This window comes from Sceloporus occidentalis, unplaced genomic scaffold (genome assembly GCF_023333645.1).
Source record: "Sceloporus occidentalis isolate IW3139 unplaced genomic scaffold, rSceOcc1.0.p SCAF_3, whole genome shotgun sequence".
Lineage (NCBI taxonomy): Eukaryota > Metazoa > Chordata > Lepidosauria > Squamata > Phrynosomatidae > Sceloporus > Sceloporus occidentalis.
The window spans coordinates 46,157,781-46,229,869 of NW_028316983.1; the positions used below are offsets into that span (position 1 = coordinate 46,157,781).

Genomic DNA, 72,089 nt, shown 5'->3' on the forward strand with positions numbered 1-72,089 from the left:
CACATCCACACACCCATGCACAACAAATAAGCTTATTGCATGGCACTTGGAGAAATGGGACCAGAATGGAACTGGACGGGGTGGGGTGGGGACCTGTGCTACGGCATGGGAGAATGCTGCTGATGCCGCTGGGAATCCCCAAGCCATTCCCCAGCCATTCCATGGCAGCCAATTTTGAGGAACTGTTCAAATTTGTCCTTTAAAACCGGCTGCCAGGAACAGCTGGGGAATGGCTTGAGGACTCACCATTCTCTTGTGCGGTAAGACACGTTTCCCCCCAATTCTGTTCTGTTCCTGATCGTCCAAGTGCCATGCAATAAGCTTAGAAGAACACAGTTAAGTGCAGTGAAAATTACAGGAGGTGGTAGTAGGGAGGAAGGGTGCTTGATAACATCCCCTCATGTTAAAAACTCACTTCTCTCTCATCCGCACCTACACCCACACTCACTCTGTCTGAAGTTTGGCAGGGCTCATCCCACTCCCCTGCAACCCAAGAACAACTGTGTCTGCAAATTCTATTCAGTTTTGTCTCCAAGGCTTTCTTCCCACTTACGGAGAATTTGGTGCCTGATTTGAATTGATGAATCGGTGCAAAAATAGTTCTTGGTTCTCACTATGTTTGCGCCAATACTACCAATTTAGCACCTTGGCCTCTCCTAGCCCCAACTGTCCTTGGCCCAGCCTCCTTACCGGTTTCTTCTGGCCTCCTTTGGCCTCTAACTGGCTTGCCCAGCTTCTCTGTGGCCTCCTTCCATTCCCCGTGGCCAGGGAAGCTTGCAGAGAAGCCTCCCCTGATTCTCTGTGACCTCCTTCCCACCTTCCCCCTAATCTTCTTCCGTTCTTCGCACCCGGGGAAGGTGGTTGCAGGAACGCTGAAGAGAAGCCTGTGGCCCAGGCACAGAGAGGCATGGAGGCCGGTGATGGAGAGATGGCCAGGGCCATTGCAGCTGCCTCCCCCCCCCCCATCACTGGCAGCAGAATAGAATCTGCCCCACCTAGTTCCCACTTGGGCCAGGGTGGAATCCACTTGTGGTTCCCACTGGGATGAATCGATTTATTTGAGAATAAATTGATTCATCCCAAAAAACACCCTTTTAACCCCCAGCGTCTTTTTGATGCACATTAAATGGGTAAAAACCATGCCCCCCCCTTCCTTTACATGAGAACCATGGTAGTTTAAAGCGGATCATTTCAAATCACAATCCGGTTTAAACCATAGGAACAACCCCAAGTAAATTAAAATGGTGAAAACTCCAGAGGCTAGATTCTGTCTCATAGCAAAGATGAATATTTTTTGGGAAGATAGACTCTGTCTCATAGCCAAGTTGGACATTTAATCTCCTACCAATATTCTGAGCTGAAGTGCTCCTCCAGCATAACCACTGCAGCTATCAAGGCTGAATCTGGGGTAAAGCTACCATCTGGTGCTGATGGAATGGGATTTTCTTCCACCTGATCAAAACTTTCCTTTTGCTAATGATTGAATGGGTTGGCAAAAGTAAGGTGCTTTTTGCATGGGCCAGGATATGCTGGGAGCTGGCCTTACCTTTACCTGGGGCCCTTTGCTGTGATGGTGGGGGGGGCTATTTGCACACGTGTCCCATTTTGCCACCCAGCTCTGCCACTGCTGCCATGCATCTGCTGCTCTGAGGTCAGAACAAGGCACCCAGCCTCAATCACTTGGCTGGGCACCTTGTTCTGAGCGAGGGATGTACAGCAGTGGTGGTGGTCCCAGAAGGCAGAGCAGAATGCATTTTAAACAGCCACCTGGCATCACAATGGAGGGCTCCACATCTTCTAGGAAAATCCAGAGCAAACAGGGACATTTAAAAAGGGTTATAAAAGGGGTATACCCCCGGTTTGCACTGAACAGGGTGGACATCATCTGGGTTGTTTCTGTATCAGACTTGGGATTGGACTCTGTGTTGTCCATACCCTCCACTGAGAAGATGGGAGAGGGGAGGTTGGTCCATTAGGCCTGTGAAGACAGGGTCTCGGGGAGTTTAGGCATCCTATTTGCTGATGGCATGTAAAGACTAGTCTAGTATGGGAACTACTGACTCCTGCTGGACTGACTCAGATCAGAAAAAAATTGTTGTGTGCCTTCAAGTCATTTTTGAACCTATCGTGGGGCTTTCTTGATAAGATATATTTAGAGGAGTTTTGCCATTGCCTTCCCCATAAGGCTGAGAGAGTGCAGCTTGCTCAAGGTCACCTAGTGGGTTTCATGGCCCAGCTGGGAATCAAACTCTGCAGCACTTCAACTGGTATGCCATGTTGGCTTTTCAGGAAAAATACTGTAACTGATTGTCAAACAAAAGAATTTTATGTCATTGCAACCACTAACTCAGAACTGCACAGTGTGGAAAAGTTACTTTTCAGACTAGAATCTCCAGAATCCCCAGTGCAGTGATAATAGTAATGTTTGTTTATAATGCCCTTTCCACCAAAGGGTGGAACTGCAATTCCCAGAATCTCTTGTAGCGATAGCCAAAGCAGTTACTTTGTCAAGTTGTGGAAAAAAGGAGTATTGGCCCATGGGCTAAATTTGGCCTGTCTGGCTAGCTCAGTCTGTGGGGTTTTGAAACCAGTCTATTTGAAGCTTCTCCCCCCAAAAGGGGGAATGGACAAGAGACTGACCATTCCACAGCCTCAACTGGCTTTTCTAGGGTGGCACTCAGGTGGTACCCAGAAGTATCACTTGTGTCTGCTTCACTTTTATGTAGGGAAGATGAATGAGCCGTGAAGTTACCTTGACCCAGTTTCAGTGAATATTTTGGCAGGAGACCCATCCTAGTAATATGAGAGGTTGTAGCCTCTACTTTCTAAAGTAATTTGAACTGCCTATTGGTAGGGTCCAGGATAGCACTCCAGTTCTATTCAATATTTTTCATTCCTAAACTTGCAAGCCTTTGTGCCAGAAAAGGTCTTGCTTTAGATATTGATGTGATAGGACCTTTCCTTTGCACATGCCAGCTATCTGTAAGTTAATACTTGCTTCGTTGTTCCTAAAAGAATATACAGGTGGGTCCATAAACCACATATTTCTATATTAAAATCATATTTGAATTCTACCATTGTTTTAACCAAGTTGTTTTCTTTTCTCCTTTCAGGGAACAGGAAGGTAAGGAGACAAAAATGATCCAATTCAAGTAATTTATCTAAATAATCATTATACATCTGACAGTCTTCTTTCTTTTTTCTTTTCTTTTCCGGTTTGTGACAGAAGACTGTATTGAAGAAGGTAAGCTTCTGTGTTTATGAGAAAAGCCATAATATCTGGGGTTATTAAACCAGAACAGCATACCCTTTAAAAATTACCTCCCAAGTTGGTTTCTATACACTGCATTCAGTGTAACTACAGGTGAGTTCAACTTCTAATGGGGCCGTCTGAGCTATGGATGTTTGTAAAGAAAGAGAAGATCTTCTTTTTATTGGCATCCAGCATGTGGAACTCCTGATCACATGAATTTAGGCTTCTTTTACTTATGTGCCTCTGACTCTCCTGCAACGTCAAATGCTTAATTACTGCTTTTATTTGACTTTTGGACAGTTATTTCAGTAGTAGTTTTATGATAGATGTTAACAGTTATGAGGTGAGTGTTTGGAAGGGAAATGTGTGTGATTTATTTTAGTATAAATAAATAAACAAAACAAAAAATAAATGTGTAAAATATAAATTTATTCATCCAAATAGCTTTAAAAGCAGTTAAAATGTATTTCTTTAGGTTGAAATGTTAATATTTCAAAAGTCTAAGAAAACTGAAGTTCAAATAACTGGATATTTGCTTGTTATTTTCTATGAATACTTAAACCATTATTTTAGTGGACTCCTTCAGTGTAAACTGAATTAAAAACAGCACATGGGAAAATAAGTTGATAAAACAACAATAACAACAATTTCTTACCCACCTCTCCCCATGGATTGAGGAGGGACTGTAACGGAGAGCACGCCCAGCTGACCAATCAGTTGTTGTTAGTCTTATCTTTGGGTGTTCTAATAAATCCTTCCCGGAAGTTCTGAGAGTGTGGGGCCGATTATGTAGGAAGAGGCATTCCCTCAAGTAACTCGGGCCCAAGCCATGTAGGGCTTTGAAGGTAAGAACCAACACTTTGTATTGCGCCCGGAAGCTAATCGGCAACCAATGAAGGGATTTTAGAACCGGTGTTATGTGGTCTGACCTACAAGTTCCAGTGACCAGTCTGGCTGCCGCATTTTGAACTAGCTGAAGCTTCCGAACTTGGTACAAAGGTAGCCCCATGTAGAGCGCATTACAGAAATCAAGATGAGAGATTACCAGTGCGTGTACCACTGTTTCAAGGTCCTTTCAGTAGGTCTCTGCCCCAGGAAGGGACGCAGTTGGTGTATCAGCCGGAGCTGATACCAAGCACTCCTGGCGATCGCATCCACTTGAGATGGTAACTGTAGGGATGAGTCCAGGAGTACTCCCACACTGCGAACTTTGTCTTTTAGGGGAAGTGTGACCCCTCCAGGACAGGTTGACAAATCTCCGTCCCTGGACTTGGGGTACCTATCACAAGTACCTCCGTTTTCTCTGGATTCAGCTTGAGTCTGTTTTCCCTCATCCAGCCCATTACTGACCCTAGGCAGGCATCCAGAGGAGATATGCCATCCTTAGTTGCTGTAACAGTCGGAGACATGGAGGGATAAATCTGGGTGTCATCAGCGTACTGATAACACCACGCCCCGTGTCTCCGGATGATCTCTCCCAAAGGGCATCATGTAAATTTTAAATAGCATGGGGGATAGAATGGCACCCTGAGGGATGCCAGATGTCAGCTCTCTCTTAGAGGACAGCTATCTCCCAGACTCACCATCTGGAATCTACCCGAGAGGTAGGACTGGAACCACTGGAGCGCAGTGTCCCCAATACCTAGCTCCCTCAAGTGTTCCAGAAGGATACCATGGTCTATGGTATCGAAGGCTGCTGAGATCTCCAAGAGCACCAATAGGGTCACACTTCCCCTGTCGATGCCCAGACGAAGATCATCAACTAAGGTGACCATGGCAGTCTCAACTCCGTGTCCCGCTCTGAAGCCAGTTTGAAATGGGTCCAGATAATCGGTTTCATCCAAGACAGCTTGGAGTTGGAAGGCAACTGCCTTCTCGATCACTTTGCCCAAGAATGGTAAAAGGGAGACCGGTCTGTAGTTGTTTCTAATCAGGGGGTCCAGGGAGGGTTTCTTTAAAAGCGGTTTCACTATCGCTTGTTTCAAATTAGATGGAATAATCCCTCCCGAAAGGATGCATTTATTATAAGTTGTAGCAATGTTTTTATTGCATCTCCTCCCTGAAAGGTCAGCCATGATGGGCAAGGATCGAGGGGGCACGTCGTCTTCCTTACAGTTCCAAGGAGCTTGTCCACTTCATCAGTATTTACAAACTCAAAATGATCCTGTTTAATGGGGTCCATGGAGTCACTGGATATCTCTCTTATTGTTTCTGTTATAATGCCGGATAGGACTGCTGGAAGTCTTTAGGGCTGTTTTAAATTCAGACAGTGTATTCAGCTGTCAAACCTCTTCTGGCAGGTTGTTCCACAGCATGTGGGCTGTTGAAGAAAAAATCCTCTGGGTGACAGTTGCCAACCTAGCCTTGGTTGATTAGAATAAGTCAGGACCCAAGCGGTCCTGAGAATCATGAACTGAGTGTTTGAAATGGAAAAGTAAATGATGCTGTTTGCATAGATTTGCTAGAAGCCAGTCAGTATATCTTTCATTTTTAAATGCACATTTCTCTTATGTGATTGAATGAAGACATAATTAGTGACTTCTGATGTGATTGTTCTTGAATGCTCCAGGCCTTAATATCTTATTGCCTTTGCTAATACCTGGCTTCACAAATGCTTAGCACTAGAAAGCTAGCCATGTGCACAAATGTGAAGCAAAGATCAGCACTGACTGAGGAAGCCATGCTATCTGTAGCTATTGTAGCTTGACACCACAGCTTTATGTGATCCCTTGCTAACCTTCTTTACTTATTCCCTTTCACTACCCCTGGCTTGGCCTGGTTAAGAAGAAGAAGAATGGATAGAGGTGGAAGACGGTAGTAGAACATTTCTTTTCATTTTGCTTTACCACTGCTTGTCAATGATACACAGATGGAATATTCATCATTCTTTCATGCATGAAAAGCAGATACATGTTTGTACTGTATGTCAGCCTACACCAGTTGAAAGATATCCCCTCCTCTAAGGAAATCCTGGGAAGATGAACTAGGGATCTCTAATAGGTTATTCTCAATGTGCCACCAAAATGGTCTTCAAGCTTCTTTGAACAAGGGACAACATCATCATACCCTCCAGCTGTCCCAGTTTGTCAGGAATAGTTCCAATTAATCCTATGTCATACCACATTTTCAGCGACTTTTAAAATGTCCCAGCATTTCTCTCCTCCTATCCCTCCCCCTTTCACCCTCAGCTAACTTCTATTGTACTAGACTGAAATTAAAGTGCAAAAATATATTGAATTCAATTCACTCAACAGAAGAGAGAGCAGAAGAGGGGGCAGAAATTTGTTCCTTCCAGTAGGCTCTGGCAAAAACAAATTGCTGCAGTTTCCCCTAGCTTGTCTGTTCTTCCTCTTTAATACCTTTTGCCATTTTGACCACATTCTGATGTTGCTTGACATGTACTGTATATCCCAGTATTCATCTGTGAAAATTTGAAGGCTAAGCATCATATATCTTGCTTAATGGTAACTGTGGGCTGGCCCTATCATTAAGCAAATTGAGGCAAGCATCTCAGGTGGTAGATGTTGTGGGACAGCAGTGGCAGCCACCCAGTGAACTCTCCTGAGCTTCCTGGTCATTTCTGTCTGTTGGAAGTCAGAGATGTGTGTGCTACAGGGCCAGTCCATAAACTAGCCTGCTGTCCTCAGGTTATTTGGCAGACATTGTCTTCATGAAACAGGAGGCTTAAACCGTAACTAGACAAAAATAGGAGAAAAAAACCCACAACTGGTAGGTGTACTATAAATCACTAAGTACCACTGTAAATAAATCCAGCAATGCTATAACATTTCTAAATCAATATATATGTCTAATTAATTAATTTTAAATCAACATAAATTGATAATACTCTCCTTGCTAAGATTTTGCTGGATTGGTATTTCAAAACTGTAGATAATCAGGGTGGTAGCATATAACAAGTAATCTCTGGTAGCAAGATGGTTACCTCCGGAGTTTATGTGGCTATTCTGACTCGAATGTCTTCTTCAGTAATGATATAACATTTATATTCCGGATTATAGTTCAAGAAGATATTATTCCAGTAAGCTATTCTTGGCTTCGATATTTTAGGCCGTATTCAGTGTACAAGTAAAAAAAAAATATCCATGACTGATATTTACCAGATATTTTCTTCGTAACATTGTTGAAGCTGCCACTCCCATTCAATATCTTTCACTCTTGAACTTAAAAGGATTTTTGGCAGAAAAGGCCCTTTCCTTTGGCAAAAGCTGGATGTTCTTTGTGCTTTTGTATATGGAATGGAAGGGGAAACCACATTCATGCATTTTTTAAAATGTGCTACATGAGACCAATGGCCTCTTTAGTCCAGCATCCCACCACCAGAAGCCCCTTTCCAGTGACTGGTGTGCAGTACCATGGTGACTCTGGAGACCATTTTTAGTCATCTTGGGTAATGGATCTTGATGAAGTTTTTCACTATGATTTTTTTTAACTCCCTCTTAAAGTTGCCTCATTTAGTAGGCCTCATATCTGATAAGTCAACTGAATATTATAGGAAAACATGCTTTTTCAGCTTCTGAGGGTAACCTTGAGTTCTAGTATTAAAAACAGGTAGAAAAAAATTGTTCCATTTCCCCGTTAGGGTTATAAGTCTTCATTTAGTTTTCTGCTAGATGAGATACATAGAGATTTTGTTTGTTCTTTTTTTAAAAAATTCAAATATTGAGACTTCTTTGGCAAAGACAGTTTTTCTTCATACATAACCTCCTGTTTGCAAAACAACAAACTCCTTTTCTTTTATTGCTTCTACTGACAAAAGCGCACTACCCTTTCCAGTTTTGTACCAGGGCAAAAAATCTTGCAGGTCTTTGACATTTTTTATGGAGATCAAGTATGAGTGGAAAAATGCAAGTATTCTTTCTGTCCTTAAATAAGTAAGCAGGCAAATAAATAAATAAGTGCAGTACCTTACAATTTCACAATGAGGATGCCCTGCAATATTCAGATCATTCTGTCTCTCCTCTTTTTTATTTTTTACCCTTAACAACTGTATTTAAATGCTATTGAAATGGACTTGAAAAGTGGCACCTGGAGTTAGAGTATCTGCCTCCATATTTGTTATTTGTCATATTGAAAAGAGATAGAACCTATTTCAAAGTCCGACCGCCCACTGAGCCCAACATACCTGGAAATATCATTAACTATAATTAAACTGACCATAGTGTGTTCAGTTTAAAATGGCTGTCCTGAGCAATCAGTATTGTCATTATTTAGCTATGTTCTATCCCTCCCATCTTCTTCTCTTCTTTTGGTAGCATCTCAATGGCTCAGTTTCATAATCTCAGATAAAAAAAATGTTTTGGTCCCACAAGTGAAATCTTCTGATCTTAATGTCGTGTTACTTTATCTCACAGAACAAGAAGAACAAGAAGAACAAGCAGAGGAAGTCAAAGAAGATGGAGAAGAAGCCACAACTGAAGGCATGTATTGATGTTCTAGATAGCCAGATATAGCTTATAAAAGTATAGGCCAAGATCAGACATGGGAGACATAGTGATTATGGTGCAGCTATGATTGATCTCCCCATTTAAACCCATCCCCAAACCCACCTGAAAAGCCAAGCGACCACACCAGTGAAGGAGTTCTGAGATGCTGGTCAGTATTTTGCTGAAGGCTGATGCAATCAGCCCTGCATCATCAGCACACTGTGATATGATAAGCAGTTACTACAAAACCCATGCTCATCACACTGGAGTTTGCTTGTGGGAATGGGCTGGATGCATTTTCCTACAGCACCCTACTTGCCAATGCTTCAGAGCTCCTTATTTGGTGTGGCTGCTTTGCTTCTAAGGTGGGCTTGGGTGTGGCATTTGCAGTCATGACAATGGCACCATGGTTATAAGTGTGAATTACAAAATTTAAGTGTTTGTAAGTCTAGATTGAGGACATGGGGGCTGAGTGGTTAAGAGATCAATTTTGAAGATCATGAGGTTGAAAGGTCAGCAATTTGAGGACCAAGTGTCATGTGATGGGGTGAGCTCCCGTCACTATTCCCAGCTTTTACCAACCTAGCAGTTCAAAAGCATGCAAATGCAAGTAGATAAATAGGTACCGTTTCAGTGGGAAGGTAACATAATTCAGTGCAGTCATTCTGGCCACTTGACCACAGAGTTGTCAGACAACACTGTCTCTTCGGCTTAGTAACAGAGATGAACACAGTCCCTTACAGTTAGTCATGTCTAGACATTCATGTCAAGGGAAACCTTTACCTTTACCTTTAAGTCTAGCTTATGATATTGTTAATAATGAACAGGATGCCAAACATATTATGATGGTGTGGCTTTTCTAGTTGAACTCTGAACCTAATAAATGAAGTAAATTGTAACATTCAACTGTATTTTTGTCAAGCAGTAATAGGAACAGAGTTGTAGGTTTTGTTTTTGTTATTTTGGTGTGAGGGAGTGAGTATAAGAAAGTACAAATGAAAAAAAAAGTATATATTTTTTGTCGTCTGTACAGTGTCTATGTTTCCTGAGTAACTTCTTATTTAATCATGTCTCACATTTCCATTTGCATGTGTCTGTCTGCTCCTCTCTGCATTCCCTTTCATTCCATTTTACCAGACTGTGTAGTAGCACAGCCGTAGGGAGGATAAGAGGTATGCAATGATAATATGTATTTGGTGAAAGAGTAGCTGTTCATTTGACAGAAACTCTTTCCTCTCCCTAGATGGCATCCTTCTTCTCCAAGATCTTCTTACAAGAAGATCCTTGCTTTTAGGAATATCTCCCCCGCCCAGCCACAAAAACCTTTTTTCCCCTGTGGAAAAAAGGAATCAAAACAGCTAGCATTCTTTTTATGCTTTTCTTGTCCAGTCAAAGGGGGGAAACCAGCACTGTTTACAGAGGCAATAACAAGTATTAGGTGATGTTTCAAAAATCATCTATCCACGCTTGCTGATTTTACTGAATAAATTTATTCCTTTGGTGCAGCCAAGTGCTCTCGTGCTCATAACCCTGTGATCACACCATCCTCTGTCCTGTAGACACTGGTGTTGTAAAAAATTAGGAGGGGGGGATGACACTGCTTTCGCTAGTTGCCAGATACCAGAATGACAGCAATGTAAACCTTCCCAGCAATGAGTGAGCGAACTATGAAGCATGCTAGGAATGATATCAGACACAGCTTAGAGGAAATAAAGTGTATTAGGAGGGAGCGGGTATTCTAGATACAACTTCGCCTATGTGGCAAAACTCTAATCAAATTTCTTTGCACTTCTTTTAAAATAGAACAAGAAGAGCAAGCTAAAGAACCAGAAGAAGGTAAAAGAAGAGGGGATGCTATGTCTATCAGGGTCAATATATGAAAACTCATTTTGGATTGATTCTATTCTTGTCCATCAGGATTACCAATAACATAGGCGTGGTACAGACCTCCCCAAAAGGGAGGCCTGCCGGCACCTGTTTTTCCTCCGCAGGGAAGATGCAGCTGTCAAACTGCATGGCTTCCCTGCGGAGGAAAAAGAACCTGTGAAAAGCAGGTTCTTTTTACCCCGCAGCCGGGGTAAACAATGGGGTAAACATGTATACAGGGCACAGCCATTGTTTTGCCCTCGTCATGTGTGAGGGTTGCGGGGCATGTGGGCACTCCACCCCCAGGCAACCCTAGCACGTGACAAGGGCATCACAAAAGGCCCATCTGTACTGGGCATTAGAAAAGTTATTTTGTAGACTACAGTTCCAAGAATTCTGTAACTGCAATGGCTAGTGACTATGCTGATTAAGGGATTCTGCAATCTGTAGTCCAAAAAAGCAATTACTCTAATTTCTGGTTGGAAAGCATGACAAGTCAGCCCATTATAGAAGAAGTAAGAAGCAAACCCATTGCAGATGGAAAAAGTGATGTCTGGAGTGAGAAAAAGGATTGTTTGTTATTTGCCACAAGAAACCTCAATGAGTGAGTAAAAAGAACAGTGGAAAGTAGGGAAGGAGAAACCTGTCATCTTAATTTTCTTTTACGTAGGAGTTTTAAAAACTTCTCCCCCCCCCCCCCCCCAATCTTGAGAATGGAGAAATTTGTGAATTTTGCTAAAATGAAATGAAACCAGATTCTTGCCCTACTGGAAGGGCAGAAAATGTGTGAATATATACATAGAACAGAGTATTTATTATTATTATTATTAAGCTTTATTTATATAGCGCTGTAAATTTACACAGCACTGTACATAAAATCATTTAATTAGATGGTTCCCTGCCTTCATGTTTACACTCTAAGAAGACACGACACAAAAGGAGAATGGAATGGGGGGGAGGATCAGGTCCAGCATTCTTCTCTCCCTCTGAGGCCTGGACCAAGGCAGATGAACAGATGGAGGGCTCTGTATCTTAAGGATAGGCCTGATGGCATTGGCCCACCCTCTCTCCCCCTCAGAGGCCAAGATGGAGTCAGATGCCTTGTGGGAAGGGTTCAGTTCCTTTCTCTCTCCCTCAGAGGCAAGGATGGAGTCAGATGCCTTGTGGGAAGGGTTCAGTTCCTTTCTCTCCCCTTCAGAGGCAAGGATGGAGTCAGATGCCTTGTGGGAAGGGTATTGTACTGTATTAACTTTGCTGTTACCCACCTCGATCCTCAAAGCGGAAGAGGCAGGATATAAATAAATATTTATTATTATTATTACTATTATTATTATTAACAGAGCATCATAGAGTGGGTGCATACAGAGGCATGGGTTTATATCAAAGTGGAGATAGCTAAACAGCAACTACCAACATTCCCCTCCATGGGCTTTGCTGGCCATGGCTGATGGGCATTGCAATTCAGAATCATCTGGAGGGCTGCACTTTGCTCGGAAAGATTTATATACTTAGAATCATCTCATCTCAGAATTAAAAATCCAGTGATGTCAAACTCCTAAAACATTTTTCTGAATTGGGGATTTTTTTCTCTGTGAAGTGGAGGTAATAATAGGCATGGCATGCCTACCTTGTGTAATCAGTGTAAAACAGAGAAAGAAAATCTGTGGCTTCCTAGATATTTCTGGAATACAACCCTAGTCAGTGCATTCATCACTGAGTTAGTTGCAGATCATCATCACCACCACCACCATCATCACCATCCCTGCCTATTCAACTGCTCCAGAACTGATCCTGTTCCAGACATAACACAGTTAATTATATGCATGAAAATTCAAGGAAAGCCCTGTTGGGAGGTAAAAGGCCTTCTCTCTACCATCTAATCAATTCCAGCAACAAGATTTAAAAAAACATAATATAAGGAAAGGTTCTTTGGTGCTAAGTCACTGCTACTGACAAAGAGAATAGAGATGTTTACTGTATATACTAGACTATAAGTCAACCTCATGTATAAGTCCAGGGCAGGTTTTGGGACCAGCATTATGGATTTTGCCATGACCTGTGGATAAATTGAGGCTAAAACTTGGAGGCTCCTTCAGTGTGTGTAATGTGTGCGTAAGTGTGTGTAATGTGTGCATACAGCAAGAGGGACTCTAATTGAGACTTTTTGCTTCAGTGTTTCAAGTTTGGTTTTACCCTTGACTCCCCAGACAGAAGTGGGAGAGGGACTCTGTTTGCTTAACAGCAATCAATCACCCAGGACTCTTTTTGCTTGGTTCAAGAGAAAACGAAACTCTCTCCCGACTGCATGGGGAAATCTGAAAGAGCTGCTATTACATTATACACTGATGCTTAAATAAGTTGACCTGGGATTTTGAGGTCATAGAATCATAGAATAATAGAGTTGGAAGAGACCACAAGGGCTATCCAGTGTAACCCCATGCCGTGCAGGAAATCTCAATCAAAGCATACCTCACAGATGGCCATCCAGCCTCTGTTTAAAGACCTCCAAGGAGGGAGATTCCACTACACTCCGAGTTTGCTCCACTGTCGAACAGCCCTTACTGTCAGGAAGGTCTTCCTAGTGTTGAGGTGGAATCTCTGTTCCTGGAGATTGCATCCATTGTTCCAGGTCCTAGTTGCTGGAGCAGCAGAAAGCAAGATTGCTCCCTCCTGAATATGACATCCCTTCAAATATTTAAATAGGGCTATCATATCACCTCTTAACCTTCTCTTCTCCAGGCTAAACATCCCCAGTTCCCTAAGTCGTTCTTCATAGGGCATGGTTTCCAGACCCTTCACCATTTTAGTCGCCCTCCTTTGGACCCGCTCCAGTTTCTCCACATCCTTTTAAAATTGTGGTGCCCAGAACTGGACACAATATTCCAGGCGGGGCCTGACCAAAGCAGAATATAGTGGCACTATTACTTCCCTTGATCTAGACACTATACTTCTATTGATGCAGCCTAAAATCACATTGGCCTTGTTAGCTGCCACATCACACTGTTGACTCATGTTTAACTTGTGGTCTACTTGGACTCCTAGATCCCTTTCACATGTAGTCTTGTTCAGCCAGTTGTCACCCATCCTATATCTGTGCATTTCATTTTTTCCGCCCTAAGTGCAGTACCTTACATTTCTCCGTGTTGAAATTCTTTTTGTTAGCGTTGGCCCACATTCAGGGTACCACTCCACCAGGTATACACACCCAGAGCAGTCTGCACTAACCGCACCTCCCTAGTGATGCCACTGGTGATCCCCACCCCATCTCACAGCCACCTGTCATTGCTTTAAGAAACTGGGAGACACAGTTCAGCCCAGAATAACACCAAAGAATATTCCATTCTATTCCAGTTCAGTGAAGTATCTTGTATGAAGGAAAAGATGAATAATAAACATAAGAAAGAAGCACACACTATACAATTGACTCTAAAAGTTATGAACAATAATTTAAAAGCTGCAGTAGAAATTGGAAACCAAAACCATTTCCCCTCATAAAATAAGGATAGTCTTTAATGGAGTCAATGGGAAAGTAATAATAATAATAAATTTTATTTATATGTCACTTCTCTACCAGGATCAAAGTGGCTTACAAAGCAAACAGATAAAATACCTACAATACAAAATAATCCTAAAAACTAATCCATCCCTCCCTTTAACATATAAAATCCCCACATTATAATAATAAATTACAATAATCATTAAAACAGTCAATGAAGGGAAGAGATGGGGAGAATATCCAATGTGATGGTCCATTTCAGTGGGTGACCAAGTTTGCTATTCAGGAAAGGACTGTCAGAAGAGGTCCATCTTGACAGATTTTTAAAAGATGTCAAGGCTGGTAATATGACAGATCTCTTCTGACAGGCTATTCCATAATGTGGGAGCAGCTGAGGAAAAGGTCCTCTGGGTAACAGCAGCAAGGCTGGTTTTCTTTGGCTGCAGTAAATTTTCCCCAGAGGATCTCAATTTGCGGGGTGGATTGTATGGAAGAAGGCGATCCTGCAAATAGGTTGGACTCAGGCCATGAAGGGCTTTAAAGGTCATAACCAACACTTTGTACTGTACCCGGAAACTAATGGGCAGCCAGTGGAGGGATTTTAAAAAAGGTGTTAAATGGTCACATTTAGTTTTACTGGTGACCAATCTGGCTGCCATATTTTGTACTAATTGCAGTTTCTGGACTAGGCACGAGGGTAGCCCCATGTAGAGTGCATTGCAGGAGTCGAGTTGTGAGGTTACCAGCACTTCTACAGTTTACAGGTTCACTGGTTCCAGGAAAGGACACAGCTGGCATATCAGCTGAAGCTAATAACAAGTGCTCCTGACCATCACATTTATCTGATTTGTCATCTGAAGTGACAAATCTATGAGCACTCCCAAGATATGAACACAGTCCTTTACAGGGAGTGTGACCCCGTTCAGGACCAGTTGATATAGCTCAGTACCTGTGTTAGGGGCCCCTATTGTAAGTCCCCATGTCTTTTCTGTATTCAGCTTTAGTCTGTTTTTCCTCATCCAGTCCATTACCACCTTAAGTAGGAGGTTCTGTCTCTACAATTTATCCACAGAGAAAACAAAGAGATATATTTGTTTTATCTTCTGAAATGTTCTTTTGATTTTTTCCAGGAGAGTCTAAACCCAAGCCCAAGTAAGTAAACATATATTCTATACCTTTGGATTTATGTTATAGTATAAGTGTAGTTGCTGAAGTACAAGCTGTTGTGAGGAAGAGAAAGAAGAGATGGTAAGTTCAAACATTGTTGTTGTGTGTCTACTAGTTACAGGGATCCTATGGTGAATCTATCAAATCACATTAAACCATAATTATCAGTTATCAAGCTGGAGACCAGGTCCTGGTCACTTGGCCACTGAAATCCACTGGGTGACATTGGGGAAGTCACACTCTCTTAGGAGATTATCGCACTGTGTTCTGAGAACGTTCCTATCATCACGTGATGAGAACGTTCCTGGAACAGATATTACTGCATTAGTAAACTAGAACGTGATCAGAACGTGATCAGAACTGCATTTTACCGCACAGCGATTCCTGAAACCGTTCCGAGAACATATTCCACCAAGGCCGCCTCCGTCTCCTGATTGGCTGAAAGAATGACAGGCAGGGAGGCAGTGAAGCAGGCAGGCGAGCGACTGCAGTGAGGGAAGGGGTGTGTGTGTGAGAGAGAGAGGGGGGAAAGGAGGAGGGAGGGAAGGGAGGGAAGAAGGAGGGATCGGGAGGAAGGCAGGGAGAAAGAGAAATGAGGAGAGATGAGCCTTGCAAGTTACATCCCAAACCTCCTTTGCAAGGCTGGGAAGAAGGAGGAGCTCCATGCAGGTCTCTTCAAGCCGAAGAAAAGCAAGTTGCCAGGAAGGGGACTGGGCCAAGGGCAGAGCCCCGGCAGCCATAGCAGCTCTTTAAACCGGTTAGAAAAGAAGAGTCCTCTGCTGTCATCCCAATTCTCCATTTTGGCTGCTTGTCAGCCTTTTGCCTCCTGTGTGTGTGCGCATGTAATGTGTGCCTTCATAGAATCATAGAATCATAGAGTTGGAAGAGACCACAAGGGCCATCCAGTCCAACCCCATTCTGCCATGCAGGAAATCACAATCAAAGCATCCCCAACAGATGGCCATCCAGCCTCTGCTTAAAGACCTCCAAGGAAGGAGACTCCACTACACTCTGAGGAAAGAGTGTGTTCCACTGTCGAACAGCCCTTACTCTCAGGAAGTTCCTCCTAATATTGAAGTGGGATCTCTTTTCCTGGAGCTTGCATCCATTGCTCCGGGTCCTAGTCTCTGGAGCAGCAGAAAACAAGCTTGCTCCCTCATCAATGTGACATCCCTTCAAATATTTAAACAGGGCTATCATATCACCTCTTAATCTTCTCTTCTCCAGGCTAAACATCTCCAGCTCCCTAAGTCGTTCCTTGTAGGGCATGGTTTCCAGACCTTTCACCATTTTAGTCGCCCTCCTTTGGACACGCTCCTTTTTGAATTGTGGTGCCCAGAACTGGACACAATATTCCAGGTGGGGCCTGTGAGCTTCCCTCCCCGCTTTAATTCTTGTCTGGCTCTTTGCTATGGAATTCTGGGAGTTGTTTGCTTGCTTTTGTGTGTTGCTCCAAACAGAGGAGCTTTTGTGGGTTCCTTCCTGGAGGGAAGGAGGAGAAGGTCCTGGGCATCCCTGCCATCCTTGCCTCCTGCAGGCTGCCAGCACAGGAGCCCCGCTGGACATAACACTAGAGGCCCCCGCAGAAGCAGCCAGACCCTCTCCCTCTTGCTCTCTGCTCTGGCCCCCCTGTTTCCCTCTCTCTTTCTCTCTCTTTCCCTTCTTTCCTCTTCTCTCACTTGTCCCAACTTTCCTCCCTTCCCTCCCTCCTTCTTTCCCCCCTCACACACACACACCTTCCCTCACTGCAGTCGCTCGCCTGCCTGCCTCCCTCCCTGCCTGTCATTCTTTTAGCCAATCAGGAGACGGAGGAATGAGAGAACGGATTTGAGAACAGATAAGAATATCGCACACACCTCTGTTGGAACGTTCTCATCACGTTTCAGCTCTCTGGGAACACATTCATATCTGTACCCTCCTGGAACACATTTGGAACACATTTAAACGTTCTGAGAACCCGATTGGAACACATACGTGCGGTATACTCAAATGCGTTCCGTTCTCATCACGTGATGAGAATGGTCTCAGAACGCAGTGCGATAATCTCCTTAGTCTCAGCCAAGAAAACTCTATGATAGCATTGCCTTATGGTTCCAATGAACTGGAAATGATTTGAAGGCACACACACAAAAATTGCATATCCAGGTTGCAGAAAGTAATTCTTCCTGATCATTTTCTGTTGCAAATATATCAGTCAGGTGAGACTGGTCCTGAGAAAGGCAGAAGTGGGTCCCAGATGTGGGGACCAGATTGCAGAGCTGCAAACACCAATTGTGTATACAGTCATCTCTGCATATTATCTTCAGTCTAAAGTGTCTTTGGTGACTATAACTAAAACTCTGATCTCTCATGGATTTTCAGATCTCAGGGGAAAAAATTATAAAAAGCTTACCGTTATGGTATACTATTGTTATATTTCTGTTCTATCTCCCCCCCCCCCCCCAGGACAAAGCAAAAAAAATTGTCACACAGATTTTCTGGGAAGAAACACACACACACACACAGAGTATCCTGCCTTTCTCCCAAAGTGGGATTAGCATGGGAAATTGTGATTTGCCCTAACACCATCCAGAAAGCTGAACAGACACTTCAGTCACCATCCTGACTTTGGTAACCATAATCTAAGGAGAAGGCAAAGTACAATATATTATAGGCTTCCTGAAATACAGTTTTCAGTTAAACGTTTTTCACAGTTTGCCTGAAACTACTGTGTGTTATTGTTTTTTTACCAGTATTTTTAAAAATCTCTAGCAATAACACAACAATGAAAAGAGAGCATCCCATACTAGCTGACTGAGAAGCCCCATTGAATTCTATAAGACTCCTGGGCAGATACACAGGCTGTAAGGCTGTAACTCTACATCCTGAGGGGGGATAGCTGTGGCCCACTAGATATTCATGGACTCTAGTTCCCCTCATCCCTGACCCTGCTTGTTGAAGCTGATGGAATATGGGGTACAGCAAGATCTGGAAAGCCATAGGTTTCCCACTTCTGCTGCATGCAATTACTTGGGAGTAGGTTACATGGAGCATTACAAAGCTCTTCATTCATATATATATATATATATATATATGAGCAAAGCTATCTATCTAGAGAGCTAGAATTGCACTGCTCATACAGTCTTCGAAAATATCTTAAAATATCTTAAAATCCTCGTACAAAGGATCTGTCTGGGTAGCAAAAATGTAGACTGTACATTTACGGGTTGCAACTAGAGAGACTCTGGGAAACATGACAGGCTGTAGGGACTAGAAAACAGATATGATACTATCTCAAGCATAACATTCCCCCTCCGGCATGCCCAGATATGAAGTTGTTACAGCTGCTCAGTGGCTCATATAAGCTGAGTAAAGAAAAATAAGACCACAGTGACAGGTGTGGCCATTGTTAAAAGCCCAGTGACCATGATGACATTCCATATGGCGCCCTCCAATGAGCTATAAATTGTTCCTTTGGCTTGGAGCTACATTCACATTGACAAGTGGTTTAAATAAAATGTGCCTCGTGAGTTTTGAGACTTGTTATGGTAAGTTTAGCACCCTCTTCTGTTTTTATTTTTTACTTTTGTGTATTTGTGTTTAGTTTGCTTTTCATTTTATATGTAATAGAGAGTCTTCTCTGTTTCCTAAAAAAGATTGCACCCACAAATGCTATTTTTTTTTTAAAAAAGGATGAGATAATGACCTCTTGATGCTGCTATCTAGGAATTAGACCATTGGGCATATGGATGTATATTCAGTGTCATTGCTGTTGTTGCTGCTGTTATTATGATTAAATTGTTCACTCTAGGCATTGAAGAATTCATGAGATTAGTATTATAATTTTGTTTTTGTATTTTCTTTTCTTTTCTTTTTTAAATGACCCCACCATTATTTAGAAAGAACAGGTGTTAATTGCAGGGCCAACTAGTGAATCCATGAGGGCAGTAAATCCACTCCCAGTTTTACAGTGGCTCCTCCTGCAGCTGCTTCCAGTTGTATAGGAGATGTCCCCAGTGCTGGAATATTGTAATATGGTCCAGCACCTGGATGGAATGGCCATAGAAGCAAGAGATTTGTTGGTTCCCTAGTAATGGATATACTGGCTTCCTCTGATTTGATCTATGCAGACATCTAATTATATGGTCAAACTATTCCTGTGATATCTCAGTCAAGGGACTGTATAACTGAATTCTCTCCAATTATTTTTAAAGCTATGCAAAATAAAAACATAGAAGTCCTATTGCAATTGCTCCTTACACCATGGCTTATTGTCAGGAGGAGGCTATATGAGCACCCAACTCACCAGGACCACATAATTCTTTCAGCTGGTGTGGCTACTTGGCTTTTTAAGGTTGAGTTGGGTAGCATTTGCAATTATAGCAGTGGCGCCACAACTCCAAATGTGAATAGAAAAATTTCCTAAGTCTAGCTTACAGCATCATGAATGCCGAACAGGATCCCAGCCATTGTCTTGATCACTTTGGATTGAAACTTAGAAACAAGCTCTACGAAATTAGTTGGATTAAGAATGACTTTATGTATGAGTCTGCTGTGAAAACAGAGATAATGTCAATCAGCTCTTGGGCTTATAAAAAGAGATGAGCTGAAACAGACATTATGTGCTGTAATACCAATGTGTTACCTTTTCATTTCCCCACTAATTTCAGACTCTTTATGCCAAATCTGGTGCCTCCAAAAATCCCTGATGGGGAGAGAGTAGACTTTGATGTGAGTATTAACTACTGCCACCCCAGTAAACCAAGTCTTCATTTCTTCATATTCATAGGTAGGTTGATTTGCTTTTGATGTTGTACAATAATACCATACTTTGGCCATGTGTTTTTTGTCTTGTAGGACATTCACCGCAAGCGAATGGAGAAGGATCTGAATGAGCTACAAGCCCTGATTGAGGCCCATTTTGAAAGCAGGAAGAAAGAGGAGGAAGAGCTGATATTCCTCAAGGACAGAATTGTATGTCAAATTGCTGTACATCACTTACCCAGGCACATTTATGATGGCAAGATCCAGTTTTCCTATCAGGATATAGGTCTAGTCCCCCAATAGGCTGGTATATTGCTACAATAGTAGTGTAATTGTTCTGTGGCCAGTTATGAGCCATTAATGTTCAAAACAACAAAAACAAAACAACCCCCCCCCACCAAAAAAAAATCTCAAAACAAAACCCTGTCAAGGTTGGCTTTCAGAGATATCATCGAAGTCAGCTCTATGAATCTTATGGTTGTGGTGTTAGAATCAGTCAGAATGTATTTTCTATGTGATTAATATTTTCCACCCTCATTGGGAGATATGTGCCTCAACTGTCACTTGCAATTTAATGTTTACCTGATTGATTGATATTATCCATATATATCCTATCTCTCTCCTAATATTGTTTTACTTGAGTATGATTTACTTGTCCTATTAATCTAAATGGGCTTATTCAAAGCATGAAGAAGTCTGGATCCTGTTCAATGTGTTTTGATTATGACAAGCAATTTCCCCCTTCAGAAATGTGCATACAACTTTGGACACTCTGTATCAGATAAATTTGCCTTTTAGTGATTGTTTTTGTCTTCGCTGGCAGGTTTTCTCTAGTCTACTGGAAAAAATGCCCTTTGTGAAAACAGGATCATGTTTAAGTGGCATGCTTGTTGAACCCAGATGTAAAAGCCATAATTTTTGAAGATTTTTAATTCTGGAAAAAAGATGTCTTCTTTTCTTCTTTTTGATCTTGTGTCTCTATATGTTTTATTTCCAAATCAATCTGCCCCACAAATAATACTTTGTTTCTGTTAGAGGGTGAGAACTGAGAAATTATGAATGGCCAGAGCTAGCCCTCCCACTTCACAAATTTTGCAGGCAGCAAAAAATTGGTGGATCACTAAAAGAGAAGAAAGTGTTCAGTTGCAGTGATGGATCCCTTCTCCACCTTCACCCCATCATGTCAGCTCTTGGACAATCCTTGGTGGTGCAGTGGTTGAATGCTTTTACTGTGGCCACTCACTCACAAACCACAAGGCTGTGAGGTCAATACCAGCCAGGGGCTCAGGGTTGATTCAGCCTGGCATCCTGAGTAATCAGCTTGTTGGGGCAATTAGCTTACACATTGTATAACCACATAGGGAGTGCTTAAGTGCACTGATAACTGGTGTAGAAATGTAGTCGCTATTGCTATTGGACACCTATCACTCAAATTGCCCTTTACACTTACACTCCCTCCCTGGATTTAGTACTCGGGGGCTCAAGGTGGCCACTGTACTGTTTATTGTTCAGTTCAGTTTGGTAATGTGTGACCTAACTGAACCTCTTTAATTTTTAAATGCATATGTATCCAGTCAGAGATGTAGAAAATAAAACAGTAAAGATTTATTGTATAACAAGTAAGTTAAACATCCAGCATTATGTTGGCTCCAAACATACACACAGCACTTGAGTTAAAACACTTATACCAGAACTCTTTCCACACTCTTGGTTCCTGTCAAATTGAAGTTCTTATCTCCACTGCTGCCTGACTGTTTGACAGACAAGTTTCTGGTTTTATGTTTCTCCTCCCATAGCTATCTGTACATTATTCTGAAGGCTGTGGTTGGCTGGCCTTACTCAGGTCATGGAAGCCTTACTCAGGTCAGCCCTTCTTCATAGTTACCTATTAACATTGCACTCCTATGAATAGTTAGCTTCCATTGACTACAATGTACTAAGTAGGTTTAGGATTGTAGATGTAGCATTCTGTTTTTACTGTTGGGAGGCACCATTTGGATTCTCTTGTTTAGCTGTCAAAATATCTCAGGCCAAGACTTTTGACAGCAAGTCAAATCCTGGCAGCCTGAGGTTGCATTTTGGAGTTCAGAGCAGAAGGACACTTATTTATTGAGAGCAAGGCCAGAACTCCCTTAAATAAGTGCATTGGGCTTTCTTATAGGAGCAGAGGCGAGCAGAACGGGCTGAACAACAACGGATCCGTAGTGAGCGAGAGAAGGAACGCCAGGCCCGCTTGGCTGTGAGTTTACCCCAAACCTATACTCCATAGTGAATATTCACTTCATGGCTTTTAACAGTTTGGGGGGGGGGGAATGTCCTGCCATCCCATTCCTACCACCAACCATTATTCACCTTGCTGTCTATGCTTAGAAAGCATGAGCCCATGGTTTTTAATCTGAATGCTATTGTGACTTGGAAGCCTTGGAAATGAGTGACATCACTTTGAAAGGCTGCATGAGCAACAGACAAAAAACAAAAACAAAAACAGACTGCAATTGCTGAGCCTATAGTCCAAACAGGAGCCAGCTGTTGTTTATTTTCCCTAATTATTGCTTCTTTCCAAGTACAGAAAAAACAAGCAAGAAAGAACTAAAATGGAATTCTTATTTTCCTAGTGAATCATCATGTGAACTAATGAGAAAAATGGAAAGGCCCCACATAAATGCTATGCTCAGTTCCACACCTGCATCATCCTTACTTCAATTCCATATGAAGCCTTTTCACACAAAACAATTGTAGTGCTTTGATTCCAATTGAACGCCCATGGCTGCATCTTATGTGGAATCCTGGGGTTTTGTGGTTTGGGGAGGCACAACAGATCTCTAAACTAAGAATACTGAATGGCCCTCCTTAAACTGTAAATCCTAGGATTCCATTGGATGGAACCAGGACAGTTAAAGTAGAATCACAGTGCTATAATGTGAAAGGTCCCCTATCTTCTAAACCTGTGTTTAGCATTCCTGTACATTTTTTGTCTGTGTCTAGTGGTGGACAGTGGCTTCCATGTCAGAGGGGTGGTGAAACTACTCTAGAGTTTAATCCAAAGTGTAATGATGCTATCCAGATTCCCACTGATGTGGAAGCCACTAATTGGCCTTGTTATCACTCTGCCTTTCTGAAACTTTAGTGTGATTCTCTCCTTGGCAGGAAGAGAAAGCCCGGAAGGAAGAAGAGGAAGCTAGGAAGAGGGCAGAAGAGGATGCCAGGAAGAAGAAGGCTTTCTCCAACATGCTTCATTTTGGAGGCTATCTACAGAAGGTATGTGAGTGTTCTAGTATGAGACAGACTGCTCACTTATTCATTGCCCCAAAAGAGAAAGAGTAATATCCCCCAAAAGAGAGAGAACAAAACACAGGATTGCACAGCCCTTCATTGAGAAGATTGTCTTCTAATATCATTTGTAAATTGGACATAAATTATACATATGTACATATATACAGTTTCTGTAAATGAAATGTGGGGATCTATATTTGTCTTCACTTCAAGAAGCCTTTTAATTTCTTGGGTCAGCTCTGGTGGGGCACATGATTTCTATTAGTAATCCTGACTAGAGTTAAATCAGTGGAATTTAACATCATACAACAATTTATTCAATTGTATCTGTTCCATGTTGGGACTATCAATAGGATTCTGGCCCCAGTCACGCTGCTATAGGGTGGGCACAGGGCCAAGAGTCAGAAGGCAATTTCAGCTACTTTTGGCTGAATTGTGCTTGGCAGCATCTGGACATGATATTTTTGGCAATATGTAGTAACTTGGGGATCTTATTTTTCTCTCTTTTCTTGCAGTTTTAAGGTTAAGTGAGTTCAAAACAATCTGTAGGATGAAAACTACAATTGAGGATGTTTTTAGCTGAAAAACAGATAGCTTTCAGCTGAAAAAAAAAATCCAACTAGGGGCCAGACATCCCTTGGGGTGCATCAAAGGCCATATGGAAGAGCCAGGTCTGCATGCTTCCCCTGACTGCATAATTCCTACCTCTGCTCTAATTCTTCTAAAGTCTACTTCTGGAGATAGACTTTGGCTGCAACCCTATTTGACTCACCATAGTATAGTAGCCCTTCATGTGGACTCATGCTAAGCTGAGCCATATAGTACCCAGACTTACTGAACAACCTCTGAAGTCCCCTTTCCCACAGCGATTCCCTGCTTCATGGGGAGCAGGCAGGATTACAGTAGTGACTAGCTATGTCCACATGGACAGCCACAAAATAATTATAATGCTGAGAGGTCCAGAGGACAAAGACTCTTGTGGATCTTTGTGCTGATGTAATCGTGTTGTGTCTGGCTATAGGGACCTAGAACAACGCTTGTGCAATCCTGTCTGATCCCCACAAAGCTTGGAATACAGAGGGGCTGCAGAATCAGTAAGTCAACTGGAGATGCACTCTTTGGGCACTTCGGAGGGAGGAATACCAGCTCCCACTGTATCCCAAAAGAACATACACATACATAAGGGAAATTTATGCCTGTATATGTCCCTCATAGAATGCCCTTGTGTAGTATGTATGCTCTTGGAAAAGCTGGTAAAGCTGTGTGGAGAGCAAATCATACTTCCATAAGCCTTTGGAGGCTTTTAGCTTGTTTTTTAATCCATGACTCCACTTAACATTGTACATCTACAGTCCAGGTGAGGTCAGGACTCACCTGAAATACTGTGTTCAGTTCTGGACACCACAATTCAAAAAGGATGTTGACAAGCTGGAGCCTGTCCAAAGGAAGGTGACCAAAATAGTGAAGGGTCTGGAAACCATGCCTTATGAGGAGAGACTCTGGGAGCTGGGTATGTTTAGCCTGGAGATGAGACAATTAAGAGGTGATGTGATAGCCCTGTATAAGTATTTGAAGGGGTGTCATGTTGAGGATGGAGCAAGGTTGTTTTCTGCTGTTCCAGAGAATAGGACAAAGAACAATGGATGCAAGCTTCATGAAAAGAGATTCCATCTAAACATTAGGAGGATCTTCCTAACAGTAAGAGCTGTTTGACAGTGGAGCACACTCCCTCAGAGATTGGGGGAGTGGCCTTCTTTGGAGGTCTTTAAATAGAGGCTGGATGGCCATCTGTTGGGGGTGCATTGATTGTGAGTGTCTGCATGGCAGGGGTTTGGACTGGATGGTCCTTGTGGTCTCTTCCAACTCTATGATTCTATGATTCTATGTACTTGAGGATGTCAGTGATTGCATTAAAACACTGATGCCCCTTCCATCACCATTAAAGTGCCACAAGAATTTTGTAATTCCTGCTCCCAATAAAGAGTTCTCACACTCACTCTTCAAGTGTGTATGTGTGGTGAGGCATGGTGGTTAGGTTAAACTCAAAGCCACTAAGCCATGTATGTACTGTTTCTTTAGACAGAGAAGAAAAGTGGGAAAAAGCAAACAGAGCGGGAAAAGAAGAAAAAGATCCTCAGTGAACGTCGAAAACCTTTCAATATTGACCATTTGAATGAAGACAAGCTGAGGTGAGAAGGGAGAGAGACTGGGCAGCTGACAGGGTCAAATGCCAGTAAGAATGGAAAATAATCCTATCCCACTGAGGGAGGAAATGATAATCTTGATTTTGGGGAGAAGCTCCTCCATGTTTAAGAGCAACAGGGAGATAAGATGTGCCTTACTGGGCAAGCAGATAGACAGAAGGAGCAGCATGTGCCAGCTCCTGTATGCGCACTGCTGGAGACTTACATTCCACCAGTGTGATGTAGAATCTCAGCCATCATGTGCTAATATTCCTGAATTTTCTCATGTTTAATTAGATGTGATATCTGAGCATATCTTAACACACTGTACACACTGAAATTATTTTTTTTTGGTGTTTCTGGTATTTATAAAAATGTTTACAACAGTAATCTATCAACTGGGTAAATTCAAATTTCACAGTCCTTCTCCTTTGTGTCATCTAAGATCCAAAAGTAAACAAATAAGGAGAAGAATGGGGAAAAAAAACTTTTCCTGTCCGTTTACTCACACGTGAGCATAATATATAGTATTCAGTTCTATTTCTCTTTCCATTGTAAAGTTCAAACTGAAGATATTTCCTGTCTCAAAACCCAAGTAGATTCTTTGTTAGCTCAATATTTCTCTTTTCTTCTCATTTAATTAAAAAAAATGGTGGCAGCTCTTATGCTGCAAGGCGGCTTCTCACCCAACGCAGTGGATACTCCAGACCTCCTCTGCTTTGTCCACTCACCTAGTTCTTCTCTGGAGTCTTCGGGGGGTGGGGGAGATTGTTTTCCCACTCACTCCTGGCTTGCTGAAGACAGGAATTGTGTCTTGGGGAGTCCCTTCACCCAGCCAATGCCATGGTTGGGGTTTTTCCACTCTGTGATGGTTTTTACGGGTGGAAAAATGCTGTAGGTGGAGGGTCAGCACATGGTCATGGAGTTATTCTATGCACTATGGCAGCAAGTGGGGGTAGTGCCCTTTTGACCCCACCCCTAGAAGCCCTGCCCCTGGGAGCCCTGCCTCCCTGCACTGGGTGACACCCCAGGCAGGGACACCACTAGCACAAAGAACATTGTATTTTGTGCAGCATGCTCTTTTTGTGCAACAATATCATAGTTCATGTAAAAAAAAAGTTGTCTCTTTAACATTGTAAAACAGACCAGAGGTATCTTGGAGATAATGTGCCCATCATTTATCGGTTGCTAGAAATATTAGCTGTCCTTCAAACACAAGTACAGCGCGCCTGCGCCATACGCGGGTGTGCCATATGCAGTCTTGAGAGTACACGCTCAAGCCGTGGGGAGTGTGTGGGGTGGAAGGGGCAGTGCGTCCCATTCAATTGAATGGGGGTGCACGCCAGTGGCGCCCCGTGCACTGCTGCACTGCTGCACCGCTGTGCACGAGCCCCATTGTTTCCAATGGGGCTTGAGCATAGGCGGAATTCACCTTACGCGGTGGGATCCGTTCCGGATCCCGCCGCGTAAGGAGAGGGCCAACTGCATTTAACTGACCAGAATAACTGTGCTTTGAGGTTGTGGCAATACATTAGCAGGGTTGAAGAGGAAGTTTTGTTGGCTGAATCTGGCCCATTATTAGGGGCTCTATGTTTCTTTATTTCTTTAATTTTTGTCCCAACTTTTCTCCAATATGGAAACCAGGACAACTCAGAAGTTGACTTAAAATAAAATTTAGTTAAAATAATGGATAGTGCAAAAGTTAAAAAACAAACAAAAATCACTTTAAAAACATTAATTTAAAGCAAAGTTAAAATATAATAATAATGATAAAAATGCAAATACACATACAACATAGGCCAAATAAAAGACCTTCTGGAACATACAGTTGACCCTTAAAGACCTAGGTGAACAGAAAAGTTTTTGCCTGCCAGTGGAAAAAGATCAACCTCTTCTTGTGGGAAGAAATTACACAGTGTGGGAGCAGCCACTAAGAAGGCCCTCTCCCATATCTTCATGAAATATTTCTGTCATGGTGATTCAGCTGGGTTGAAGCCCTCCCATGGGGATCTTAAAAGCTAGGCAAGTTGATATTGGAAGATACAGTCTGACACAGTCTGGACCCTAGTGGTATAGGGCTATATAGGTCATGTATAACTGTGATCAAGTCAGATATCTTAAGGAATGGGTGAACTGGCCTTAAATGCTTGCCTTAAATGACAGCAGGTGGTATTATATATGGCAGTTCCAAGCCAAGAAGCCTCAAGGTTCTACTTAATAATGGTGGAAACTAGAGTTTCGTTCCTCGCTTGGCCATGGAAACTCAGTGGATAAGCTTGGGTGAGTCACATACTTGCAGCCCCAAATAACCCCCTGATAGAGCTGCTTTAAGGTCAGCATAAGTTGGAGAGATTTGAAGCCATGGAAGTCAAGCTTAAGGAGACACAGTAGACAGTCAGGCCACTAGAGGGTGCAATGAGCACAGACAAAGACATGGAGTAGCAAGGAAACAAGATAGACCTCCATAATGATGCATATTTTATTGTCTCCTTTTGCTCAGGTTTTTCCACACTCACCAATAGACTCAGTTCTGGCAAAGACCCAGCTCTTGTAGCAAACCTTGTGAAGCTGGCAAAGTCAAAAGATCCTGTACATAAAGATATATATTAAAGATAAGGAAATAAATGGGTTGAAGGATGAGCAATTGGTCACTGGGACTTTGAAGAACATTGCAGACATTCTGATTAAAAGCTACAAAATGCCTACACATTATACACCTCTATCTATCTATCTATCTATCTATCTATCTATCTATCTATCTATGGAGTAAGCAAAATTTAGTCTGCAGCCACATATGCTCCTTGAGATTTTGCAACCCCCTCCAGGTCTTTGCTGTCAGTGATGGTTCTGTCACTACAGTTACTACCAAATCCTCAAAATTCTGATGGGATGTGTGTTTAGGGTGTCTATTCTCTGGTTTCTCAGCAGATCTGCATCCCCAGCAAACTGCTGGGATCACCATTCTTCTGGAAAACCATGTGTTTAAGCAGAATCCCTGCAGTTTGGTGACAAGTGATACAGCAGAAGGGAATGTATGTCAGTGTTCCATGTAACACCAGGAAATTGCCCTCCACAGTATACATGGCCATAAGAACAGGCTGAAAGACACATCTTTATTCACATTCAAAATATTCACTCACACCCAGGGCTCTTTCACACTACACGGTTATAGCTCTATGATTTTGTTTAATTGTCATGGCAACTTTTTTTTTAGTGCAGATTAATTAATTAGAATTTTCTGCCAGAAACCTCTGATGCCTCACAAAACTACAATCCCAGGATTCCATAGACTGTAGCCATGGCAATTTAAGTGGAATGTAGTGCTACATTATGTTGTATGACAAAGTTCTCCCCCACTCTCCCCACACACACATGTGCTGATAGTCTTTCCCTGCATGTAGATATTTATATTTCAGGTGTGAGGAAAGAATGTCTAAAAAATTCATATACAAGCATAAGGTGCACTTATACTTGTATGTGTCATTGAGAGAAAGCCAGTCACTGTGTGACATGTTTGGCAATCGGTAGCAGGTCTCAGAAAATTGGCCTCTGAACAATCTGTTGCCCACTGTGTCATACATGTATATAAGTACTATACTCAAAGTGTGCATTCACACTTCACACTTATGATTGCATATAATCCAAGCATACTAATAAAGAACAGACACATATACATGGCTACTATGTTGTATACATATACTTCTGATATCCATATGCAACTGCTTCTTATACTTAAGAAGAATGTAATCTCCTTATCCTTCAGGTATGTTGGACTGTACACATAGGCCACCACATTGACTAATGTTTCATATTCTCACATCAGGGAAAAGGCCAAGGAATTGTGGCAAAGTATCCATGATCTAGAAGCTGAGAAATTTGACTTGCAGGAAAAATTCAAGAGACAAAAATATGAGGTGAGTCTGAATGTCTGTTTCAAAATGTGGTTTTCTCAGTGTGAACAGCTGAATGTGGCTTCAAAGACTGAGCTGATATAGGAAAAGCACCTTTTATAGTCATTGCAGAAATGCCAAAAAAGCAGCTAACAGATGTTTGATATCTGTTTGACATTTGACAGACATTGTGTAGAAAATAGCATGAACAAATCCACTCAGTGAGAGGAAGAGAATGCCTTCTGAAGGCAGCTTTGCTTGATCTCAGTGACATCACAGTGGAGTCAATCAGACTGTCACCACCCTTTTCACTATATACTCCCTGTTTGGGATTACTTGTATGACTGATAAAAAATCACATGATCGATTAGTGTCAATTGCACTGAGGATGCTTTGCCTTGAGGATTCCTATGCAGCCCTTGGTTTCGCAGTGACTCTTCCAAAGCACTAATTTTAGGGGATAAAAACCATCTGAAAAACACAATTTTGGGCTGGAAATTTCTTTAAAGCATACAGTCTTGGTGTGAATTTGCTCCCCTCCACAGTCAAAATTACCCTGAAAATGGACCAGAAGTGATAGACTTTCCAGTTCCAAAAAATGGGAGTGATGTGGCCTTCACAGAATGAAAAGCCAAAATGCCCCACTGTCTGCACATGCCTATTATTGTATTACACAGTTCCTGATTGGTTGGGATCATTCAAGTTACTACTGCTAGGAAGGAGATCCACACATTAAAATAAAAAATGGCACTGAAGTAACAGGAGAGTGAGGAAATCATGTTAATGAAATGATTCAGAGAAAAAAAATGTGAGCATGCTCATCATTAGTACTTTTCCAGAAAATATTTTCCATCATTTAAAAATGGTCTTTAAAAGCCATCCCCAAACTAAGTTAGACATGCATTCATTTCCACCTTTGCTGTATCTAGGCTCCTTCTTTATTATCATTGCAAGGTTAACTCCCTTCTTCCTCCCAGCTCCGAACAAGTACAGACAAAGATGATTAATATGACCTGTCTCAGTTGGATGAGAGCCTAGCTTTATCTCCATTTAGATCTTACTTGAGAAGTCAGAGGTGAACAGTTTCTTAAATAACTGGAATCAGATACTTTCCCACATCAAATGAATGTAGCTTTGTGGGTGAAAATTAAAAGTATCAGTGCAGGCCTGTGAAGGTCCAGCTTCAATCTTTGTCAAGCCAAATGTTGAAGGACCCCACAAATCATGTTGCAAGCTATAGTAGCCTCTGTCAAAACTGGATTGGTTTGATTCACCCCTGACCAGAAAATTTCTATATCCAGAAGAACATGCTTGGAAGTGCCTGTGTTGTAACCACCAACCTGTTCAGTCACTGATGAATGTAGTAAAACACTGTCACAGCATTTTAATTAATCTGCACTAAAACTGGCTTAAACTATAGCAATATTCTTAGTAGCCATGCTAATTTTCCATTCACTAACTAAACATGGTATATAAACTAAAGCCAAATCAAAATTGGGGGGAAATTGACTTGATATTCTGGGAGTATGGAGAAAGGTAGATGAAAATTGTGTGTGTGTGTGTGGCTTCTTCAAGGAACAAAATTGAAAGTTCAAGCAGGGCAGTTTATGGAATAGTGGGTATCAGTAGCAGCTACCATTCCTCACCCCCTTTCCTTTGGGATGCAACTTTCTTTTCTCTTTAACAGTTGTGGATCTCCTCTTAATGGCTCACTGAACATTTACCTGAGGTATTCCTGGGGAAAAAAATGAAAACACCCACCCACCAACACATACTTTGATGATGACCATCATTTCCCCTCTGAATCGCCAGTACAGAAATATATGTAAAGCATTCAGAAGGGAGAAAATGATACTTCCCAAATTACTGTAGGTAATTTGATCCCTACTTCCCATCAAATCCTCTAAATGGGCAGAATTGACACTCATTTTGCTATGAATAGAGCAATAAAATGGTAGGGATGTTTTGCCTTGGCTATAATATAAGCACATAGATTTGGCTATCACATCAGTTTCAGGCACTCAGTCCCTAAAGTCAAGCAGAGATAATACAAGAGAGACAAAGATCTTCCTTCAAAGATTTTACTGAAAACCTTTTGTTAGAATTTCCCTTTGATCCATCAGTTAGCCCCACAAACAGGCTTTGAAGATAATGCTACCTTCCTAGCCATCCACCATCATGAAATCAGGCGATAACTCAAGCTCTCCTGCATTTTAGATTTTCTTCTTTAGCCATCCCTTATAGTATGATGAAAACCTGTCAGTATGTTCACTGCACTGTACATCCCCAGTCCTATTCATAAAGCTGTAATTCTTTGTATTCAAGTGAGTGAGGATTTTGTCTCAGACATTGCTACCAGAATTCAAATATAAGGGCACCCACAGTACAGCTTTTATGGAGTGGGTAAATGTTTTTTGTTTGTTTTGTTTTGTTTTGCCATTTACTACCTTACTTACTTTCAAATGTCAATTATAACTATACAGTGTGACACCATGGCACATTATTGTTCATGATTCCATACACCTCTGCTCTTTTTAAGAATACTCCATTCCTTTTCCCCAGTACTTTGACCCAACTCTAACACTGTATTCTTTCACTACTGAGCATGCACAATCCACCTTGGGATAATTCTTTTTAGGGTCTATTTTCTCTTTATTTTCTTTGGATGCCTTCACAAATGTTAGGTTTTCACCAGGCTTGTAGATACTGCTTTTATTTGGTTAGTGCCATTTTGGCTATATTAGTACTGGCTTTCAGAGAATGAATATTTGTATTTAGGGAGAGTGGGCAACTTCTGTCCTTCTAGATTTTATTGGACAGCAGCTCTCATCAGCCCTGCCATTGGCATAGCTACTAATGAGGAATGATGGGAGCTGAAATTCAGCAACATCTAAGGAATACAAGCTGCTCACTCTTGGTATGTAGGGCACACTCATTCTTTATAATGTCCCTTATTCAGTGAAGCATTTAATACTGAAAGCTGCTTTCTCATGATCACCACTTTCTTTCTTTTAGTGTTCCACTGGTATAGGCTTCATATCTGTAATATTTTCCTTCCTCTAATTCTAACCAGATCTCGATACTCACTGCACGCTGTGATGAGTTAAGCAAGTAGTAAGTATGGCCTGTTCCCTGCAAACAGTAAAGCATGGAACTAGGTATGCAAAATACTTGCTTGGAATATTGCCTTCTTATATACCAGTAAAATCTGGATGTTGACATTATTTTTTCAACGTGGCCCTTTGCTATTTTGCATGGTTGTCCTGCTTGGCTTGCTATTATTTCTGGAACTAAGATTCAATTTACTGTGGTCACTCAGGCACTGGGTGTTTTTACCCAGACCTTTTGACAAAGGTAAGTCAGTGGAAGTGTTTATGGAACAGTTCTTCTCCACTTTTGATCTTACAGCAGAAGCAAGAGTGAGCCAGCATTTAAACTAATCAAAACTGCATTTCTAATTATCAACATTTGAAATTCATGAATAAGTCATGTAATTAATAGAGTAGTCCATCATGTTTGAGCAGTTGAGCGTTGGAGCAAAAGAGATGCTTTTCAAGAAATATGATGTCCAAGAGCTACAGACTATGCTACAAATAGTGCAGCTTTGCTTCCAAGCAGCTACTATGGCTATGACATAGAAGATCCATTTCCTGGCCAGATCAGAGAAACACCCTGAAAAACACACCAAAATGAGGGAGAGAAGACTTTGCCTCCATCCCTCCACCAAAATTGGCAAATTTAATTAAAACCAGCTGGATTTAGAATGCCTTTATGCAGACAAACAGCTTCATGTGCAACAAAAATCCACTCAAGATGTAAAGAGATCATGTAGCACCTTTGAGACTAAAGTGCTCTACAGATGAGCAGGAAGGGGCAGTGAGACACCATCTCTTTCTGCCCTGGATTGGTGCCGTGGCACATGCCGCGGCACCGATCTGGCCTCCGTAGAGCACAAAAAGGAGCCAGAAAAACCGATTCCTTTTTGTACCTTGAAGAGTTGCCACAGCTGCTTCCATGCAGCTTGATGATGCCCCTTTGGCGCAGTGCTGTTTGGGTGCTGTGCTAAAAGGGTGTCATCATGGCACATGTTGTCTGAATGGGTATGCACCAAGACAGCATCCAGGCAACACGATGAGGACTTTGAGCATGGGGATGCTCAGCCCTCACCCTGCCCACAGGCAGGCACTTTTCACCGGTCTGTAAAGGGCCTAACTGAAAGAAAGAAGTTGGCAGCATGAGCTTTCATAGACTTAAGTCTACTTCCTCAGATGCATTTGAAGAAGTAGACTTAAGTATGAAAACTCATGCTGCCAACTTCTTTCTTTCAATTAGTCTCAAAGGTGCCACAAGATCTCTCTACTTACTGATTCTACAGATTAGCACAGCTATATCTTTGAAATCTACTCAAGGGTTTAACATAAGAAAAAGGATTAGTGATTAGGACAGAGACAGAAATAAACCCATTGTCCTTTCTGGTTCCTAGTCCTAACAATGGAGTTTCAGACAATTCAACAGAGGAATCATTTACATCTAGAGTTACACTCTGCTACTGTGCATAGTCAATCCACATTCAGTCTTCTTTCTTGCCTTCCTTGCTGTCTTGTCACACAGTCCTCCTGTTTCCCACATGATGAAGTGTCACCATGAAGCATCATCTCCTATCTATTTCTCTTGCAGATTAATGTTCTACGAAACCGTATTAGTGATCATCAAAAGGTGTAAGTACTTAGGACACATAGCATCCTATTGTGTTTCATGGCACCAAATTCCCTCAGCAGATCTCCCACAATCACTCCCTCCCTGCCCCCTTATTTTCCTGTAAGTGAACTACTTGCCCACTGGGTTTTGTTTTGTTTTGTTTACAATTCCTTGTAGGTGCTGCTTTGAATCCAGATTTTTTTGTTCTTCCTTTTCTTCTCCTCCTTTCCTACTTCATTACTAACTTCTGCTCTTTTGCTCTTAACTTCTTGCCTTCGTTTCTGCTTTAGTGATCCATGGTGGCAATCTATTGCCATATCTTTTACCTTGGTAATCATGTGATCATATACCTTGAAGCAGGTCTAGCTATCAATGAAATTGATGCTGTTAGCCTCCCTTGCCCCCCAGATCCTATCCTGCCACCACTTTTCTTCTTTCTGTCCTAGTTTTAGTTTGCCCCTGCTTTTTTGTTGCTTGGTCAGTTTTTTAAAAAATAATAATTTTCCTTCCTTGTTTTATTTAGTGAATTGAATCCAGTTGGGGGATGCAATTTTTGCTTATTTCATTGTTGCACATAAGATCAAGACATTTTAAAAGTTTTCTGTCCATGTGGGAGAAGTTTAGAATTATCCTTCATGTTTGGATGATTTTCACATCTTGGGGCTTTATTTGCATAACTAGGATTTGAACAAAAGATAAAAAGTTTGAATCTGCAGACCAAAAATTGTTAATCATTTTGTTCTTGTGCAGGAAATTATTGCAAGAGCTAACACTTGCTTTGATAGAATGTGTCAGTGTGTCATAACACCATTTCTTGTCAAAGATGAAGAAATTGGTGAATGCTGTTTATATCACTAATCCAGACTAGCTGTTCTGTGAGTGGTAAAGCTCTTTCCATAAAGTGAATTGAGTGAAATCCAGTGAATGATCCTTGCTGGAGAAAATAGGAAAGGATATTTTCCTCCAGTTGGTTGCCATTCAGGCTCTTTTGGTAAATCCTCCAACCCTCTGGAGCAGGAGTTCAAGAGTCACAGGCGGAGGTTTCAAAAGGATGGATGGATCAGCAAAGATCAGTTCCCCACTTCTTGCAGTGCTGGCAAATCTCCACCAATTGGAAGTCTCTCTTCCTCCAAATTTACCTATTCATTTACCAATCCATTTTCTCTAGTTTCCTTCTATTTATGTGCTTTCTTTGTTTCTTTATTTTAACTTGATTTTACTTTTTCAACTACACTTTTCACCAGGGTTTTTCTTAGTTCCATTGTTTACTTACATACCTTTTGCACCCCTTCCCCATCTATTTTCCCCTGAGCTCTGTGATTCCTCACCTTCTTATAACCTTTGTTCTTCACTTTCCACACTTCTTCACTGCAATTCCCCTTCTAAAGATGTGTCCATGAACATTATTTAGGAAATGCCTTACTCCATTGTGGGATTTTGATGCAGCTGCTACAATATTCAGGTATCAACAATATGGCCTCCAATTCTTACCTATAATGTAGTCCATCCACTGAGACACAAAGTATCCAGCCTCCTTTCTCATGTCTCACCACCTCTTTTCTGGGGTTGACTTCTCTCACTGTATTAATTGTCGGGAAACTCTAGGGGGTTTTCACTCATACTCAGCCATTTTTTACCATTCCTCTTGCCCTCCATTTCACAGATAGAGAACAAAGACAAAGCAAGTCTGAAGAGTCTGTTTGATATTCTACATATAGGTTGTTTCAGGGTAGAGAATGGATCCTTACTTGGACTCTTGACAACAGTTCTGATCACTATGTGGAGGATGCTTCTGTCCATTGCAGGAGAAAGTACAGCTGTCTCACAGAGTGGTTGCCCTGGTGGAATTGTTTCACCATTTACCAGTCCAGAAGCAAAAGGCAACATGCATTAGGGAAGTTTCCATCCTCTGCATAGTGAGACCAAGACATTTTGGTGCTTTAGGTAGAAAGCAGGAAACCCCTTTACACTGTGTGCACAAAAGCCAACAGAACTGGCAAGTGAATCTTAGCCTGTAGGAACAGCATCCTGCACTGCACCTGAAGAACACAAGGTACCTTAAGCTACCCACACAATATGTCTCTCTCGTCCTGCCTCCTCCCAGAATCTTCTGCTTGAGGGGACTGCTGCACTCTGTCTTATGGTCCTGCTCCCTAGTGACCCTTTATGTGCATCAGATGATCAAACCTGTTGGTTAGCCAGGAGTTTTATGTTCTATTTATACCTTATTTCTTTTTTCTCTCTCCTTATCTGCTTCAGCAAAGGGTGAGTAGCACGTTGTGCCCTTTGGGATATGAGTGGTGTGCTGTGATTGTTTGCAGTGAAAGTAATGAGAGGAAATATCTTTGCACACCATGATTCAGATAGATACCTAATCTGTACTCTGCTGGATGTGGCTGAATACAGATACTTTCTTTAGCACCTAGCAACTAAATCTCAGAGATGTCAGAGTGGTATTTTTTAAACTCCTAGGATTCTGATAGTCATATCTTGGACTATCAGCTCTTTCATACATAATTTTATGTATGCACATAAGAATGTGGCCATAATCCTGTTGGGGTTTATACCTTTGGTTCTGTGCATGCTCAAGCCCCATTCTAGTCAATGTGTGATGACGTGTGCATGGCCACATTGGTGTTGCCACAGGCACATGTACCATTGACAATAATTCATGGATTATTCATGGCAATTCATGGTTGCTCAAGTTGATACAGTAGGCTCACTGTACTGGCATAATATCATATTATGTTGACATATTTATACATTCTTGCATATTATTCCCTAATACAAGCAGTTCCCCTTTCTCTGCAGCACAGTGGATTGTTTTAAAGGCCAATCAGAGCATGGGACCTCCATGACCTAGAACAGCAACTAAAAAGGTCCAGAATGATCACTAAAACTTTTGATCATCTCATGCTTGGTCTAAAAGTGTGGTGTGTTTATATGATAAATTGTTGAAAAATTTACAGGTACCACATGGAAGTACTAGGATCAGTTTCTTGTTGGGTTTCATTTTGCATTTTGACAAGTGTAGTTGTGTGCAACTTCTCTCTTAAGTCACTTGTCTGAATTCTATGCTTTTATTTCATGGGCTGAACTTCAGAAATAGTAAAGGATCTAAACGTTAGGTCATATAGCTAATGGAGATAAAGAGAGCTTGGTGAAGGTAATAGAAGAGAGAACATGAGAAAGGAAAATGGTAGATGAATCTGACAGTACTGTTTTCTTACATGTTTGACTTCTTAAAAAATCTCAAGGTTCTTTTGTCAAAAGTATGAAGAAATAAGTGAATTTCAATAAGTTCTTATTTTTAAAAAGGAACCAAATGACATTCTCAGCCATTTGCATGGGCCAGATTTAACAGGTACGGCTAAATCATAAAGTTATAAATAATGACTTCCTTGTAATTAATTCCTTTTGGAATTAACTACTTTTGGAATTAACTACTTTTGGAAACCTTGGAAATATAACAGTAACTTTTAAAAATAATTTTTCTAAACTCTGATACAGCTGTTCTCAGCACAAAGACTACTATGTTTCAACAGGCTAAGGATGTCATTCTTTTAATTATCCATTCATGCATGGGAGAACAAGTAATTTAAACAGTTTTCTCCCCACTGCAGGAACATATCTGAAAATGATGCAGTTTTTGAAGGAGAGAAAATGTTTCCTAATACCTTGCATACAATGATGACATGATCTTCCAGAACCTTTGGATGACCTCCTGGAAGTCTTGGGGCATGTGTGCATTGTAAAATACTGGCTATCAAACTACAAGCACTGATCGGTTATCCTCCTCACTAGGCTTCTCACCAGGCCTGCCCTCCCACAGCCCTGTAGTGGCCAATTGGGGTGTGTGCAAGGGGGCAGATGAACAGGGCTTATCCATCACTGGCTATGATAGCTGGCCACTGCTGAGCCTCCTTATTTGGTTGCCTTCTCTTTCTGGATATGATGTCAGCAGGAGAAGGATGCGAGGGGGAGGGGGAGCCTAGTGAGGAGGATAATCCAGCACTGGTTGCAGTTTGATAGACAATGTTTTACAATGCAGACATATCCTGAGACTTCCAGGAGGGCCTCCAGAGGTTCTGGAAGATTATGTCATAATTGCATGTAAGGTAGTGGAACACAGCTAGCAGCAGTTCTGCTTGCTTGGTTGCCTTTGTGCTCTCTGGCTGGCTCTCACAAGGCCATGTTGGGAAAGCAGGAAAAATGTTGAGTCTAGGCTGGGGGTGCATAGTCCTCATATCTATTTGAAGACAAGTGGGGAGAGAAGGGTGCTTCAATAGGTTTCTCCCTGTTGGGATTTCTTGGTCATTGAAAAACCATCTTTTTGCAGAGATTGCCCACATTTTCAAATATCCTTTCAACCTCTAGTACCTCAAAACATCTATTCAATCTTCCAGAAAAAAAAGAGCTAACAACCCTAAATCAGAAACAATAACACAGCTGCAAACACAGATCTACCATGACTCTGTAGAACAGGGTTCAAATCCCTGCTGTGCTGTGGAAATGCACCTTGTGCAAATCACCACTGTCAGCCTCATAGGAAGGCAAAGGCAACCCTATCTGAACAAATCTTGTCAAGAAAACCCCAATAGGTTCATCTTATTATCACCTTACAGTAGATATGATTTGAAAGCACACAAGAACAAACAACAGTTCTCTCAGCCAGACTGGAGAAATCTTTCTGACATTCATTCATTTTAGAACAAAATCTTAAATTGTTTCTATTGAACTTCTGTTGGGTCTCATACCAGCAGAAAGGCAGGAGATGAATTAAGACAGATGGACAGACCCAGATAAAAATTATGAAGAGATTTTTTTTTATAAAAATGAACAATCTGAAATTATTATCTATACCCTGAAAGCAAATACCAAAAGCTAAGGGTGTAATTGGAAATCTGTGTCTCCACTATACAGTACATATCGCCCTTAATTTGACTGTGAGACAGCTCCAGATTTAGAAACAGCTGCTTCCCTTTCTGAGAAGCAAACTAGATGCATGGGAATTAGGGAAATATTTAAAAATTGCCTGGCTGGCTCATCAATGACTTCAACTGATACCAAAGCCTTAGCCAATGTAAATCTGAGTGACATCACTGGCTTCAGTGACACTGCATTCTTGTTCTCTGAAATGCTTTCCAACTGGATCATAGATGGCCAGCCACCAGGGCAACATCTCAGTTTTCAGCCCCCTCACAGGACTTGCTTAAGTGAAACAGCTTGTTATTGTTGTTGTGTGCCTTTAAGTCATTTCCACAATATGGCATTCCTAAGGCAAACCTATCTTGGGGTTTTCTTTGCACTTTTTTTTCCAGAGAGGGATTTATTTTTGCCTTCCTGTAAGGCTGAGAGCGTGTGTCTTGCTCAAGGTCACCTCCTGGGTTACCTTGGCTAGGCAGAGATTTAAACCCTGCTCTTCAAAGTCATACTACAATGCTCATACCACTACACTGTGCTGGGTCTCATAACACCTAGTAAGGCTAATTGAAAAAGTTGCATGGACAGAAACATTCCTGAAATGAGGGCAAGGAATGTGCCATCCCTCCAGATATTGCTAAATTGCAGCTTCACTTAGCCTTAGACAGTGGTAATGGTTATTATTGTTGTTACAGCTACAACTGAGAGTACAACCAGCCCTTCATATCCATGGATTCAAGAATCCACGGCTTGAAAATATTTTTGAAATATATAAATTCCTAAAAACAAACCTTGATTTTTGCCATATTATATAAGGTGCACCATTTTACTTTGTCATTGTATTCAATGTGACTTGAGCATCCATGGATTTTGGTATCCATGGGAGGTCCTGGAACCAAACCACAGCAGATACCAAGGGCCAGCTGTACTACTATGAATCTATGAATACTGCTACAAGTACTAAAAACCATCCTGATTTCAATGTAAAATGTTGTGTGCAAGAGCCTACATTCTCTGAACGCACCAGATCCTTTCCAGTCTTGGAAGTTAAGCAGGATCAGGCCTGGTTAATACTTGAAAAGGGGATTTTCAAGTTAGTACCTGAAAAGACAATGCCAGGTAATATAGGCTATATTTGTCAGAAGAAAGCAATGGCTAGCCACCTCATGTCAATAGGCAACTTGAAGGTATACACATAAGCATATATTCATGGTGTAGCTGTTTCTTTAAGGTACAAGATGCGGTTTGTTTCAGTTTCCTGTTTCCCGGCTCCAAAAATATAACAGTATTGCATGGCACCCATGCTATATTTGCATTGCTACTTTTCTCTGGTGGATTTTACTTCTCATGCATAACCATGTTGACCATGTTGCAACCATGCTCTGTGTGGGGTACTATTCAATAAGTTCACCTATCTAAAATAATCATTGGTCTGAGGCACCCATATATTTTGTCCAAAGCAAAAGTCAACCCTGACCCCCCCCCCCCCCCCCACACACATACACCAACCCTGTGAAAAATCAAGGTTTTGCCTTCAACAGCACTTGAAAATCCCCATTTGTTTGCTTCCATAACAGCTCAAAAGCTACCCGTGGAAAGCCCGTGGTTGGTGGCCGATGGAAGTGAGAGATGGTTCACATCTAATCTGTGGAGATGGCAGAATGGCATATTTCCTCTTTGACCAGCCTTTGATCCAACTTCCCAGTACCTGCAGCATGAAGAAATACACCAACTGTTCTAGATTTTTCACTCCAGGCTACCTTCCAAAGGTCTCACTCTGTAGAATGATTATAGCTGTGTGTGCAGCACCCTCATGGCTTGGAGAAAACACAATGCTGCTGTGTGAAAATTACTGTGTCACCAAAGTTAAGAGTACAGTGTCTGTAAATAAAGCAAATCGTGAAGCAACACTCACTTTCTTTGCCTCTTTGCCCATCATAAACCCTAACAGTATTGGTTTTTAGACTTGAGTGGAAATGAAGTAGGCTTCCCTTAAACATCTATCCTTTTGCTATACATCTCAGTTAACAAGGTAGATGTGTTCCTGGCCATGACGTATTTAAGGGTACCAAAGGAAGAAATAACATGGAAAGAATAGATATAGATTCCTATCTCACAAAAAAGAAAAAACAGTTCAACATGTTTCAGCAAATTTTCATTCCGACACTAACAAAATGCACATGTGAAATGAAACAACCAGTCAGGGAAACCTTTCATAAGTAAACAAAAACATTTTGAAACTTCTAGAGATAACATGAAAGCTTCTGCCAAAATGCATCTAGGGATGATATTTTTTTCAAAGAACCAGTCAAAATAATGCAACTTGACACCACTTTAACTGCCATGGCTCCATCCTAGAGAATCCTGGGATTTGGAGTTCTGTGGGGGCACCAGCACACTTTGGCAGAGAAGAGTAAAGATCTTACAAAAGTACAAATCCCAGGATTCCATAGGATGGAACTGCAGCACTTACAGTGGTGTCAAACTGTATTATTTATACAGTGTAGATGGTGTCCCATGGTGTACTAGTTTGAGTGCTGGGCTACAACTTTGGAGACCAGATGTTGTTGGACTGCAACACCCACAATCACTTTCCATTGGCTGTCCTGGCTAAGGATGATGGGAGCTACTATCCAATATCAGCATGTAGTGGCACCTGGTGGCTTCCATGTCAGTAGAGTGGGAAACTCATTCCGGATTTTAGTCTAAACTTTAGCAGAACTAGCCAAAGTGCCAAGCCTGTTTTGCTGCTAGGCTTCAGCACCTTGAATAGGTCCTTTAAATTTTGGACTGCCTTCCAAACCAGATCCACCACCCTGCTGATGTGCAAGTCACTAGTCACCACTGACTTTAGGACCACACCTTCCCCACCCCTGCTGAAAGAACACTGACAGCAAGGGGAATGACTCAAGGCTCATGAACAAATCACCAAAATAATTTTCAGGGAATGGAATTATCAGGAATGAACATGTTTCCCAGCCCTGGCCATGCCATAAATACAACAATGAAGGACTGACAATGAGCCCAGTAGCTATCCATGCTATTGACTTTCTTGCACAACCAAAAATGTTGATGCAGAGGTAAAAATCTACTGCTGTACATTTTCCTTAGTTTAACAGAAGGTGGCACCCTGACATCTGGCTTTGTCTTGCCACATGACCACACCCTGCTTTTGAATGTCTGTATTTTATCAGCCACACCATGTTCATGGTGTTATTTGAGCCAGAGAGACCTGTCATTTTTCTTTCTACCTGTCAGCCCACCAGTGCAGCTGACTCAGAGAGCTGAATCAGCAGGTGGAGAAGCCAAACTGCCAAGCCTCAAAACCAGCACTGGTCAGAGCTTGCCTGATAACAGTCCTTTAATTCACACTGAGGGTTTCCCTTCTACCTTCCTCTCTAAGGAGGGAACTATGATGATAAGGCACATAATGTGTTCTTGATTGCAAACTTCCCCTTTCCGAAATCACCAACATAGTCTTCTTATTCTGGATCAAGAATATAATGTAGTGAAAAAAGAAGAAAGGCTGCAAAATGGTATAGGTATTTTTCTTGTTAGATGACCAGCAGGACTGCACCTGACTTTCAAGGAAGTGTTTTCATATAGCTTCTTCATAAGTAACACCAATCTCTTGTCGATGTTAGACGATTCAAATTTTATCCAAAGTTTCTTCCTGGAGATTGAGTCAAAAGCTTGCTTAAAGTCAATAAATGCAGCATGAAGACCTTCATTGACTGATGCATATTTTTCAGCCAGATGTTGAAGAATAAGTCCTTGGTCAACTGTACTTTGACTTGCTCTAAATCTGGCTTGCTCGTCAGCAAGAATATTTTCTTGATCTAGCCAGTCAATCAGTTTTTCGTGGAGATATGAGGCATATTATTTATTGATTATGGTCAGGAGACTGATGGGTCTGTAATTGGCTGGGTCTAATTTTTCTCCTTTCTCCTTTTTTAAAAAATAGGAATAATAATTGCTAACCCCCAGTCCTCAGAAATATATGCCGTGTGGTCAATCCAGGTAAACAGATTAGAAAGGATGTGTGCCCACCACTCTATGTTTGTTTTTAATAGTTCAGGTGAGATATTGTCACAGCCTGGAGCTTTGCCTATTTTTAAATTAGAAATCAGGAGACATATAGGTATCTCATACAGTCCACGTGAGGCACAATGATTTGTCAGAGACAAAAGGTTTTATTGGATATCTATGACATTTCTATAGTCTTAACGGCAGAGCTGGGGAAAGTTCTATAGCTTTAAAAGGGACAGTGGCTAAAATCTTGCTGTGGCTTTACGTGGGTGGTTGGACGTTTCCCAGTAACTGTGCAAGTGTGGCATTCTATTAAGAGCTGTAGAAACCCTGTGATGCTAACATAAACCATTGTGCAAACTTAGGAGCATTGCCTAGGAGTTAGTGTAGTCCTTAGCAGTGGGATGGGAATGGTGGTTATGGAAGTTATATTCCAAAAAGTAACTTTTCCAACCTCTGTTTAAAAGAACATCTGTTAGATCTGCCACAAATAGTACTTGTTGTTTTCCACATAGTGAATATGAAGGATACTGAGTAAAGTGACATATCTTTCATGCTCTTTAAGAGGCTTTGCCCAACCAGAGACTAACCTGGGTGTGATAGGATCTTTGGGTCTTCTGATGTTGAACTCCAACTCGCTTCAGCTTGAGCCAGCAGGGCCAATAGGAAGAAATGATGGGAAATGTAGTCCACAGCATCTGAAGGAACACAGATTTGACACTTTTGCATTTCTCTACCTGGAAATACAAGTCATTCGCACATGGAAATCCACTGGCTGTGCTAAGGGTCTTCTTTCTCTCAGTGGATAAAAGTTGGGGCTACTGTACTGGTGTTGTGATCTGAGTTTTGGACTATGACTCTGGAGGCCAGGATTCAAATCCCCACTCAGCCGTGTAAGCCCTTGGGTAGGTCACACTCCCTCAGACTCAGAAGAATGCAAGGGCACACTCCTTCTGAATAAATCCTGCCAAGAAAATCCCATGAGAGGTTCACCTTAGGAACATCATAAATTGGAAATGATGAAGGGGCACAACAACAAAACTGTGCTAAACCTAATTGTTAGTCCTTACTAAAGAAGAATTACTAAATCAATGAGGCATGCATGAATGTTAAGTTCAAATGAGTCAATAGGACTACTCTAGTTTTGACTAGCAGTTAGATTTAAGCCACTAAAAGAGACGCAGAGATCTCTGATCTTATACAAGGTGACCTGCACAATGCATGGCACAGAAACAGATGCATACATAAATCTTCCTCATTTCCTACTTGATTTGCTCTCTGTGTAAATGTTCACAAATTTTGTTCATTAAGTAACCTTCAGTCAGTAACATAAGTAATGTTTGTTCAGTACATTTATGCACATTTTTGTTTATGTCAGACATTTTGTTGTATTTCCTAATCTTGGTTAACCAGTGCCAACTGGCATGTAAAGGAAGGGGCCTTCCTGAAGCCAATTTTAAAGAAAAAAATGATTAGTTTCTCAATAGAACTAATCTTGAGTCATATGCTTTGCCTGTTGTCTCTTGCCACTGTTCTGTGTAAACATATTAAATGCAAGAAGTGCAATTTTTGTGGCTAGCTCAGAATTGTCTAGAAGAGGCAGATCAAGGGTCAGGATTCACTAGCAGTTTGAAAATATCCTGTTTACCCTTCACAACTCCTTAGAATCCCCAACCAGCAAGGTCATGTTCTCCAAAAAGGTAAAATTTTCTAGTCTCTCAGAAACACATACACAAACATGCATAAGCACATAACCACCTGTATGTATACACGACACAATAATAACCAGTGAACCATTTTTTTTTAAAAAAACTTATTCTTTAGACATGGGGGGGGGGGTCATATGGCTTTCAGAGATTGTTGGACTGCAAGTCCCAGTATTCCCTATCATCAGCAATGTTGGCTAAAACAGTTTAGACTTTTAGTCCAAAAACATCTTGAGGGCTGCATGATTCCAACCTCTGTATTAGAAGATATTGCTGCAGTAAACACATTGGATTCCTTCCCCAACTATTTCTGCCTTAGTGGCTATCAATATTGATGAATGAACTCAAAAAAGGATTTTCACATGCTTGAGAATCTTCTTCCTCTTCAATTAGCACATATTATCACTACCCATGGATTACATTTTCCAACTTTAAATACTACAACATTCCAAGCAGAACAGGAAAAGGCAGTTTGGGCCAACATTTAGTGCCCTACTGCCCTATGGTTCTACTGGCTGGTGGTAAAACTGATAGAAAAGGATGGAAAGGGGCAAGGTTAAGGACCATGTCAAATGCACAATGTTTTTTTTTACATGTTCATTCTTCTGAAACAACAATACCGAAACTAGAAAAACTTCTTAATTTTACCTCTCAGTTTCACCACTGTGTTTTTAGAGCTTGGTTTCTTTGATGAACAAATTATGCCAAAGATCCTATATTTCCTAGCATAGTGTAAGAATTCTTCAAATGGAATGCTGCTACAGTTTCCAGTTCAAGACTCGCTGTTGCACTGTAAGTGTTCCTCTGAACAGTCATTTCATGGCTGGTAGAGAGTGCCCAACAGCCAGACAATGGGTGACATCTTCTGTCAACATCTAACAAAAATGAGGAAATTATTCTTTTTGTGAGATAAGTGAAATGGACAAAGCTTTTCTCTCAACCTTGTCAATTTTGCTAGAGATGAGGAAAGCAGTCAAAAATGGTTCTGCCACATGCCACAGAGAACCATGCCATTGTGATAGGAAAGGAGGGCAAATGTGTAAAGAAACAGCACTGTGATAGATAAATTTACATAGATGGAGAGCAGGTTAACATATGGAAAAATCTTGGGAGAAATGATAGTTTGAGAACTAAAACCCCATCTTCCAGCAGAGAACTGACACAATCATGTTCAAAACTGTGCTTCTGTCTGAACACCAACAGCCAGAATGAAACCCAGAAATGTTATAAATGGTGCTAATAAAATGAGCATAAAGCAGATAAAGGCACAACCTTTTTCTTCCTTTGGTAGGTGTCAAGTAGGGCCTATGCCTCCTCTTTCATGAGAATCACTGATTGCTGTGGCCTTTCAGGATCAGGTCTGAACTTGAAGAGGTTGGGTGTGTAAGTTTTGATTGGCACAATCCCATATGTGGTTATAAAGAACTGAAAATCTAGGAGAAGATTCCTACAGAGGGGAGACGATATCTACTTCACATGTATACACCAATAGAGATGCACCTTCCATTTCAGTAACACTGACCAAATTGTATAAAACTCCTAGTGTAAAGTCTTGCTCTGGGTACACTGATGGAACATGAATAATGTTAGTTACAACTTTGTCTCTTTGTATCTCTCTGCCTCTCTTTCTTGAGACAAAGAAAGAGAGTGAGAGAACACCAGTGTATGAGCAGATTGGTGCTGGTTTTGGAGGTATTGCTACACATGGGAATGGAATCCATTCTTTTCAGAAGTCAGTACCACAGTGAGCATAATGCCAGAGATAATTGGCTGTATAGTTAATGCAAATTCCATTCCGCTTGTGGTATATGTGCACATATTTGGTCATGGGAATATTCTTTCATTCACAACATTCAGGTTTGCCAACTGTTTTTTTCTGGCAGTGCTAATTAGTTTTAACAATTGCACAACAGAGAAGAAAACCAGTAAGTAATTCCCCATAACTGCATCTCCAAGTTAGAAAAATATTTAATTATTAAATTTCTTCCATGTAGCTCTTAAAGGAAGAGGAATGTTCTTTGAATGAAAATGAGCAGCCTAAACTGCAGTCGTTATAACTATTATTAATAAGGATTGAGGTAGCAGGTTATAAATACAGTTTGCAAATAAATATCTGTCTGTACACAACAGACAGATAATGCTTGTAAAACCCTATGCCACTTTCTATGCATCTTCTGAATGAAAGGGTCTATAAGCTCTCATGGGTGATGGTAGGTGCAATGTGTCTCAAGAAATCCACCACAGAAATGCCACAAACAGTGCATTAAAAATCCAAATAATGAACATTATAAAATCACCAGGGTTAGTGGTTTCTTTGTGATGAATGAGAAGCAAGTTTTGTCTGTTCCTGAGTTGAACAAAGCAAATAAAACTTCTGCTTCACAAGAAGAGCCTTGAGAATGCAGCTTGTTTCTCTAGGCTGTATCTGAGTCATGTCTGCCTTCCCATAGGTCTCTGTTGTGAATGACAAGAGATACCGGGAGACTGGTCTGCCTTGATCTTTTGTTTCAGAAAAAGGTGTGGTGTGAATTCTAGCAGACTTGAGGTGAAGCCTGGGAATTGAGTAGGGCCAACCCACTGCTAACTCCTCCTAAGACTTAATGAGGTTGCTACTATCATTCTTTGAAGTCATAACCATCTTCTAAATCTAAACTCCAATCAACAAACATTTCCCAAATAGCAAATACTGTAATTTTCAGTGCTTGAATATTACATTTTTGGATTACAACTCCCAGAATCCCTCAAACAGGGTGCATTATGTTCCTAGTAAACTAAACACATACTTGTTGCTGTTACTAACTGACAGTTTGACTTCACTGTATAGTGACCCTATGAATGAGAGGCCAAGCTCAAAGAGCCCCAGTGATCACCTTACTCATGTCTTGTACACTCAATGGTATGTATTCCTTAAATGAATCTGTAATGCAGTCTCTCTATTTTCCCATTGCCTTCAGCTTTACCAAACATTATCATCTCTTGCAATGAGTCACATCATCTCATGTTATGCTCAAAGTACAACAGCATCAGTTTAGTCATCTTCACTTCTGATGTGAATTCAGGCTTGATTTTTTCTAAGACCCATTCATTTGTCCTTTGGGGAGTCCATGGTATCCACAGATCAGTTCTCCACCATCACACTTCAAATAAATTGACTTTCTTCCTGTTGGCTTTCTTCACTGTCTAGTTATCACAACTATGCATAGAAATCAGAAATACTATGGGCTGGATGGTATTTAGTGATATGTCTTTACATTTGTAGATATTATCTAGTTTCCTTGTGGCTGCCTTTCCAAGTTTTAGTCTTCTTCTGATTTCTTGACAACAGTCTCCACTTTCATTAATGAATAAGCCAAGGTATACAAAATCAAACTATTTCAATTACATTATGTAAATCATCTGTGGTCATTATTCTTGTCTTCCTAATATTCAATAGTAATCCTACTTTTGCACCTTCTTCCTTAACTTTTCATGAGTAGTTGTTTCAAGCATTTCATATTTTTTATAATATGGTATAATCTAATGTTCCTTCCTCAGATTTTTACACCTGTTTCCCTTGAGTCGATTCCTGCTCTCTGTATTGAATGTTCTGCTTCTAAATTAAAAAGAGAGGATTATGAAATGCATTCTTGTCTGACCTCCTTCACAACTGGAAATTATTCTGTTTTTCTATATTTTGTTCTGACAGTGGCCTCTTGTCAGAGTATGAGTTACACACCAAGACAATCAAATATTGTGGCACTCCCATTTTTTGGAGTGAACCATAATTTCTCATGAGCCACCCAGCCAAACACTTTGGTGTAATCCATAAGGCTTAGGTCCCTGCTGCATGGACATGAACCCCTAGACACAACAACAAACAACAACAACAAAGTACATATAAAGACATTTTGAATAAAATTAAATACCAAAGAGCAATAGTAATGCTTAAATGTATGTTTTCTTCAGAACACGGAAAACAAATTTGTTGGTTTTAAAAAAACAACCCAAAAAACAAACAAAAAAACAAAACAAAACAAAACCTTTTACAAACTGTCATATCTAGTGATTATGTAGTCATGGTAGGAAGGGGATCATAGAATCATAGAATCATAGAATCATAAAATCATAGAATCATAGAGCTGGAAGAGACCGCAAGGGCCATCCAGTCCAACCCCCTGCCATGCAGGAAATCCAGATCAAAGCATCTCCAACAGATGGCCATCCAGCCTCCGTTTGAAGACCCCCAAGGAGGGAGACTCCACTACGAGGAAGTGTGTTCCACTGTCAAACAGCCCTTACTGTCAGGAAGTTCCTCCTAATGTTGAGGTGGAATCTCTTTTCCTGCAGCTTGCATCCATTGCTCCAGGTCCTAGTCTCTGGAGCAGCAGAAAACAAGCTTGCTCCCTCCTCAATATGACATCCCTTCAAATATTTAAACAGGGCTATCATATCACCTCTCAACTTTCTTTTCTCCAGGCTAATCATCCCCAGCTCCCTAAAGCATTCCTCATAGGGCAAGGTTTCCAGACCCTTCACCATCTTAGTCGCCCTCTTCTGGACACACTTCAGCTTCTCAACGTCCTTCTTGAACTGTGGCGCCCAGAACTGGACACAATATTCCAGGTGGGGCCTGACCAGAGCAGAATATAGTGGCACTATTACTTCCCTTGATCTAGACACTATACTTCTATTGATGCAGCCTAAAATCGCATTGGCCTTGTTAGCTGCTGCATCGCACTGTTGACTCATGTTCAACTTGTGGTCTACTTAGACTCCCAGATCCCTTTCACATGTTGTCTCCTTAAGCCAGGTGTCCCCCATCCTATATCTGTGCGTTTCATTTTTTTTGCCCTAAGTGCAGTACCTTACATTTCTCCCTGTCGAAGTTCATTTTGTTAGCTTTCTAGTCTATTCAGGTCATTTTGAATTTTGATCCTGTCCTCTGGAGTATTAGCTATTCCTCCTAATTTGGCGTCATCTGCAAATTTGATAAGTATTCCCCCAATTTTTTCCTCCAAGTCATTGATAAAGATGTTGAACAGTACTGGGCCCAGGAGAGAGCCCTGTGGGACCCCACTGGTCACTTCTCTCCAGGATGAAAAGGAGCCATTGTTGAGCACCCTTTGTGTTCGTCCGGTCAACCAATTACAAATCCATGTAACAGTTGCCTTGTTTAGCCCACATTTTACAAGCTTGTTTGCAAGAATGTCATGGGGAACTTTGTCAAAGGCCTTACTGAAATCAAGATATACTATATCCACAGCATTCCCTTCATCTACCAAGCTAGTAACTTTATCAAAGAAAGAGATCAAATTTTGGAAGTTTTGGAAGTTGTAGTCTAGAAAAGTAATTTTCAATGATGAAACAGGTACGTAATTTCAAAAACACACATCAGTTTAAAAAGACAAATCAGACACATACATATTAAAACAATGCACATTTAAAATTCATAATTTAAAGTTCATAACTTAAAAATCATCTGGATCATCCTGCTGGGAGGGACTCATCTTTAATGCTGTTTTAATTTGGACAGTGTATTCAGCTATTGAATCTCTTTGGGTAGGCTATTCCACAGTCTAGGTGTGGCTGAAGAAAAAGTCCTCCTGCTGACAGCTTCCAATCTAGTTCTGGCTGACTGAAGTAAATGTCTGCCAGAGGACCTGAGTGTGTGGGGCAGATTATATAGGAGAAGGAGATCCCATAGGTAACCTGGAGCCAAGCTGTGTAGGGTTTTAAAGGTAATAATCAATATTGTGTACCTTGCCTGGAAACTAACTGGCAGCCAGTGGAATGATTTTATTATTGGTGTGATACGATCACTCCTGGGTGGCCCAGTAACAAATCTGACTGCTGTGTTTTGACCTAATGGAAGTTTCCAAACTTGGTACAGAGGTAGCCCAATGAACAGTGTGTTGCAAAAGTCCAGCCTTGGGGTTATCAGTGTTTGCACTACCATCTTTAGGTCCTGCTGCTCTAGGTAGGGGCTCAGCTGACAGAACAGCCAAAGCTTACAGTAACCACTCCTGGCTGTCACATCTGTCTGAACTGTCATTTAGAGCTATGAACTATGTACAAATAATCTTTCAGAGGGAGTGTGACCCCATCTTTCTTTGAATTGGCATGGGTTTCATTGGTTTCATATCATAGCTGCTATCCAAAATGTGTTATTGACAGATGTACAACTGTACTACACAGAACAGCAAAGATGGTACTCTTGAACAGGAGTGGAACTAGCAAAATCTAATTGTGGTATGAAACTTCCTTAAAGTTTAATTCAACAACTTAGATGACTCTGTACATTTAAATTAGCAATCAGCACCTTCTGGAAAGGAATGACTTTGTACGTCATAAACATATCTGCAGTCAAAGATAAAATTCAGATTGTACCATCTCTCACTCTTGTTTCTTTTAAGATACACAAGACACATTGAGCAATACATAATATAGACTGGATTACAGTATGTTGCAGCAAAGGCTTTTTCAAATGTTGTGTATTTCTCAACAGTAATTTTGTCTCTTCGTAACTATAGCACCTTCAGTGGCCTCCTCTGAGCTGAGTCATGGCACCACAAATCAGACGTGCTTTTCAACCTATACTGAATCTGTGAAATGATCTACTATGTGCACAAATCATATAGCAATCTCTTTGGAAAAACCCTCCCAGCTCACAGTAGGAATTTTTTCCCATCTGTGCATCTAGAAAAAGCACTTCATGCAACAGATTTTTCCCACACACTACCAGTTAATTTTCTGTTGTTCCAGTAAGTTCAGAATAAAGCCTAGAATCCTATTAAGGGCTTACACTGGCATAAACCATAGTTATACTAGCACAAATACTTTTTAAGGTGTTGGCAAGGAGGTAGTCAGTGCCTGTATCTTTCTGCACAATGCCTTTGCCCCACCAAAGCTCCACCCCCTCCCAACCACTGATTGGCCATAGATGTATAGTCAGGTATTGTTCAACTACCTTTACATACTCCAAAAGAAACCCCCCCCCCCAGGTTCTTATGTACTGTAAATATGCTCACAGAGATTTATACTCCATTAGTGACCCCATGAGATGTTGAACAAAGTAGACAAGTAGTGGGATATGTGGTAGCAGAGATGAAGAATTACCAATGGACACTCTATCCCAGCAATGAGCATTTTCTAAACCTCTAGATGTTGTTGCAAAGCTAACATGGTGCACTGATTTCAATGTTGGACTAGGACTCTGGGAGACCTACTAGATGACCTTGGGCAAATCATATTCTCCCAGCAATGGCAAACCTTCTCTCAACAAATCTGGCCCATTATAGCTCTGCCCGGGTTGCCATAAGCCAAAAACAGCTTGAAGGCACACAACAGTTATTTTTGCCACTTTCCCCATCATTTCTGTGCCTACCAGGGTTGATGTGAGTTGTACCTAGCAGCATCTGGAGTGGCATCCTTAGCCTGATCTTGCACCATCTATCTATCTATCTATCTATCTATCTATCTATCTATCTATCTATCTATCTATCTATCTCTCCATCTGTCATCACATTCGGATGGTGAGAACAGACATTGGAAAAATAACTATTTTGGATTACAGCTCCCATAACCATCATATAGTTGACACTGATTATATTGGCTAGAAATTTTAGTCCAAAAAAGCAATTTTTTTTTTCAATTTATATCTGCGATTGGTGAGAACCAGAGAGAGCAAGGACTTTGGTGGTCATGCAAAGGCAATCTTTTCCATGGATAATGGAGGTTCAATGTAATTTTGCTTTGTTTAAAGGCATTTTTGCCAGAGATTATAGATATGCATATGAAGCAATCATCCTTCTCACACATCCCTCTAGCACTTTTCATCTTCAAAGTGTTTTAAAAAGACAAACCTATTAAAGCAGCCACAGCTCAAGCAGATGACTAAGTGCTGAGCAAAGTGGCACACAGCTTATGTCTTGCCTCAAATAGCCTTTTGAAGATTCTTATAAAAACTAGAGGGAAGGTTTGGTCACTGCTTCAACTGGTGTGATGGGAGACAGGGACTTTTCTTGGCTTCAGAGCAGCTATGGGGCTATGTTTTATTCATGCTGAAGTTAAGGGAAATGGGTACTGAATATGTGGCCCTGAAGAAAGAGAGTTCCATTCCAGCTCATGAGAATGTGTCATTTTCTTCCAGGCCTGATGTAATGAGCTGATTTTATAGTTTTGCTTTGCCAAAGGGCTTTCTTTGGAGACAGTGCAGTGTCTGAAGCCCTTACAATGTAAAACACCATGCCTATCCCATGGATTGTTGCAGACTAATGCTATGGCAATCCACCTACACGCACGCACGCACGCACGCACACACACACAGAGAGAGAGAGAGAGAGAGAGAGAGAGAATTCTGAGATGGATCCAGGATCTTCTTCATTTGAACAATTGAACAATTTGCTCAATTAATTTTACTCAGTTTTCAAGCATTCCTTGCCTTTTTTTCACATCACACCCTGCTGCATTCAGCAGGATTCCCGAAGTCTTTGTGTAATCTTTATGTAGCAGTTTTGAAGAGCTGGAGGGCTTGCAGTAAGGAGGAGAAGAGGTGGAAATCTGCTTCAGGAAGCTTATTTGCTTTCACCTACATCTTGATCCACCTCAGTGGTGGTAGTATGTTCCAAATTTGCCTCAAACAGAATTTGTCTAACACAAAAACAAAACCCACAAATGAACCTGTGATTTGGATCTCAGATTTAGGCACAGGCAATTGGACTGGTAAGTGGAAATCTATAGAAATTAGAATCTGGGTCCTTTTCACATTATACAATTTTGTCACTATCATTCCACTTTAACTGCCACAGCTGCAGCCTATGGAATCCTGAGGTTTGTACTTTGGCAAGACAAACTATGCCCGTGTGGGGGATCAGTTTGGATGTTTATTTATTTCATTTTTAGGTCACCTTTCTCCCAGAAATGGACCCAAGGTGGCTCACAAAAGAAAGTGTATAAAGATTAGCAAAAGGGTGACAGGATTCTTAAACCATCCAAGTGTAAATTGCCGATTTAAGAATTAGAGAACAATAGCATTACTGAGATGAAAGCAACTCCAAACATAATCTACTCCAACTCCTTGCCAATGAATGAAAAGACAGTGTAAGTATTATTATTATTATTATTATTTACTCATCTGTCCCCATGGATTGAAGCAGGGAATAACAATAAATCAACAAATATAGATCAGTTAAGAACACAACATCAGTTAAAACAAACATCAGTTTAAAAGAACAAAGAAGACACATATTAAAGCTATCTATGGCCTGTTCCGCACAGGCACCCTAGTACGTGCTCGGCACGTACTAGGCTTAGGAAGGGGCATCCTTTCTGGACGCCCCTAACCCTAGTACGCACCAAGTGCATACAAAATGGTGGCACCCATTCTACATGGGCGCTGCCATCTTGATGTAGAGGACACTTAGCGTCCGCACGTCACAGTGCGGTAATGACGCCATAAGTGCGCCATTGGCGCCTTGCAGGATCATTACCATGCCGCAAAAAGAAGCCACTTTTTGTGGCTTCTTTTTGCTGCACAGAGGAGTTGCGCAGTTTGGCCACTGAGGCTCATTCGCACAGCAAATGAGGGCGCTTTGCAGACCACCCTTTTGGGTGGTCTGTAAAGTGCCTATGTTTAAAACTCATCATTTAAAATTTACAGTTTTAAAAATCATCTGGACAGGCCTGGCAAAAGAGATTAGTCTTCAAGGCTGTTTTAAATTCAGACAACATATTCAGCTATCGAATCTCATCTGGCAGGTCGTTCCACCATCTAGGGATGGCTAAAGAAGTGTAGAATCCTAAAGGTGTAGAGTGATCATAGAATTATAGAATAAATGTAAACTGTACTGTCGAGTAAACTGTGAAGGCTAACAAATTGCTAAGAACTAGACAAAGAAGCTTCATAACACTTTTCAAGGTAGGCATTCAGAAGGGAGAGAAGAATAGAGAAGGTGAAGTATTTGTGTCATAACAGTTGATGCTTGGTTCATCTGATCATGTTTGGGCATTGGTTAAGACCCCACCATTACTGAGAAGGGGCTGAAAGAAACTATCTGCTGCCATCTATTGTCATGCCAGTGAGATCCTTGCATTGTCAGTTTTGGAAAATTCTAATCCTATGTAAACAAATACAACACCAGATGAGTAAATGCTGACTTAACAAATGCTGAAGCCCTGGCTTTAGCTGTGCACCTCATTTTCCCACAATTTTTCTGACTGAAGTATAGCTGTGATTCACTCTGGCTCTGGGTCTGTGCCAAGAGCTGAGCTGTGCTGAGTCTTCTTTATCCTTCCTTTTCTCATGCCAGTTAACCATGGCAAGAACATGAAAGTTCCTTCCAAGAGTTCCTACAGGACTAGTTTCAGGGACATAAAACCACATGGGTGTGTCTTTTGTTCTGCAACACCCCACCCCATGATGTCATAGCTTTAGGGAGTATAATAATCATTTGTTCCAACCAGGGCAGTTCCTTAACCCCTCTTTTTCTCCTAGTTCCACACGTTATTAAAATTATTTTGCAATTAGTGTGTCATTTTGCAATCACACCAATATAGATAAGTCATACATTTTTTAAAAAAAAATATTGTGCACATAAAATCATAGAATTGTAGAGTTGGAAGAGACCACAAGGGCCATCCAATCCAACCCCTGCCATGCAGGAACTCTCAATCAAAGCATCCCCAACAGATGACCATCCAGCCTCTGCTTAAAGACCTCCAAGGAAGGAGACTCCACTACACTCCGAGGGAGTGTGTTCCACTGTTGAACAGCTCTCACTGTCAGGAAGTTCCTCCTAATGTTGAGCTGGAATCTCTTTTCCTGGAGCTTGCATCCATTCTTCCAGGTCCTGTTCTCTGCAATAGCAGAAAACAACTTGCTCCTTCCTCAATATGACATCCCTTCAAATATTTAAACAGGGCTATCATATCACCTCTTAACCTTCTCTTCTCCAGGCTAAACATCCCCAGCTCCCTGAGTCGTTCCTCATAGGGCAAGGTTTCCAGATCTTTCACCATTTTAGTCGCCCTCCTTTGGACATGCTCCAGTTTCTCAACATCCTTTTTGAATTGTGGTGCCCAGAACAGGATATAATATTCCAGGTGGGACCTGACCAAAGCAGAATAGAGTGGCATTATTACTTCTCTTGATGTAGACACTATACTTTTATTGATGCAGCCTAAAATTGCATTGGCCTTGTTAGCTGCCAGATCACACTGTTGACTCATGTTCAACTTGTGGTCTACTTGGACTCCCAGATCCCTTTTACATGTAGTCTCATTCAGTCAGGTGTCCCCCATCCTATATCTGTGCATTTCATTCTTTCGTCCTAAGTGCAGTACCTTACATCTCTGTGTTGAATTTCATTTTGTTAGCTTTGGCCCAGATTTCTAGTCTATTTAAGTCATTTTAAATTTTGATCCTGTCCTCTGGAGTATTAGCTACTCCTCCTAATTTGGTGTCATCTGCAATAAACATCCTGGTTATATGTTTCACTGTTACATTAGGACAGAAGGGTCACTGCATTTTGGGAAGGAGGTCAAGTTGCCCTCTGAGATCCCAGCTTTATTGGAAGATTTGCTGACAGTGCGGGAAAAGCCAGTAGTCATGCTAAAAATAAGTCCTAGTTACCAAGGCCAACAATAAGGGTTTATGGAAGCTATTGTCCCAAATATTTGGCATGTCTAAGATTCTCCACCATCACGGCACAATCCATCTAGGTTGGAACATACAACCTTGTGATTAAAAGCCTTGTTGAATCAGTTCTTATGTAGGCACCAAATGAACAGGAATAGATTACACGTGTATTACAGCACCATACTGTCCGACATCATAGGTGAGACTGGGTGGTGCAAATATGAGGCAAGAAGATGGGATTTTTAATGTTATGTAGTCATGAAATGCTTTGGTGAAATGCTAGCCCTAAATAATTAGATGATCTATCTATCTATCTATCTATCTATCTATCTATCTATCTTACTTCACATTGTCTTTGTATCCTGCCTTTTCCCCAAAGATATGACTTGAGGCAGCTTACAAGATAAAAACCAAGTTAACATATAGCTCTTCAGTGGAGCAGTTCAGTTCTCAGCCCTGGGGTTGATCGCTTGCTCCCTACAGTGAGGGCAAATGCCACAAACAGGGATGTGCTCCTCCCTCGAAGTTGTCTTAGGCAATGCTCTGTCTTTTCTCTGCTGACTCTGCCTGCCTGCCTTCCAGCTCATGTGCTTCCTCTGTCATGGTGGTGGTAGCTGTCTCTTATCTAAAGCATAACATAGACAATAGTGTGAACAGATATTTTATTTAATTTTCATTTATTTTTATTTATGCCAGCATTAACTCAACATGAGACTTGAGGTGGCTTACAGGATGTCTAAAACAAAATACAGCTAAAACTTTTCCAGCCCCCCCCCCCCAAGCCCTTGAAATCTCACTGGTGATAAAGCTAAACTAGGCTATTTAATAAGGCAAGAGGTCAGGAAATGGAAAGACTAACATTCAGAGAGACCAAGCTCAGACAACAATCATCAAAACCCTCACAACAATTCTTTCAACAACTCAGTGCTAACGGCTAAATGAAGGGAGAGAGACAGGAAATCAATAAGGATATAACTTCATTGACCTCACATAATTCCTCCTCACAAGTATTGCTACTAGTAAGAGGCAGTGAGATTCTTGCTCCAGGTTACACATTAAAGCTGTTAATGAGCAATGCTCTGTCTCCCTCCTCCTCATCTGCATCACATCATCTTGGTGTTTATCTTAGATACTCTGCACCCAGCTGACTATATATGAGGCTGAGTACAGGTGCTGGCAGCCTCAGTGCAATTGGGATCTCTCAGCTATTTACATTTGGAAGCAATATATTAGACATATGGGTCTAACTCCAATTGCTAGTCCTAGCCAGACTAGACCCACTGAATCAGTTTGATTTTCTTAAGTGAGAATTTGCCATGCAGCAATTAATTCAGTGAGTCTACAGGGCTCTACAGATGGGCGGCATGTAGCTGCCCCTTTTAGCTCCAGATCATTGCCACAGAAACCAGATGCCACGGCAGCAATCCACTCCCTACAGAGAGCAAAAAGAAGCCCCCAAAAGGGGTGTTTTTTGTGTCCTGGGAGGGGCGCCATAGGCATGTTCATGCATCATGATGATGCGCCTTGTGCGCAGTGCCATTTAGGTGCTGCACACAAGGAGCATCATCATGGCACATGCCAAAATGGCACCCAGGCAGGCTTTGAGGGCTTTGAGAATGTGGATGCTCAGCCCTAGTGTACTTACAGGCTGGGACAAAGTGCTGGTCTGTGGAGCTCCTACTTATAGTTAGGACTAGCAGTAGGATTTAGACCATGGTGTGACTTCTCCATACTTTTTTTTTTTAGGTCCATATCACTGCAGCTTTCTGAATCTTTTTGGACTGCATTGTTCTGTACCTGAACTGAGTCAATTTAATTTGATCTGGACTTGGTACAAACTGGTTTCAACTGGCCTGATTCAGATTGGAATTAGAGATTAGATTGATTACACAGCACTACTCTTAGCTGTTACTAGTCAATTTTGGTCAGTCTGTAGGAATATACCATTCATGTGTCGTTCCCCTTCATCTCAATTTCTGTTTCGCAAACTTCGCAATAGATTGAGTTTGTAATTAAGGAACTTATTTTCTTAGGCATTAGGCTTTTTAAAAAGCTTCACAGTTGTGAAAACCTGAAAAGCTCTTCTTTGCTCTTTTTCAAAGCACAAGTAAAAAAGTAACAGTAATATAATAATAATAATAAATTTATTTGTATACCGCTTTTCCACAGATCAAAGCGGTTTACAGCCGTAGAAAACCATTACAATGATAAAAAACCGTTACAAAACATCTCTAGAAAAAAACAATTATACAAAATTTAAAACACAGTCATACAAGGTAAGGCAGGGAAGCAATGGCATCAACATACACAAGTTTATCAGGGGGGAAGGCTTGACAAAAAAGGAAGGTTTTAAGCCTTTTTTAAAATGTTTCTAGGGGGGTTGTCAAATGGAGCTCCTCGGGAAGGCTATTCCAGATTCGCTGGGCCATCACTGAAAAGGCCATCTGGGAAGTACTAACAGATTTAGAAGATGGAATTTCCAGCAAGTTCTTCCTGGTTGTTCAGAGTGTGTGGGGTGGATTATATGGGGAGATGCGGTCCCTCAAGTAACTTGGGCCCAAGCCATGTAGGGCTTTATAGGTAATAACCAACACCTTGTATTGCGCTCGGAAGTGAATAGGTAGCCAGTGGAGATCTTTTAAAATAGGTGTTATATGGTCAAACCTAGATGTACCAGTGACCAGTCTGGCTGCCATATTTTGTACTAACTGAAGCTTCCAGGCTTGGTAGCTTTGTTTGCCTTAGCAGCTAAAAAAATCAGGAACAAGTATATAACAGGGATAGCCATAAACTGTAAAGGTGATGACTATATTTGACAAAATTTTTAATGTATAATGACAATTGTTGTTCGTTTGTCTAGAAATTCTGTACCAGATATGAGATACCCACATTTTAGATATAATTCACATGTATTTTTATACTGTTGTATTGTTATATTGTTATATGTATTGTTATATTGTTGTGCTGTGCAATGACCTTGCAATAAAATTTGAATTCAGAGAGAGCATGTCATCTTCCTAACACTTCCAAGAATCTTGTCCACTTCATCGGTATGTACAAACTCAAAGTGATCCAGTATAACAGAGTCCACGGAAGCTCTGGACACCTCTCTTGTTATTTCTGATGAAATGCCAGCATCAAGATCAGCCCTTATCCGAGACATTTTATCTGCGAAGAAGTTGTTGAAATCATCACAGCAGGCCTTAGTTGGTTCTAAAATAGGGTTCAGAGTGGGGGGAAGCCGAGTCAGCTCCCTGACCACCCTGAACAGCTCTGCTGGACGTGACTCTGCAGACGCAATACGCGCAGCATAGAAAGAATTCTTTGCTGCACCTATTGGCACTCCATAAGACTTCAAAAGAGCCTGATTGAGTGTCTTGTCAGACAAGCGCTGATGTCTCCGCCAACTGCGCTCTAGTCGTTGCGCGGCCCGCTTCATTTCCCAGAGATCTTCTGTGTACCAGGGTTTTTTATTTGAAGCGGGCCAGAAAGGATGCTTAGGAGCGATACTGTGTATAGCCCTGAAGAGGTCGTTATCCCAGATGTTGGTCAGGGCATCAACAGAATCACCGTCAGATCCAACCATAAACCCCTCTAAGGCTTCTTGGAACCTTTTGGGTTCCATCAGCCTTCAAGGGTGGACCATCCTAATAGGTCCTCCACCCCCAGGGGGGATTTGGGTAGTTGCCTTAAGTCGGACCTCGACCAGCAAATGGTCCGTCCATGATAGAGCAGAGGTACTACATACCTCTGCCCACGGACTATCCCAATCCGTACTAAAGACAATATCGAGCGTATTACCTGCACAATGCGTTGGACCCGAGACTAACTGGGATAGGCCCATGGCCCTCATGGAAGCCATGAACTCCTGAGCTGCACCTGTCAGATCTTGTGAGCCGGCCTCGAAAGGGATGTTGAGGTCCCCCAGAACAAGAAGTCTGGGAGACTCCAACACCAGTTCCGAGACCAGCTGTGTCAGCTCGGCTAGGGAGTCTGTTAGCTCACGGGGTGGACGATGGACCAACAAAATCCCCAGACTGTCCTTAGCCTTCAGGGTCAGGTAAATACACTTGATGAAGTCCGTTTTCTGGATGGGGTTCCTGGTTAAGGTAAGCGTGTTTTTATGGACTATAGTAATTGCTGTATTGCATTCTGTGCCAAAATATAAACCAGTAGGTATATAAACCGTACAAACAAATCAGTGATGTTTGTATGCAAACATACTACTTAGTATTTATTATTCACACATCCATTGATATAAGTATTTAATGTGTCTACTATACACCTCAGAGGAAACTGCATAACACATTTCTTCTCATTGTGTTCATGATTGGAAAATTGTGTCAGTATATAATTGTGTCAGGGAGGCTTTTATATCATTATACAACAAATACTATTTATGTATCTATTTATTTCATTTTATCCTGCCTTTCTCCCAGAAAAGGACCCAAGGTGACACACAGGGGGGGGGGGAGGAAACACTTTTATATGGGGTGTGTATTTTAATTACATTTTTAACTTTTGTGTATTTTTAGTTAGTTGATTTTAATTGCTTTTTAATTTTTTATTGTAAATTTTTAAATGGTTTTATTTGTGAGTTATTATTATTATATTTTATTTATATAGCACTGTAACCTTGGGTCCCTTTCTGGGAGAAAGGCGGCATAGAAATGAAATAAATAAAAAATAAAAATAAATTAAAAAAACATTAATGTGTAGAATGCATGTGACCTTAACATTTTATTTCTGGTATACCTGACAGGCTCTTGACCTTAAGTAAAGGGACCCAGTTACATAACCTCTTGCCTTAGATCCACCCTCTTTTCATAGTAAACTCTATGAAATTTTCTGGGAATTGTTCTGCAACAGATGTTTGAGTGCTGAAAAGCCAATTACTTTACCGGTTTATTCACTGAAGCTGGTCTAGTAAGATGTGCTGTATTAGTCACTATGTACCTTGAAGCATTTAACATCTCCAAGCAGTGCTGGCAAAATCTGCTGCTAATGTGTTGGTTTTTCAGCCCAAGATTGGCAATCTTTGCCTGCATGTCAGCAGTTTGCAAAAATCCCAGCACAGTCCTATTTACGTGGCTGCCCTCTAGGCAGCTTAATATTTTAATATGGTAAAATGTTCTATATAGTTGTCCTGTTTGAGGTTGGGATACCTCAACTTAGCTGCATCTCTTTATTGCCTAACAGCACCTTCAGCTGCAACATAGAGGAAAATTCAAAGGCCCAGTTTCAAACTTAGTGGTAGCTGTGGCTTCCATTTCAGTTTGATGGTAACTCTGGTCTAGGCTTTATTTCACATTTCAAATGAGAAGTGTAAGGTGCTGGACCCTGACACCAACCTAGATTCAGTACCTTGGATAGTTCTAAAATGTGGATTCATTGCCCTCCTGAAATGTGAGCCAGCGTAATAATAATAATAATAATAATAATAATAATAATAGTAATAGTAATAATAATAATAATAATTATTATTATTTGTATACCGCCCTATGGGAAACCAATCCGGGCGGTTGACAACAGTAAAATATAAAATACAACAATTAAAAACACTTTATCCCTCCCCTCCTTAAGACAGCATTGTTCAGGTTCATGCTCTATCAATGACAAATACACCAGCAAGATTAAGAAGAAAAGGGATGACATTCTCTTTGGTTAAATGGTTATTCTACACATAATATGTTGCTAGCAGAAAAAAACTTCACAATAATCTCTGCCCAGTCTGAATATTTACTGCTTGTATATTTTTATTCCAGCTTTTCAATCATTTTTTGGAGATTTCGCAGCAATCCTTTAAGTGGAAACTACTCCATTCCAAAATACGAAAGCTTCAGTCCACTGATACTTTCCTGGAAAACCACACAGAGTATTCAAAAATGTGCTTTTGGCTACCTTGAAAGAATTTAAAAATATGTAGTACTTTAATTTAAACCAGAGGTAGGCAACCTTTTTGAGCCAGGGGCCGGGTTGCTGTCCCTCAAACAAGTTGGGGGGCCGAAGTTGGGTGTGTCCGTGGGCGGGGCCGCATGCCAGGGGCGGAGCCGCACACCGGGGGCGGAGCTTCCCCCGAAGCCCCGCGGGGAGGAGGAGGCATTTGCCCGCCCTCTCCTCCTCGGTCCCTTTCTGGCCAAACATGGCTTTATTTAACATGGCCTCTTGCATATTTCACCGTTCTTGCACCAAGTGTACTTCTCAAAAGTGTGTACTTGGTCAAGGGACTTTGGTTTTTCTTCACTGCGCATGGGTTTGTAAAAATCACAGCAATTTACATTGGCCTTGCCTCAGAGGCTTGCTGATATCAATATCACCATTAAAGAACCAAAAACACACAGAAAAGGCACTTTGGAAAGTCACACTCTCTTGGCTTCAGAAACAGTGCGTGCATGCCTCTGAAGCTGACTCATATCATCATCATCATCATCGTTGTCGTCGTCATCATCATCATCATCACACTATCATTGTCAAAGCAAGGGAGACTTGTTAGCATTAAAAGCACCCAAAACACACTTTGGAAGGTGACACTCTCTCAGCTTCAGAAACAGTGCCTGCATGCCTCTCAAGCTGACTCATATCATCATCATCATCATCATCATCATCACCACCATCACACTATCATTGTCAAAGCAAGGGAGACTTGTTAGCATTAAAAGCACCCAAAACACACGTTGGAAGGTGACACTCTCTCAGCTTCAGAAACAGTGCCTGCATGCCTCTCAAGCTGAGTCATATCATCATCATCATCATCATCATCATCATCATCATCATCATCATCATCATCCTATCATTGTCAAAGCAAGGGAGACTTGTTAGCAATTAAAGCATGCAAAATAAAATAAAAAAAACCTTGAGGCCTCTGGCCACTCACCACCACCTCCTCCTTCTGCTCCTCCTGCTGCCCCCTCCTCCTCTTCCTCCTCTTCCTCCTCCTGCTGCCCCCACCTCCTCTTCCTCCTCCTGCTGCCCCCTCCTCCTCTTCCTCCTCCTGCTGCCCCCACCTCCTCTTCCTCCTCTTCCTCCTCCTGCTGCCCCCACCTCCTCTTTCTTCTCCTCTTCCTCCTCTTCCTTCTTCTCCTCCCCCTCCTCCGTGCACCGTGCGGCCTGGGGGCGGGGCGGAGGAGGTAGAGGAGAAGGAGGTGGGCGGCACTGGGAGGCAAGGAGGGCAGCGCAGGCCCGCACGGGGAGGTGGGGAGGGCAGCGTGGGCCCGCGCGGGGAGGCGGGGAGGGCAGTGCGGGCCCAGGTGGAGAGGGCAGTGCGGGGCTTCCTGTTTGCATCCTGTGCCCCAGGCCGCATGGCCCTCCTCCTCCTCCACCACGCAGGGAGGCAAGGAGGGCCGCGTGGGGCCGCACGGGGAGGCAGGGAGGGCGGCACGGGGCTTCCCCCTTTGCCTCCTCTGCCCCAGGCCATGCGGCCCTCCTCTTCCTCCTCCGCGTGGTGGAGGAGGGCCGCACGGCCTGGGGCAGAGGAGGAGGTGGAGGCGGCGGCGGTGGTGGTGGCGGCAGAACCACGCTGGGGCTGGTCCTGCCCCCTCTGCGGGCTGCATCAGGCCCACGGGCTGAGGGTTGCCGACCCCTGATTTAAACTATACAGCAGCAGAGATTTGTCATTTCTAGTAGGAGTGACTGCTGTGCAGCTATAGAATAGTTCCAGAACTCTGGTACTTAGACCTTTGGAGAGGAATTGGATTTTGCTGGGCCCAAGTGGAGGAAACCAAGTAAAACCATCACTACCATAATGTTGAGTATGAAGGGGCAGAACCACAGGATTTATTAGGGTTTGTCCAACCCCTCCACATTCTCTTTGGATCTGACTATTGATATGGGGGCATAAGAAAGTGAATGCTGAGATTGCGGTGGTATGGGTTTACCCATGTTATTAGGCTTTTAAAAATTTATTGGGGAGGTCTGTGATCTGTGGTGGTTGGGGACCTTTTCTTTGTGCCTCTACAGCCAGTTGGGCTTTCATGGCAGTTGGGCTTTCATGGGGCTCATAGGCCTTGTTTGGGTAGCTATGTGAAACTGAGCCCTTAAGCCACTTCAGCCCCAAGTAGGTCTCTGGAAGCCCTATGGGCTCCGTTAGGCTTCCATGGGCCTCATAGGCACCGATTAAGCCTCCACAGGTCTTGTAGGCTATTAAGCTTACACTGGCCTCATAGATCCACCTCCACAAGCCTCCGCAAGCCTTGTAGACCCCAGTCAGGCTTCCACAGGTCTCATAGGCCCATTTGGGTCATAAAGGCCTTGTAGGCACCATTGGGGCCAAGTAGGCCACATGAGTGCATATAACTGGTTTTCAAACTGCAGGCTGAGCCCTGGTTAAAGACTTCCTTGGGATAAATCCTCTCTGTACTGAGTATTGGCAACACACCTTACCTCCACCATCTCATTTTCTTTTTAAATATTTCTACTTTTATGCTAATTCATAAATTTGACTGTATTCAAAGACATGGTCATATTAGTCTGTATCAGCATAAAAAGACCCGAAGAAATCCTGCAATGTCTTTGAGGCATAGGACCCTATCGCATGGGGTTAAAACAGCGGCTTTCCTTTCCAGAATTCAGTGCTAATTTGGGAGGCTACTGGGTTCTGTTGCACAGAAATTGCTGCTGAATTGCCACATGAGTCCATCCCAGATGCAGCCCAGATTGTCTAAGCCACTTCTGTGGCCATTTTTAGAAGCTGGAAGCTTCCGTGTTGAAAAACACTTCTAAAAATTGCCACCGAAGCAGCTATGATGACCCAGGCTGCATCTGGGCAGCATCCAGGATGGACCCGGCCATACTGTGGTGGTAATTCTGTGGAGATTTCTGTGTAATAGGACCCAGCTACCTCCTGAATTAGCACTGAATTCGGGAAAGGTAAGTCGCTGTTTTAACCCCATGCGATAGGGTCCTGAAGGAAAGAAATCTCTAGGATAGTCTTTCATAGACTGCTGCCCTTGGTTTATTCCTACAACAACAATGCTGCATCAGTGGCAGTTTAATGGGGCTTGTCCAAGTGTGTGTGTGTGTGTGTGTGTGTGTGTTAAAATGGATGCAGATGTGTAGGTGTATGTGTATAGATGGCAGAATACACTTAGAGGTTATTTTGTGTCTTTCTTTTGACACAACAATTTAGAACTCCCATTAAACTTCAGTGGAGTCTACTAGAGGTGCTGAGGATGACAAGTGAACAGCCTCTGAAAAATAGGGAAATAATAGGGAAACATAAGAAAAAGTGGTTAGATCAGGCCTGGGCCAAAAACTGGCTCCCAGGTGTTTTATGATGTGGTTGCAGTTAGAGTGCAAAGTTGATATGCCTTGTCACTGAGTTAGTACATTGAAATTATTTACCAACTAATATAGACTTCATGGGAATTGCATGGCCTTTTATGATGAATCACTTAGTATAAGGCCATAATCTACCTGTCATTTAGCTGGGATCTGCAGCAAGTCCAGTTATTTATACAGACTATTAGTCTGGCCAAATGCATGCATGATGATGATTCCCACAGTGGATACATAGTTAATAGGACCCTTTTGGGATTGCCAACAAAGAAAGGCTCCTGGGCAAGGAGCTTGACATCCACTTCCTGAAGATGCTGGCTCAATTTGGTTAGACAGACGGGCTCCATAATGGATGTCTATGAGTATATTTTAGATGCTCATAATATATGTGACGACTTTAAATCTGGCTTTAGTATTTCTTTTCAGATTTCTCACATCACCCCCTTTTTGTTTATGGTAATTTGAAATCAGTTAAGCATCTGGAATACATAGTTAGACAGCAGATTGACAAGGAAGTTCATGTCCTCATGGAGTGGTATATACCTTTCTTGTTATTCTGGTTCCCATTAGGTATTGATCCAAGAAGACTCCTGGTGAATATAGACCTTTTCTGGCTTCTGGAAGCTTAGATGGGTGAGGTCCATTAGACTTTTACTTGCCCCAGAGACTAAGAAGAGTTGTCTTAGGGCAGTGAGGGAATTTGCCCAATTCGGGCAGCAGTAAGGTCTTTGGGTTGGTTGGCCTTCACAAGTGCATATTTTACAGTTACTGTTCTGTATCCCCCTCAAGAAAAACAGAGTTGTTACCAAAGTCCATTAGAGGCAGGTTGTCAGCACTGGTCTTTTATATTAAGGCCCTGGGATTTGCAGTTGTCACAGATGATTTTAGGGTTTGTAATATGCTGGAAGGATGTCCTGGGAGAGGTACAGTGGTCAATAGGTATGAACTCCTTTCTCCAGCTCTTTTGAGAGGCTGGGTTGCCTTTCGACCATTATCTGCTTGTTACATTATCAATTTTTGTTGCTCCATGCTGCTTCTCTTAAAGCTTCTTTCAGAGTTTTGCATATTAGTGAGTTAGTGATGTCATCCATGAAGGACACCTCTGGTAATGCACTTGAGCTGAGGGATGTTCAGTTACTTAAACAGCAGTCAGTCCTCTAAGGCAGATCAGAGGAAAATTGATACAACTCTTTGACTGGGCCATTACAGTAATAGGGCATTATGTCCTATATTTGTATTACTTGAATTTTGCTGGCTAGAAGTTCTCAGGCTGGTTCCTTATTCTGCCATATAGATAATTATCCTCTCACCAGATATTAAATGAAAACACCAAGTCTAAAGTATTTTGAATGATCCAGAATGATGCCTTGATGGGACCCATAGGCCAAAAAGACATGGAGGTCCATATTGCCCACCTTTGCTTTAGAATCACTAAATGTGAGTTTTACAACATGGTTTTTCCTTTTGACCATGTAGCATTTTGGAAATGATTAACTGCTATGAATTTTAGGGTTTTAGTGGAATTCCTGTTGTTGTTGTTTCATTTTAAAGTGTTTTATACAGTTTCATGTTTTTAAAATTTATTTTATTCTTTTAATAGCTATTTATTAAAATAATTTAATTTAATTGTAATAATTTAATTCCTTTTTAATGCATCTCTTATCTATGTTTTTATTTGTATTGTTCTTTTAATATTGTGAAGCTGCTCTGAGTCCCAGTTCTGGGAAAAGAGGGAGGCATTTATTATTATTATTATTATTATTATTATTATTAAATGACATGTAAACAAGAATAAACAGGTTAGAAAGGAAGCAAAATACCTTAATTTCCACCTCTGTCTTATATGAAAATGATATGGGTTTGATGGGAGGGGTAAAACATGGAAATCATTTTTCCTATTATCAAAAATGGGGAATCCTAATAGCAAAAATGATTTATTTTCTTTAGTATAGGGAAAAGTCTCAAAAAGGGACTGGTAGTAAAATGGTAGGATCAAGTTGGTCTGGGACTTCAATTTTCATCAGCCCCTGGGTTGAAAATTTATCTTCTTGAATACAGTTGTCCCTTATTTATGAAAATAATTCCTGACACACTTTGCAGTTTGTTCATACACTTATACCATCCTCTCAGTTTAGGATATCCTCATGGCATCTGCCATTACCACAATGGGCATGCAGCTACAGGTTTCAAGCTTTGGTGTAGCATCAGCCGTATTATCTCCTCCTTTCCTTGGAGTGAAACCAGATGCAATCTGCAGCACAAGGAAGGCAGCCAATAAGAACAGAGAACTCTTCATTTCTTACACTAATTTATGTTTTCATACACCATTGTTTCACCTGGACATGTTTCCACAAGCAGCTGGTGTCTGTAAGCCAGTTTGGTAAGAAGAAGAAGAAACCTTTCCAAAAGATGCTGATGCTACAATTTCTTATCGCAGCATATCTGAATTCTTTCCACCACTCCCTGCTCAAATGAATATGAATGTTTAACGTTTAGAAGTATCTGTATGCAGAATTTTCCCTTTCTCTGAGCAGCTGCTATGCCTCACAGGATAGTTCTTCAACAGATATTACTGACAGTCCCAGCAGTGGTGGTAGAAGTATGTTTATGGCTCACACTGTGGCAGGAATTAATTGTCTCCTGTCAACAACAAACCCATCATATCACCAGACTTAGGTTCTTAAAATTTGAGGCATTCAGTTGCCTATGGTTGGCATATTGCAATTTAGAAGAAGCAGTGTGCATATTCAGTGTATAATGAGATATCAGTAAATATATTGTCCTCAATTAGTTTTGCTGGCCTTCTTTTCTGTCTGCCATAAGGAGCATTTGTCTGTTCTACAGTGGACAAAAATAAAGGGTGGGTGGGCAATATAATACATAGAAATTGCATAGAAATGCACAAATGCTACTCTGTGTCTCTCTTTACTAGTATATTTCAGGGTAAATTAATTGCTTGCTTGCTGAGGCAGCCCCTAGGCAACCGATGTTAACCAAAAGAATTGCAAGCTGAAGTATAAGCTACTACCTGTTATTCTCCAAGACTATCATTTAGGTTTCTCTTGAGTGGCCTAAGAGTACAAATCTGTCCCTCCAAATCTGCTTCTTAGAAGAAAATGATCCAGGCTGGGAACCAAAGAATAATAGTGTTTAAACAGCATATGTGGTTCTTATTTTAGTTTTATGCATAGAAACTTGAATCATGCTTGCTTGCTACTCCACTGACTTAACTTCCAGTATGGGAGCACAGATGAAGTGAGACAGTTTGAGCTGTTCTGTCTTAAGCCCAATTGCACAGCTGAAGCTGTACCATAGGATTGAAACTCATGGTCTATGGAACCCCAACTGGCCACCAAGATAATGGCAGATGATGTCAGCAGCAGCATTCAATTAATAATTAAGTTCAGGGTAATTAATAATTAAGCCCACCTGCACCTCTGCTTAGTTTCAGTTCACTCATGGGGTACAGAGGCAAACTCTTCTGAATTTGTAGCAATTTCCCCCTTCTTTTCAAGATATTGTGCAAAACTGCAGATAATAGAGGAGACCATTACTACTGGGCTGTTTTGCTTTCCTATTCTCTTTGGAACCAGTGGTTTCTGCTATAATTCATGTGGTTTCATTTGGAGTGCAATTTCTGAATAACTCACTAGTTAACACTGCAGAAAAGAGTGAGTTGTAACTAAACGGAGCCTGCAGAGCTATTATCCTGATCTAGGGAAACCACAAGGTCTTCATTTAAGATTGTCCAAAAATATATAGTATGATTCATAATCATTATTTATAGTGCTGAGTTGTAACTTATGTGTGATCCAGAACTGAAGGACTGGCAGCCTGTGCAGACTGGCATTATACACCAGTGTGTGGGTGTAATGTATACATGTTGGCTGCCCCCACGCTGGCAGCATGCTGCATGTCCAACTACATGGTGGGGGGCATCACGATGCTGTATTGGCACAGTGCCAACAGAGCAGCAAAAAGCCGCCACTGCCATGGCTAGGGTGTCCTTTGTGCAGCACAAAAAGGAGCCACTTTTTGCAGCTTCTTTTTGTGCCATGGAAAGGCCAGATTGGGGCCATGGTGTATGGTTGCCGCAACCCCGATCTGGTGAGAAAAGGGGTGGCATGGAGCCGCTTCTTAGGGATGGTCTGTTGAGCACCTCAGTGTACCCATTTCTCACAGGAACAGTCCATAAGTTGAACAGTGACTGTAAAACAATTACAAATGACTTTGCACATGACCATCTTTATTTAAGCAGTGGATCAGGGTTTTTCTTCTGGCACTTGATGCTGTTTACATTAAAAAGGACTCTTGAAGGAGAAAAGTGAATTAATCAAACAACAAGCTTTATTTCAGAAACAAAAAAGCCACAAATAGTCAAGGTGAAAATTTAAAAGAACTTCCAGCACTTTATTGATTTTAGATGTTCCAATGAAGCAAATACATATACAGTACAGGAAAAACAATGCTGACATGGGATTCTTACACATATATCTTACAGAATACTTTATATAACTCCATAGAAGGACTAGTGGTTATGGTGGAAATAAAAACGTAGTAAGTAATGCAACAGAAGATTAAAGCTAGCAAAAGTTCATTTTTTTTATTTTTTTTTGCTTGTGAGTCTTCTGAAATGATGTACTGGACACACATGACATCCTTTCACTAGCATTTTATAAGGCATAAAACAAAGTGAACCCTTATAATATACTGTGATCATAATTAGCTGCACCATTTATTTACATGAGTCATGTCCTACACAAATATCACCCTTCTTACAATTTGCTTCTTGTGTAGCAAAGCTCAAAGACAAGTTCAGCTGATCCTTCCAAATAATATTCCAGACTGACACATTCTGTCCATCCAATACACACTGGCAAAATAATTCTTATCTGAACATGTAAGAAAAGGACTTAATGAGATGATCAGAGAACATGCACTGTCTTAGAGCCTTTGACATAATTGCTTGTATATACCATAATTCTTCAAAACCATTGATATTCTAAACAGTACAGCTGTATTTGGTGCCCTTGCTACATACCAAACATTTATGAAACTGGATTATAGAAGGGAAGCATATATGGTCTTGATTATTTGATCATTGAGTAGTTGCACCAAAACCTGCTATTAACTGAGTGAGTTAAAGATATATTTGACACCACTGTTGTTATACCTAATGATTTTGTCAACATAGCCAATCCGATGTATGTGTATATACATGTTAATACATAACAGTATGCCAATAGGACTATTATCATCTTATCATTATGAAGCATCTAATGTTAAATATATTAATTATGACCACATCTGGCATCACAAACAGAATTCACAGACAGTTGTCTGGGTCCCACTGCCCTGGCACTGATCACTACGCTTGGGATAGCCCTCCTCATTTAAAAAACAAAACAAAATAAAACAAAACCTCATCAGTTACTGCTGTCATCCACCTCCAGGCAACTTCCAAAACTGCTGCAGAATGACATTTACACCGGGGGTATTTTGAGGACTTACTAGGACAGTAACATTTGGGAGCTTCTGCCGTTCTCAAAGCTATAGTCCCACACCAGTGTGCTAAAGAAAAGGGCTTCAGAAGCCATTTTTGTTAGCCTTGTTTACTGCAATAAAAGTAGGGCTAAATACAACTGATTTATCTAATTAGGAGGTAGAATATGGACACCTATTTCCAAAAGCCTTGGCCGATTATTTTAAACCAATATATAAATTTCATTTTTCTTCACCTTTGTAGTTTTGGGCAACACACAACTCTCTTGCTTAGCCACTCTTCCGTCTCCCATTTACCTCTCAGACTCATATTTTTCAACTCCTCCTTATTCTGGACCACTCCCTGCTCCACTCTTTTCTCATGGCCAACTGCTTCCCAAGGTTTGTGCTTTTTCAAGTCCATAGCTATTCCTTTCCCAGTCACCTACTTAGACACTCTCTGCTTACTCAGGGTATATTTACTCAGGTATGTCTAATATGGGCCAGTTGCTTCTTCCCCTAGCAGCCTTCTGTGCCCCACCTTACATTTTTCAGGAGAATGTCCCCAACTTCCCTGAGAAGTTTCCCCAGAGGACATAAATGGTTGCCGGGGAAAGAAGTGGATGAGTATCTTTTGTTCCTTAAACTTATCTAAATTAAATCACTAAACTGGTTTACTATGTGAAAGGCAGAGGCCAAAATCCAATTGTTTGTTCAAAAAAGAATAGACCGCCTGAATCAATTGGAAATAAATAAGTGTTCACTTATCAGGCTTAAAAACAGAAAGTTTTTAAAAAACAAACTGGGATTTTTTTTTTTTTTTTTTTAGAGTGTGCTATGTTAGAACACATTTATCCTTTAAACTGTGTTTTACTCTTTTAATGAGTAATCTGTTTTAATATTGTAATCATTTAATTATATTTTAATTATCACTTTCTTATGTTTTTAATTGTGCTGTGCTTTTAAATTGTAAGCCAATTTGAGTCCCAGTTTGGAGTGGAAAGTAGGATATAAATAAATATAATAATCATCTTCATTCAGCATTTAATT

The 72,089-nt window shown here is 41.4% G+C and overlaps 1 protein-coding gene across 2 annotated transcripts; it reads left to right on the forward strand.

Moving 5' to 3' along the window:
• Nucleotides 1-3,002: 3,002 nt before the first annotated feature.
• On the forward strand, nucleotides 3,003-40,655 carry TNNT2 (troponin T2, cardiac type). Of its 2 annotated transcripts, none has more exons than XM_089514328.1 (12): nucleotides 3,003-3,024; nucleotides 8,626-8,691; nucleotides 10,501-10,533; nucleotides 15,190-15,211; nucleotides 19,876-19,936; nucleotides 20,063-20,179; nucleotides 22,131-22,208; nucleotides 23,117-23,227; nucleotides 25,322-25,431; nucleotides 29,249-29,339; nucleotides 32,389-32,429; nucleotides 40,514-40,655. In XM_089514328.1, the coding sequence occupies exons 5-12, from the start codon at nucleotides 19,883-19,885 to the stop codon at nucleotides 40,560-40,562; spliced, it is 651 nt and encodes a 216-aa protein (XP_089370454.1). In that variant the 5' UTR covers nucleotides 3,003-3,024; nucleotides 8,626-8,691; nucleotides 10,501-10,533; nucleotides 15,190-15,211; nucleotides 19,876-19,882; the 3' UTR covers nucleotides 40,563-40,655. The 2 variants fall into 2 exon arrangements, with proteins under 2 accessions (XP_089370454.1, XP_089370453.1); XM_089514327.1 differs by lacking the exon at nucleotides 32,389-32,429 and adding an exon at nucleotides 33,993-34,033 and having other exon boundaries at nucleotides 3,004-3,024.
• Nucleotides 40,656-72,089: the final 31,434 nt, after the last annotated feature.

Bases quoted from the DNA above. Each gene is read 5' to 3' on its own strand.
- TNNT2 (XM_089514328.1), top strand. From the start codon at position 19,883: ATGCCAAATCTGGTGCCTCCAAAAATCCCTGATGGGGAGAGAGTAGAC. The intron at 23,228-25,321 runs GTATGTGAGTGT...CTGTTTCTTTAG, and splicing joins TTGGAGGCTATCTACAGAAG to ACAGAGAAGAAAAGTGGGAA. The intron at 25,432-29,248 runs GTGAGAAGGGAG...TTCTCACATCAG, and splicing joins TTGAATGAAGACAAGCTGAG to GGAAAAGGCCAAGGAATTGT.